Consider the following 72089-nt stretch of genomic DNA (forward strand, 5'->3'; position numbering starts at 1 on the left):
AGACTTTTTTTGACAAAAAATTAGACATTTCAACTAGAAATAAGACAAATATTCTTGTTAAGATTTTGAGTTTTTGCAGTGTAAAATAACTAGTGAAATCGATCATGTTATTCTGATTTGCATTTGTAGTTATTCTATATGTATAAAGTAATAGAATAATCAATACAAATAGACACAGAGTAATTCCATAAATGTATTTAAAAAACAAACATTTACATTTTCCCTTGAAGCAAAGGTGTGGCGGCTGCCATACCTTGCCATACCCAATTGACGCCCCTGCCCCAAGGGTTTTGCAAGAAACAAACATTTAGACTATTTGAAAGACCTAGAAATTGGCTATATTTAAAAATGAATGACATTCCAAATTTAGAAATCGTTAACATTATTTTTTATATAGATACTATTGACAAATCACTGTCCTTCTTAGTTAATGTAATTCTCTTACTGGCTAAATACCACATACACAGTTGTAAGTGGAGAAAAATGAAGCCCTCTTTCCATTTTTTTTATAAATGATTTCAAAAGTTTTTTTCTTTCTTTAAAAAGTATTAAGTCAAATAACTCTGCAAAAAAAATTAGTAACCGATATATCAAAGTATCTTTTATTTTAAGTCTCTTTCCGAAATGTTGATGCTATTTGCTTTGAAATGCCTTACAGTTCCTTTGTATTGACTTTACTTGTCTCTTATTTTTGTTTATATGTCTCCTGGATGTTCTTTTTTCTTATATTGTTATATTTCCTCTACTAGTAGTTTTGTATAAAGTGTGTTTTTCTTGTTTAAAAAATTCTGTTCAATTAAAAAAAAAAAAACTATTTGAAAGACCTTTTCCGTAACTACATTTCCCATGAAGCACCGGTGCTAGTTCTTCTTCTCCGCCTCGGCCTGCAGCTGCGGGGCGGGGAGAAGTGACGGCGCTGCCTCGCTGCTGTCGGACTGAGAGAAGTTCACGGAGACTAAACGGGTGTGGCTTCAAATGTGATAAATCTGCGCGCGGCCGGGGGGAAAGAATGCTCCACGGCATTACTGATTAAGACAAATATCTGAATGTTTATCTGACACAGAAAAACATAACATTTCCTAGAAGTGTGGGTTGCGGCGGCGTGAGCGGCAGCTGGGGTTTGCGTGCTCGGCTTTCAGCAGCTGGAATACTTTTTACCGCTGAACTTCGTGGCCTGTTTTCTGCTGTTTAACCTGCTCTGCTGATCCGCTGTGAAAACGAGGAGAAGGTCTGTCAAGAAAAGTTAATACCGTTTTTTTTTTTTTGTTTTGCGGCCAGCTGTAATATAAAAAAAATAAAGACCACAGATGTTGACCTATTGACTGAAGGACTTAAGGAGTCTTGGGGAATTTCAAGACGTTTGTTAGAAGTTCACACCGTTTTGAAGATTTGTTTTTTCCTTTTTCCTTCTTCTTTTTTTTAATGATTTTTGTTCCCTCTTGCGGATGAACGGACTCCGTCACGTTTTTTTCGTAACTCGCCAAAAAGGGAAGTCACCTCGCTCAAACTCCTGTCCTGGTTTTTAGATAAGAAAGAAAGGAGTGGGGGTTTACGGACTTAGAAGTTACTATAATTTTTCTCCAGGTGATATTTTCCCCATTAAACAGCAGACCTGAAGCGTGCACTGGGAACCATGGGTTGTACGGTCAGCCAGGAAGATAAAGCCGCGGCCGAGAGGTCTAAAATGATTGACAAAAACCTGAGAGAAGATGGAGAAAAGGCAGCGAGAGAAGTGAAACTGTTGCTGCTCGGTGAGTCTCCTGTCACAACACTGACACTGCCTTGCAAAATTATGACACGAATTATGCAACTGCTGGAAAATAACAAATGTATAGTATGAGCTTTGCGTGCGTGTGTGTGCCTGTGTTTGGAAATGGCACCAGTTCTGTTGTTAAATGTTGTCCTCAGTCCCAGGGGCGAAAATCCCGTTTCATAGTTGGAGAGGAGAATAAACAGTACAATTTTAGAGAATAAATCCAGTGGGGGACAAGGAATAAAAGTTTTAGCCTTCCTTTAATACAGCATTTTGACATTTTCATCTCTATCTCGCAAACAGGCAGAAGACCTTTCTTAGAGTAATACAAAACAATGGTATTAGGTGGAAGGTGGCAATAATACAGCACATCTGACATACCGTAATACACTGCAAAAACCCAAATTCTTAACAAGAATATTTGTCTTATTTCTAGTTAAAATGTCTCATTTTTAGTTTAAAAAAATCTCATTACACTTAAAACAAGACTCATCACTGGAAAAAAAACAACAATTTTCACCTGTTTCAAGTAGATTTTCACTTAAAATAAGTAGAAAAATCTGCCAGTGGAACAAGATTTTTTTTGCTTGTAATGAGAAGATAAATCTTGTCCCACTGGTAGATTTTTCTACTTATTTCAAGTGAAAATTTACTTGAAACAGGTGAAAATTGTCAAATAACAAGTTATTTTTCTGGTGATGACTCTTGTTTTAAGTGTAATGAGATTTTACTGTTTATTATTATTTTCGATTTCGGTTTCGGCCACAAATTTTCATTTTGGTGCATCACTACTAAATACTACTGCATTCTGTCTCAAATTATTCTAGGGGGGGGGCAGCTTTACTAATGGGGGGGACTTGTCCCCCCTGTCACCCCCGGGATTTTCGCCCCTGCTCAGTCCATCACATTTAATTTTGGTTCTGCGTTAAATCGACGCAGAGCCTACGGCGTAGGGTACGCGGCGACGCGCAACCTACGCCGTAGGCTCTGCGTTGGTGTAACGCGGAACCATAATTCAGCCTTTACGTAGAGCTGAGTGGACGAACGTGGCAGCAAGTCGTGTCACCAGATCCTGCTAATGAAATGTGCCACATTTTTGAAGTTGACATGGTGGTGTGTCCTTGTGTGCCTTGCCCCTCGGTTGCAGAAATGTTTTTACAGAAACATGGGAATGTTTGGGAAGGTTTGGAGTAGAAACTGTGCCTCGAGAATCCTGTCCGACCAGGCTTGCTTTGAGGAAATACAAGAGCCACTTTCACAACAAATATGTAGAGCTTATTGGGAACACAACCGCAACAAGACAATTTGCAGTTGTTGGTTTTTTTTGTCCTCCACACACAGCAGGACTGGACTGAGGGGGTCAGAGTTGGCAGGGTTTGGTTGATGATGAGTGGGCTGGCGTTTGGATAGAGAGTGAACAGCCCTGACTGTTCCCAGCATACACACACTCACACTGCACACACAAAAAAGTTATTATCTCAGCCATGTGGCTGGTTGAGATAATAACTTTTTTTGCCAGGTTTTGACTTGTCTGCCTTGTTGTTTGTAATTTTCTCAGGAACTAATCATGCCACATACCAGATCTGAAAGGGTTGTTGTTTACCGCATATTGCCTGTTGGGTTTACTTGCTTATAAATAACACAAATGCTTGCCCATGGAACATGTTTGATTTTGTGTAAATATTAGGGGTGGGAAGATACGGGTAACTTACGATTCAATACTGTGGTGATATGTGGCCCACGATAACGATATCACGATACACGATATCTACGATATTCGATATATTGTAAGAAATTTCATCAACGATTTATCACGATCTATGTGACTGAAAAAGAAAAAATACCCATAAAAAGGAAAACGTCTGTAGTTATGCATTTATTCAATGCCAAAACTTCATACAATGTACAAAGAAAGTGCATTTGTATAGTGCCTCACTCCCCCCCAGCTTGCAAATGTAACCACTGGACAAATTAAAGTGCACGAAAATTAATAACATGTTTTATATAAACCAGGACAGTGCACTGCTTGGTTTCTAATACTGAAAAGCCAGTAAGAAACTTAATTTTGCATAGTGCCTCACTGCCTCCTAGTCTTGTAAATGTAAACACTGTACAGCTGGATAAATTGAAGTGCATGAACAATAGTGCGGTGAAAACTGCGTAAATCCATTGTGTGTTGTAATAAAATATCGATATTTGCCATCAGTTTATCGATTATTTATTGCGACAGAGAGCGCAACAATGAATTGCAATATTGATTTTTTTCCCCCCACCACTAGTAAGTATAGTATATTGGGAGGTCCAAGTGAGGCTTTAAGGTGTTGTTTCCCACACAGGACTTCCATCCTTTAATTATTTTTGCCCATTCCGTCCTATAATCTGAGTTATGGGGGTCTGCTGGAGGTGAAGGCAGGGGTGTACACCCTGGACAGGTCCCCAGTCCATCGAGAGTCACGTGTAGATAAACAACTACACACAAGCTCAACCAGCAAGCATGGGGTGAACATGCAAAATCCACACAGGACTTAATCCTTCCAAACATGTGTGAAAGCTGATCCAAACCAGGAACGTAAATGAATGATATTACATGAATGGTAGTGTCCACTCTGTTACTGCTGTAGGATGCACAGTGAGGAAAAAGGGAAAGAGTGTTAAATTTGAATAAGTGGGTGACAAATTGCATTCATCAAAGTAAATATGTAAGAAAACCCAATACATTTTTTTTCCCCCACTTATGTTTACCATCCAACTTTGTGAGATTGTTTGATCAAAGAGTCCCGACTCCTCTCCTGGAATATGATGTCAAGTTTGTTTTGTTTAGTTTTTTTCTTTGTGGAATAAAAGTCATTCCTGAGTCATGAACAAGATTTGTTCCTGTAGTGTGCAGGGGCTTATGTTGAAGGTAGTTTCGTAGTTAAACAAATATTAGGCCTCAGACATATGTATGTTGAGTCTCAAGTCTCACCTCTTATCCAAATATATCCACTTTTGGCAAAAAAAAAAAAAAATAATCGGTGCGATTTCGGCAGACAAACATTGAAGAAAAGCCTTTTAAAAAATGCTTTACACTCCAGTGGGTGACTTTATTTACTACGCCTTGTTCTTGCTTTAAGAGCCATCCAGAAGTGACCATTCAAGGACCTGGAATTTTTATTTCCTTATTTTTTGTTAGCATTTTAAGATTAGTCTCAGTTTTCAATCACTCATGCTGCTTGTAATTTTGAAATAGCTTGTTGGTCACTGAACCCCAACATCAATTTGTCGTCATCTTTCCTGACAGTCCTGACATGTTCTGCTTCTTTGCCTCCTGGCTCTTTTAAAGAGGTGATTTTTAAGTTGTGGCTCCGGTTAATTACATACTCTCCTTCTAGAGCAAGTTTCATATTGGTAATTACCATCCAGTGCGAAGACCGAGGGCTGAGAGAGTCACAGGAGACGTCTAAATCTAAACTGAGGGATTGTGAATTTGTGCCTTTTTGAAACAAAGTCACGTTGTCAAGTGTGATTTCTCATGAGCAGTTTGAAAAACATGTCATAGCATGTGAAGGGAACACCTAGATAAAAACCTGAAAGTCTGTGAGAACGCTTTTCTTTCTCTCTCTAATAAAACTTGCATTCTAGCTGTTTGAAGGGTAGATGCATCAAAAACTGGAATAAATATATGGATTCTGCACCCTAAGTGTTTGTTTTATTATGATCAGCATCAGTTAAGGGAAGTTTAATTAAGAAAAGATTGTTCTTTCAGGGACTATAAAATGAATTGACTCCAGGATGGATTGTGGTGCGTTTTCTTTGAATTGCAGCTAAAATAAAAACTTATGAGATAAAGGATGTGTGATAGAGCTGTTGGTCACAACAGGAATCTTTTTGTATTTATTTATCTATAAGCTGTATTCCTATTAGAACTTCTTGCTGCCTCCATGTAACACAGGTGATTTATCCAATAAACCATGAATTAAGCTAATTCTGAAGACTCAGTTATGTTTGGGGATTTTAGTTTGAGAAAAGAGCTCGTTTCTGCTTTAAGAAGACGGAAATGATGCGTTCCTGTTTGAATCAACTCTGATTCACTGCCTTCAGTCGACAAGTTGAGGAAGTCTAACCACAAAAAGCCAAATTAAAATGTTGCCTCTTAATAGTTGAAATGCTGTGAACAAGCAAGTTAGATTAGTAGACATTTCTATGGTAACTGCTCAGACTAATTGTCCTTCACTATAAAGAAGGCTGTGTGAAATTGTTTAGTCTTGTTAGTCGTCCCCAGAGAAACTCATTAGTTAATGTAGCAGAGGTTTTCATGCTTGAGCCTTGAGCCCTCATTAACAAGAAGGAAGCACTTGCTGACAGGCTTCCCTGCAGAATTTGGTCTGTGATTGACGTCTATTATCCACCTTCTGATAGGAGAGCACTTGACTTCATTTTCCAATTTTCTTTTCAAATGAAAAGTCTCTCCTGGTGTCATGTTCTGTCTTAATGGTGTTAACGGCAAAGGTAGAAGAAACTATCTTGGCATGATTCACTGTAAGCTTTTTAAATCCACAGCACACACAGTCTTCAGCTCTTATAGTTTCAGTTGTAGACACATTTGCTGTGATGCTTTGACAGGCAGTGGTGTTTTGTAAATACAATGGCATGCTCACTTGCCTGTGGGCACAGTTGAGAAGCATCAACACCAATCAACACATTACTAAAAATATCTTCAATATGGGTTAATATCTAAGAAGTGTGCAGTTGCATATATGCCTTTTCCAACCAGTTGTCAGCATGACTGGGCAGAGGTGAGAAATAATGTTTACTTTGGCTGGAGCTGGAAAATTGTTGATTGGGGTCTTAGAAGGGAGATGGCTTCATTTATTTTAAGCATTTAAATAATGGATGGGGCTGCAGGGTGTATTCATAAAGATTTATTTTTCAAGTTAATAATGGTAAGATTTAGTCTAGTGTAGGCACTGCATGTTACAGGCTGCTGCAGCATTCACAGCATTCGGCTGAATTCAATAACGGCTCCTTGCAGTAAGGCAGTCACTCGGGGCTGAATTTATTTATTTATTTTTTCCACCAAATAAGTTATAGAATGAGACAAAGCTGTTTTTACTGGCTATCCATTTCCATATTGTGTGTGTTTTGCTCTCTTACAATGCAGCTCTGCACCATCCGGTCCACTATTTATCAGGGAAAAGATGAGCTGCAGTCTTGCAAACACAGTTTTCTCAGTGTTTTTCCTCAAATAAGCAACTAATATTAAAGTAGCATGTGTGGCTAAATTCCACTGAAGACTGTACCCAGAATAGTGTCCCAAGTACAAGTATTGGCTTTTTCTCCATCACCCATCTGCCTCGCAGGGCAACAGCAGACTGACTGAGCTGTCTATGTGAACTACTTCTTTCATTCTGCTACAGAACAAGCATATGCCTTCTTAATTATATGATAGTGTTTTTAATTGTTAAATTCCATATTACGTGGTTTATTTTTGGTGGTCCATCAGTGTCTTATAACTTTTATTTTCTAACGTTACATGGAACACGCATTGCTAGCTTTGATTATACTGTAACCACTGTGGAAAAAACATTTTGCTGGCTGTAGAGTTTGAAAGAGCATCATTGTTTTGATACAATGTCACTTATATGGCTATTGTTGGATACATTACATTAAAATGAAATGTAGTGTATGAATGCAGAAACACACATTCAGTGTCCGGCTGACACAGTTTACTTTGTAGCTGGTTTCCTTCACAATCAGATGGGACACCTGCAGTCAAGTCAATATCTGCATTACATCAATTTGCTTCAGGGTGGGAAATGCTCTGTGTATGGTTTTTTTTTTTTTTTTTTTTTTTGTCTTAACTTCAGAAAAGGTAAGAGAATGCATTATAACATCACCCTTGTAAAATAATGGCATACGTCACATTTTTCTAAAAAAAATTTTTTCTCTGTTTGTAAAATGTGATATAGACCGTTATTTTAAGAAGATAATGATATGAAAGCTTGGATTTCCTGCAGTGTGCATTAGGATGGCAGGTCAATATCAGGTTCTATAGTAATGACGATGGTGGTAATAATAATAACAACATGATGATGACATTGAATTCTTCTCAACTTCCAAACATGGTCATTTAGGTTCCAACAAAAGCAACATATAGCTCATAACAAGCTTGATAGGGAGTTTGCTGGCATCCGCTGACATTCACCAATGTCTGATGTTGGTTTACCTCTTCTCATATCCTGAGATAATATTTCCTGTTTCATTTACTTTGAAATGACTACATATTATTTATATCAGTATTGTACTTAAATGCACAACCTTTGCCTCATTAACGTTGCACAGCTGATCAAAGGGTTATGTTACTGCTGTTGGGGAAAAGTGTAGCAGTAGCTTTATAAAACAACTTGTAGTACAATTTAATTGGTTCTTTCTTTGTCTCAATAGCAAGTCTGTGAGGCAAATGAGTATCTGTAGGCTACGATCTTCTGTTGTCAGAAAGGACAACGACAATTGGCATATTGAAACAATTGGTAGGACTGCACCAAATCAATGCATCGACCTTCCACTAACCGCAGCTTGGTAGAAAAACACGGTTCATGGTGTTTATGTTAAATAAATAAACAAAATTAAAAAAAAATAAATGCACCTGTGGTACTTGTGATACTGAATCCAGGTATCCAGACAAGAAGGGCAATGGATTTTATTTTCCTGTTTTTCCTAATTCCAAACAAAACGAACAAATGAATCTAAATGTGCTGTCATCTTATATCGAGAAGATCAACAAGTGTGTCAACGTCAACTCAACACAGCAAGTTTTATGGTAGTATTGTGTAACTTGCTGTTAATGACTTTCAGCGTAACTAAAAAGCACTGGGTTACTGTTTATAAAACTGATCTGTTATCAGGCCGTGCATGGACATAAATACTGACAATATTTTAGAAGCAGGTTTCGCTTTCACTGCTATTCCAGTCACAGAAATGTAATGTCTAAAAATGCACAGGACAAGAACTTGCTGTCAAAAGTTAAGCTTTTTAAATAAGTAAACTTTGTCCCAAAGTAAATTAATTCCTGAATATTGACACGTTTATATTATGTTTCAGTATACAACCTTTAAGTCTTTGTTACATTGTTGTAGCGTTGTGGGACTAACTAAAGGAAACACTCTCAAAACCTGGAAACATTGGAGACATGTCAGTTATTGCTGCTCACAGGTATACAGTCACGTTGTACCAAGGCCTTTACTGAGTGCTTTTTGTGTTTATTTCAACATCTGTTTGTTGTAGATGGTCATGTTTGATGACTGTACACGGTGACATGTCCTACCACTCGTCATCCATGTGGTCAGCACGGTGCAGACACCAAGCACCTTCCTCTTATTAAAGTAGGTGGCAGAGCTTTAGTGGGCGTTGAGTGTAATTATATTGGACACATTAGAGACCAGGTTTTCTCTGGGGAGGAGGGAGGAGGGGGGAGGGGGGGCTACTGACTTGTCTCATTGAAATAAACAGCTCTACTTTTTTTCTTTTAAGTTAGCAACACAGCCTCAGCTCCCAATACAATAGAATCTCATCAATGATAGATATGATATGAGCCGTTGCTCTGTGTTTTTTGGGTGACTCTGCCTTGTTTACTCAACAGTCTACACCAAAGTGCTGGCCAATTAGCTGTATGACGCACTGGATGGCAGTTCTGTGAATGTGTCTGTGAGGAGGCTGAATATCCTGCAATTACAAGGAGAGCTCTGAAGATAAGACCTGCTTCTGCAGACTCTGTGTCTCAGTTCATGTCCTCAGAGACGTGGGGTATACCATACTCTCTGCTCTGAAATAGTGATAGCTTAGACAATCCTCCATCACTGGCGAAATCACCACCTTTATGCACCGTTCATGTCACTGCCTCATTCTTACACTTTCCCTGCTATTTCAGAAAAAAACACTGCAATGGTGTGCAGGTTGTAGAGGGATATTTTGTCCATCTTACATAATTTTGCCAGGATTCATCATGGTTCTAGATACCACGGAGTGTGAATACACAATACCAGATTACTATTCTGCATGTACTTTCTCTCTGATAAATTCTTTTGGAGGAGGAGGCAGATACCGCAGCATCTCGGGCTGCAGACAGTCTAGTGCAGGCACATGAGTTTGGCATTTTACAACAGTTCCTGACAAGCCAAAAAAGAATGCAAACAATGATAGAGCGTCTACTTGAGTGTGTATGTGTTTTGTTGTTTTGTTTTTTGTTAAAGGATGAAAGGAAAAAAAGTTACTTCATCTGCTTTTTTTTTAGTTTGGTAAAAAAAAAAATTAGGACATAATCAAGGACACAATCTCCACAGCTTTTCCCGACTTAATATTGCTTGCTTTTTAACTTGGGTGAATGTTGTGAAGGTGATTCTATGTCATTGCCATAAGACTTTCAAGAATACCTTTGGACAAAACTGATGATTTAACAGACTGGGCACTTTAAAAGATCCAGTAAAAATTGAAATGGAATAGAACTGAATAGTTTGTTTCATTCATCTGGTGATTTCCCCATATCTTGCTCCAACAGCATTGGCACTCTAAGATGTGGTTTTGGGCTCTTGTAATACTCCAGTATTAAAAATGTTCTAATCTGGGTATTCCCTGGAGGGCAAACTTGCAGTACTTTCAAAAAGTTTTTATCAATCCTTGTTTACATTGCACTTTTTACAACGTATCTAAAAATGGATACGTACTGTGAACATGCAATCACAGGGTCTCGGGGGTAAATCCCAGTGTCCACTATATGGAGGACATAATAGAGAAAACATTTTCAGTTTTTTTTTGTGCAATCTTTTCTTAAAATATGTCTTAATTGAATTAGCATTTTGTTATCTAGATATCCTCATACATCCTGAGCCACTGTATGTCTCTCCCCTCTGCTCATAGAAACCTCTCAGTTTAAAGTTAAATATGGCAAATGTTGTGTAAAGTTTATCTAGTGCTCTCTGCGATGCACTTTACTTTGCTAGTGACCTGAAGAAAACACTTTTCACTCCATAGTTTACAGCAACCTTCTTTCATGGTGTCTCCATTAATGTCAAAGTTACCTCTTGCTGACATTTTCAAACGCTTTGGGGCAAAGGAGAGCTTGGGGTTGTGACTTTCTTTGTCTGACCATGTCATTAAGCTGGAGCATAGTAAACCATTATCCCCTCTCCCCCTTCCCACCATCCATTTCCTTTTTCTTTCCATCGTAGGAAATTAGCTCACTTCAGTTCCCCTCCATCTTTATGGGGTTATCCTTTTTATTTTTCTGCACTGCGAGGCCGACTCTCCCAGGTTCCCTCAGGGATCAGCCTCTACTTGCGGTTTCGAGCCTATATATGTTGGAACAGCTGAAGTACACTGATACAGAGAAAATAACCAGGGAGATTTTGACCCTTAGGTACTTTTTTCCTCATTTCATGAATGCAACATGGATCAAACCAGGACCGGCAGTATAGTGAGGGTTAGAAATGGACTACAAAGAAAAAACATGGGTCAGCACATTTATGGAGCAGTTCATAACATACAAATGGAAGAAGGAATTGGAAGGTGTGTCTGTGCAGAAGTTTGAGCATGTTTGCCTGATCCACAGCAGGTCTCTTGATGATGACATGTTAAACTACATTATATAAAGTACATTTCATGTGAAGAAAAAGTCAGCAGTGGCCCTGTGTTGGACTGCTAGGTTTGCTTTTTGATGAAAATGTTGCCGCTGAGAGTCTATCAAGTGAGGTGTCAACATAAGTTGAGCAGCATGAGTCCAGGGAGGCTGATGGATGTCGCTTGTAGTCTCATTTGACATGGGGTGAGGGGATTCTTTCCCTTCAAGAGGGCTCAGTGATACTGGGACACTTGGAACTAAATGGTTAATCTATCTCTGTGTCATTTCTTGCGTTCAGTTCACACCTATTTGCAACTGAACAAATCCAACTAAAGTGTGAGTTTTGTTCTTTGCTTTACCCAGATGTTTACTCCTATTTTTTTTTCCTTATCAGTTTTGAACAAATCAATTACTGAAAATGTCTTTTATTGGCATGTCTGTGTGACATTTATGGTTATTGCAGTGTAAATAGATTTTGCATTATTTATGTGGTGTATGATCTATAGTTGCCTCAATTATTCATTATTTATTATTGCTATTATTATTATTGCTAATAGCACACACTATTTCCTTTTCCCCCTCTTTTACCATTTTTCATCATATCTGCTGAATGTGTCATGTCTGGTTTCGTGTCATGATGTCATCCCACAGTCTCAGTCAGTTAAACCCCCCCTCATCTGTCACTTCCTCTTTTAGCAGGCACAATGCAAAAGAAGCTAACTGGAGTTTTTAGCTTGACTTGTTGAAGAAACCATCACACCCATCCTGTACCCGTTTCCCGATTGTGCAGATTGAAGTCACCATTGTTACTAAAACAATTAAGAGACTGAAGGTAGTCCCTAAACACATCTAATGAGCATTTTTTTGTCCCACTTTTCACAGCATGTGCTTACTAAATGAAGTAGAAGCCACTTCTTATTTTTCAACCCTCACACTGACATTTATGTACTATAATCACAATTGATCACAAGACAATGGATCACAAGATCAAAGGTTTTAAAATGCTTGCAGTGACATTTGAGGGCCATTATAACTCATCTTTTCAAGAAGTATTCAGTCTCCAGACTTACGAGATGCCCACAAGCCCCCCCAAAAAAAGATTTTTGAAATAAAGTGGTAAAGCCACAAAATGTGTCTGCATTTCAGTTATTTGTTTCAGCCTGTATAAATGCAAAGAGGTATGAGTTACAATTACCTGCGACCTTTCAACAGGCCGGTAAACTGTTCAAGACAAATATTTAGAAAACTAGCTGGGGTTTGCTTCATGTAACGTGTGTGGTAATCTGAAAATCATGGTAAACTGTAGTGTGATGTTGGGCATATTGGATGAAAATTGATATGCCCTTAAATACATCACAATAATGAGCATTGACTTTAATATCAAGGCAAAAAAAGAGCAACAACAGAACAATTTACTGCTTTATTATGATGCATTTGTGTAAGGTGATTTTGTCATGTTTCTGCATCTACTCCTAAAGACGGTGCATATGAAGACACAAAAAATGTGCTGATGTATTAAAAGTAGGTACCTTCAGAGCTTGTAAACAAAACACACCAAATAACCACAAGTCAAATAAGTGGTTAACATTCTTTTGTATAGTACAGCACTGTAAAAAAAAAAAACAGCCAAAATACAGGTTTAAACTTGAGGGCCAGGATCAAGAAAGTGAATTATTTTCAAGCTGAAATCGATTTTCCTTTTTTGCAGCTGGCTGCATTACAGACGGAGCTCGTCTACTTATCTTTGTTTGGTCAAGAAAATTGTAAATGTTGTCACTTTACTAAACTCAAGGAGGATTTACAGTATCTTTCAATTGCACTTCATTCCCAATAGGGAAATTTGTTTGCTATTTTTCTTTAGAAATAAAGATAAAATATTTGAAACAATTTATTCCATTGTCTTTTGTAGTTTTACCAAAAAAATTGAAATCGAAAATCTGGTTTTCAGAGAAAATAATCAGGATTTTATTTTTGTCCAAAATCGCCCAGCCCTACCACCCAGCTGCCCCTATTTGCAATATTTTTACCCTTTTCTTTTGGGTATGTGTGAATTGATAATTGATTTTAATTGGAAACCTCGTATGATGTTTGACACAATGCAACTATTGGCACTTATTTCCTTTGACCTTGGCATTTGATTAACTTTTGAGGCATTATCTAACAGATAACAATGTTGACACATCTGACTGCTGAACTGGGTGTGATGGAGAAGCTTTACAGAGAGAAAAAAGAGGCAGAAATGCTTTTAACACCCAAGTTATCACCTGAGGTTTCAGCTTAAAGGGAATGGGTAGAAAAGGCTGACTTAGCTTATAATAGGATGGTTCTAATCAAACGTACAGCCAACTTGTAAGCAGCTTTCTGTGTGTGTGTGTGTGTGTGTGTGTGTGTGTGTGTGTGTGTCTGTGTGTGTGTGTGTGTGTGTGTGTGTGTGTGTGTGTGTGTGTGTGGAGTCTTAAAAGGCCAGCTCATGTTAGAGCTGGTTTTTTTTTTTGTGATTACAGCTTGGTGTGTGTGAACATGCTGTTGTGTATTTTAACCGTGCTTATAGGGAGAAGAGGCCAACTTGTAAAACGTATGGTAGAGAGAACTTTATTCTAAAGGACATTAGCCTTTTTAATGCTCCTTTCAACTGAAAACACATGGTCCAGTCCATCCAGTGACCTGGAGGCAACGAGATTCTAACTGGGAAATTCCCTGGGGAATTTGTTTATTTGTTCCTTTTAAACAGTTCATTTCCTTGAAGTGATCCCATCAATAATCTTAAATTCTGCACACTTGCTAAAGCATGCCGTCCCCCCCCCCTGAGTTTTTTAGACACTATGATCCAATAGGTCATTTGAGACACCAGCATGCAGCTAGTCAATGTGCGGTGCTGTAAACCCCTCTTAAAGTAGAAAACTGCACCGAAAGCCTTATTGTTGCACAATACCAACCCTATTCTATTATAATGTGATTATTAGGATCATTTTGCACTTTCAACTAAAGCAACTGTATTTGTAACGACTGTGCCGCGGCCGAGGGAGTTTTTTGTGTCCAGACCCTGTTCAGTTTTTGAATGCCAGTGGGCTGGAGGTTAGGAAAACTATTAAATAGAAATGACGTTTTTATCCACATTCTTACGAATTTCTTCCCTTAGATGGCTGACTTAATTTTGATGCCTAGGCACATAATCATAGTAACTTTATTCTGGGAAAAAAAAGATAGAACTGCCTCCCAGTAGTTACTGTATAAGTGGCTGTGTGCCCACCATTTGGTGAGTGCCAAATGTTGCAGAGAGCGCGAGCAATAATTATTCCTGCTACAAACCTATAGAACAATAATGGCTGACATAGCAGGGATATTTAACATAATGCTTAAGCTATATACAGACTGATGTAGATGTCCATATAAATTATGATTATCAGTTTTTATGGCCCTTTTTTTTCAGCCTTTGAACTTTTGAGAAAAACTTGTAGGTTGTAACCAGGTACGTGATAGTTTCATAATGAAACAGACTAGAACCTGGATACATTGAAAACACTATTTTACAAATAGAAGATTTTAAGGGGCAAATCTGAGCTGCAGTACACAGTTAACATACTGAAGACGGAGTAGAAAGCAGGAAATGTGCTTCAGCAGCAGTTGCTCAAACTGGAACTGTGTCACCCTCTTGTACCCTGGGGTGAAATGTGGTTGTTTTTTCCTTCTTTCTTTGATAACTTGAATTTTACCATATAAGTGGTGGTAGGGAGCATGCCTTCATAAAATAATTGTAATTGTTACCCTTACAATTAATAATAAATAAAACATTTTTTTTTTTTATATGTTTTGTCCTTTCGGAAGCTGCCTACCTTCATGCCTCTTCATGGTCTCCATTCTTCATGATGCGTTAATGTTGAGCTCTCAGAGCTGGATTTATATGCCATCATTCATATTCACAGCCATTTTACATAATCACTGGAGCGTTAATGTACAGGTAAAGAAACATAAAATTATAGTAACCTTTAAATGAGCATGATCTAAAACAGGATACAGTTGGAACAAATATCGATGTGGTATGTTATTCCATTTTATTTGATTTTTGTTCTGGTCACACGGATGAAAACTGAACAAGAAATTGTAATAATGATCTTTATTCCTCCTCACTGTTTCCAAGCTGTCATCATATTCAGGTTGGATGCATGTTTTGCCCAAAGACTTAGAGAGTTGTGGACATTGTATGACCATAATTTGCAAATGGACCAAAAATCATTCATGCTTTTTTTTTTGCAATCCATCCATTGACCAGCCAGCGACCAGAATTTTCCACTTCCCAGTCTACCCCGCTTGACTCTTGACCGGCAGGTCAACATAACTTTATTACCAACTTCGTTCCTGTCTGTTTTGTGCATGCACCATGTATACGACAGCAATTTCTACATGATGGCGATGCACACACACACACACTGAGCAGGGGTAACATGTTAATGCAGAAATATTTTACTGAGTTAACCAGACTTTAATACTTTAAGACTTTAATATCAGAAAAATGATCCTCAACTACACCACATAGGGCGCCATGTTGTAAATGGGCATGGGAAGCTGACCTGAACATGACCACCTTGTGTCAGTCAGTATTGGCTGTGGCTACCAGCTCCTTCAGCCAATCCACACCAAAGGAGCTTCTGGCAATTGTTTAAAGCAGAATATCCCATTTCAAATGTTTTGGTGGGAAAATCAGAGATGACCGCTACATTTAGGTGACGCTGGGTTACGGTTGGTACAAACTATCAATTTATTCTTCGTAGCATAATTGATGAGGAAGTGGTGATGACTAGCTGTTGGCTTAGCTGACTGCCAATCAAAAGGTTACGCCCCTTATTGTAAATAAATGTATTGCTTTGATAATGCATCGAACCTAATACCAGAGTCTTCCTGGATGTGAAATCTGGTTATGGAGACCAAAGCTGTTTATTGAACCGGGCTGTTTAATTCTTATGCAACGTTGTAGGAATTTGCATGTCACCCTCAACACAAGTTGGTGGATTTCCAATTTTTTATTGCACATACAGTACAATAAATGATAAGATTTTCATTAAGTCAAGGTATGACTTCAGTTTGACTTTCAGTTTGCTTTCTACCAAGCTGCTGAGTGGTTTGCTTTGTCAGATTTGTTTTGATATGCATTATCATAATTATTTTACTCACACTATTAGGTTAAAACACAGTGTGATGTATACTTAATCAAAAGTGGGTAAGAAGCATCCAATGTGCAGGTTGGTATGGAGTGAGTCTTCAGAGAGAAGACAGAGCTCTTGTTCTGTTCTATTGGAGCTGAGCAGCGCGCAGCTGAACCTTTGGCAGGAACTTGGTACTGAGGGCTTTATTGTGATTTGTAATTATGTGGTTTTCTTTGGGGCCTTAGCTCGAGCAATTCAGCTCCTTTTAGCAAGGCAGTACTGAGTAGGAGAACAGAGAGAGGGTGGGGCCAGGAACTGGCAGACGTGGCTGGAGCTCCACACAGTATAAGTGAAGGCAAGTTTATTTCTTTAGCACAGTTCAACAACAAGGTGATTCAAAGTGCTTTACGAAGACATTAAAACATACATAAAAACCATGATTTAAAGTTTAAACAATAAAAGCAATAAAACAAAATAAAATTTACAGGATTCAAAACCTGAGGGACTCTAATCCAAACAGAGTTTACAGGAAGTGAAGCTAAATATACACAAGAGTCCAACCTATGAATAGATATTGATAACAAAATGCAGACTAGTTGTGTTTTCTGTCCCATTTCCTGTCTGAAATCTTGGTCTGTGTAGTTTTCATGCAGTGGAAAACTTGACCTGAACATCATCAGTGTACATCATGCCTAGAATACTTGGCCAGATTGAGCTGTGATGACTGTATCTGACAAATAGCACCCAGCCGACGTTACCCACAGCATCTGCAGCACCTCACATTTAGTACCACAGTAATGCTAAGGCTTTGTTCCAAATCATGGTCTTATGCAGTTATTTTGAGGACATAAGTGCATTAACTGTAACAACATTGTGATTGTGCACTACACTGCAATTACTCCTCCGGTGAACCCATAATGGTCAGAAAACTGAATGTGGAACCCTCCACAGCAGTTGCCATGTTGTCCGTGTGGTGGAAGTGGTGGGACACTCAGGTTCATTTTGACTGGAATATATGATTAATGAAAAGTCAGTTTGGTGATAACATGACCATTACTGATGTGAACCACTCGAATTGCTGCACTCGAGGATAAACCGTCGCTGCTTAAACAAACGTTGCTTGGATAGGAACACTGTCGACGAGGTACACTGTTAGAGTGCACTCGGAACATACTCTAGTTTGAACATAGCTGAAGACTGATATATGTTGGCATTAACTTGTTTAGATGTCTGTGGCCTTTCTTATATGGCAAGAAGCAAGAAATTATTGAACATGCGTGCAGCTATGAACCCACAATCACAGCACAGTGGGGCGTGCTGTGAAAATCTGAGAACAGGGGGGGGTTGGATGTGCCTATTTTGATGCTGGTGAATTTAAGTGAGGGTAGACCAGATGAAAAAGAAGGGACCCCACAAAGGTATCTTCTGTGTGGAAAACAGAAATTAAGTGTGTGATCAGTCATTGGACACTGGTACATAAGGAAAACAGAGGTGTCATGAATGGTTGTTCTGTAAGCTTTACTGTCACTACGTGGCCGAACTCCACCAGGGAAGTTAAAGTGCAGACAACTGCACTGAAATTCGGTTGAAAACTGAGTAAGAGCACTGCAGAGTAGAGCACAATTCATACACAATACAATTCAAAGTGCTTTACAGCTACATAAAATCACAAGAAAGCAAATAAAATTGTTCTAAAGAAAACATAAAGATCATTAATTAAATAATTATTTAAATTAAAAACGAAGAGTGCAGATAAAATCCTTTCATTTGTCATATTCACAGCTAAATAGAACCATTTTCAGCCTGGACTTGAAAATTGTCAGTGTTTCACATAATCTGGAAGACTTTTCCAGATTTTTGGAGCATAAAACTGAAACGCAGCTTCACCTTGTTTAGTCTTGACTCTGAGCGCCAGCAGGAGACCGCTCCCTGAGGTTCTCAGAGTCCGAGTTGTTTCATTTGTCAGAGATGTACTTTGGCGCTAAGCTATCAAGAGACTTCTACACAAACAAAGCTGCTTTAAGGTCTATTCTCTGAGTGACAGGAAGCCAGTGCAGAGACATGAGGACTGGACTAATATGGTTATATTTCCTGGTCCCGGTCAGGAATCGATGTACAGCATTTTGGATGTACTGCAGCTCGTTTAGATAGCCCAGTGAGCAGGCCGACAAACGCATTAGTCTTTTAAATCTGGTTTATACTCTAGTCCTTTGATTCTGGTGATGTTTTGTAGATGATAAAAAACAGGTGATGTTATTGATTTAATGTGGCTGTTAAAGTTCAGATCTGGGTCCAATATTACCCCTAGATTTCTAACCGTATTTTTAGGTACAGTACTAGAGAAAGGACAAGTAGGAGAAGCCTGGCAATACTGTCTGCCTTTGATCCTGCCGTTGTGCCTGGATGCCACTTTAATTGTAGCCCCTGCAGAGCTAGCCAATTATTGGACTGCATATCTGAGAAAGCCTTTGACGTTTGTTGTGATATATCTGTTTATTAGTTTGGGAAGGCAAAACATTTTAACTGTAATGTTGTTGTTTTTTTTGTAATTTGATGACAACCACTCTGTGTCTCAATCATTGATTTAAGGATTCAGTGTGTGTCTGCTCTTTTTACATTATCCTCGTAAATTCAGACCAAGTTGATAATGGGAGTCGAAGTACTGACTCAAACCTGCCCACAGTGGCTTCCAGTTGCAGCATTTTGATTTCCTGTTTTTCTGACTTTTCTTCCTCTCTGTGAAGCAGAACCTTGCAACTCTGTACATTCTAGTACAAAGAAATGACGTCCAAAAGAGAGGTAAAGGTACAACCTATGTCTGTACTTACCCCCACATTTTACTTCCATTCCTGTTTTTCCTCATTTACTGGATACAGACATTGTCATGCAGTCTTTGTAAATCTGTATCAATTCTATAGCAATTTCTCTTGTGGGCTGAAAAATGTCTTGGCCTTTTCACTCCAGTTTGATTAAAGACTGTGGGGAAAATAGAGCCATGAACAGTGGCAGCTTTTGGGCAGGGCTTCCCTGTGTTCTCTAGAGGACCCTTTATTCAGCTTTCTCATCTTTGCAGTGGAACGTGTGCTCTAACTTTGCAATTACAGTCTGGTTCAGCCCAGGCACATGTGTAAGCCTGCTGTTTTCCGAGCTGTGTCTCCCAGCGTTTGCATTGGCTCCGTTTCGTGTTGTGGTACAGGAGCAATGACACAGTAGTTGGGATTTGTATTCTAGGAAGAGAAAGGCAGATCAACATTTGTTACATATTCTGACATCTTTAGTGCCATTGTTCTTGTAAATACAGGATTTTGACTCTCATTTTCCAGAATCTATATGGGGAAGAATAATGTGGTATCCACTTGATGAATGAATTGCCTTCTTGAATGACTTGCTTTTAAAGGCAAGAAGAAATTGATCTCAACTGGTGCAATACTTGTGTGTGGGTGTGTGCACAAGCACATGCTTAGGGAACAGGAAGGGCAGGGTGGAGTTGTGCAGCATGTTTCCTGTGAAGCAGGAAGTGAACAAGGTTAAACTGCAGAAGCCCAGCAAGTTATTGTTCTGAGTTGCTGCTAACACTGTCAAGGTCCAAAATAAACGGTTCATTGGTGCCTCAGTTTGTCTCCTGATTTGATACCTGCTGATTAGGCTGCTACTCAGTTCTGCCTTACCAGCCAGACAGCAAGGGTGTTATAAGGAAATGCGTAACTGTTTCTCACCAGAGACATTTTGCAATACAACTGCATTGCCAGGTGCAGCTCAAAAAAACCACAGATGTATGTTGACTACATGTAGTCTTGCATTGTTCTTTGTTGGGTCGTCTATGACTGTTAGAGGCCTCTCGTATGCATTTTTAACACCTGTGTTGGGAAAGGTTTTTCAAAGTTGGTGTGCAACAGAAAAGCACTGGTATCAGCAAATGAACCAGGCGTTCGTCTGAAGTTTAAATTGTGACCTTTTATTAGCGAGGATAGTTAAAAGAGAAGAGAGATGAATGACTCAGCTGTTTTGGCCGAGTCTTTTAATATTGACATTTAACACTGGATTGGATATTTGCTTTGGTTTCCTTTTTGTTTTGTATTCAAGCATGCAAGCAGAAAGTCACACGCACAGCCGCTGGTGCGGATGAGCAGACGTAATTCTCTTGTGAAGCAACTTTTCTAAGAATTTCCAATTAGCATTTTACCTATTGGATTTTTAGCAATGACTGAAAGGACTATGGAAAGCTCCCATGAAAAATATATATACAACACAGGCTGAGACTTCACTCAGCAGTGGCTGAAACACTGGACATTATTGCAGACTTTCATGAAGTCACTTTAAATTAAGCTTTGTTTCATTTCCTTTTTTTAAAGAATGTTACACACTGATGGGCAAATGAATATTGTTTTCTCCTTGTGAGGCACGTATTTCATAGTCAGTATGGTTTACAGACGTACTAGACGGTGCCTCAACAGACCAGGCAGTTGAACAAGGAACTTAATAGGTATAGTTTTTTTAACAGGAAAAGTATATTACAAATGCAAAATTGATTGTATTCTGTTGTACTGTTGTAGTTGTTTCTTCATATCTGTAGGGTTTTTTGTGCTGGAGCATTTTATCTTTTCAATTCACTATTAAACGTGAAAAAAATCCACAGAACTGGGACTGACTAATACTACTAAAATGTTTTTAATATTTTGATACATATCAAAATCCATCGTGCTCTTCTTTCAACTTTTCCTTTTTGGTCGAAACAACAGATCACTTGTTTCCATCTCTCCCTGTCGTCTGCATCTCGTTTTTTCACAGCAAATTCATCTTTTTCTTTGACCACATCCAGAAATCGTCACTATAGCTTTCCCCTTTTTCTCCTATCTAGCAGTTCCTTCTCCAAAAACTGCTACCAGTATTACCACCATTTCAAGTCCCTCTTTTCACCCCTATGCTGCTTCCTTTCCTGTCTTCTTCTTCAGCCAACAGTAGCACAGTTTCCACTCGCATCCTGTTGGTTAACAATGAAAATGGCGGTCATTGTTAACCCAGGATTCAACTGATCAGACGTGGAAATCACTTTAGTGTTCCAGATATTGATTTAGTGTAGGTTTTATGCTGTATATCTCACCTGACACCCCATTTATCATGGGTCTGGAACTACGTAAACACAGGTTTGTGACCCATTTGTGCTTGTTTTAAAGCTGATGTTAAACAATGAATACCATGTTGTTGCTGTTTCCAGTTTAAAAGTTCTCGAGTCCTTTAGTTTGCTAGATTTACTTGTTTATCTACTTGTATCTACTTTTTTTTATTTTGTGGATGTGTATTTTTCCCCCCATATAGAGATATATGACATATATTGGAGAAAACCGCAGATTTATTCATTTTACGCTAACCTTTTTACCATTTTACTTTCATATGACAGTGTTATAAAGTCTCAACCTAACCGAAATTATGAAAAGTGAAATGCCTTTTAAATTCACATCCAGAAAAGAAAAAGTGTTAAAAAATTCACTTGTGTTATTAAAACATGCAAACATTGTCTTTCTTTCTCAGCCCGAGCCCTCAAGTGCCAACCCCATTAGTTTCTTCTGTTTTCATTGTCTGAAAGAAAAGTAACTTGAGTGCATCAGCCCACTGACAAGGTCAGTGCCCCCAGATAAAGTATTAAAGGAACAGATGGTCTAAAAAGAGCTTGTAATGCAAGGATTGCATTAGAATGGGCATTAAAGTAAAAGAACAACGATAACCTTTCACTTACTATTGTTGAGGTGTCGTTGAGTAAAATGGGCAGTCTGACTTCCCCATCATTGCTGCTTCATGCTCTTTAGAGTGGGCAGTGGCTGTACAAGGCAATTTGTGTACCAGGATGTCCCTGAGAATGAAGCAGAATGTACCTGCAAAAGAGCACTAATGTTCACTCTTCCCTGGATGACTTAGAGTTAAAGAGGGGTGACAACATCTAAAAAGCTACACACACTAAGCAGAGATACTGGATCTTCAAATTTTATTTTGCCGTACCTTGACTGTATCAAGCAGGCTCTGTCCTCAGGGTGCGTTGTCAAGGGAATGTTTTTATTGAGTCAATGCCAATGGCTTTCTGTAACATTGTAAATGAATTAATCCGCTTTGTCTGGTCATCTTTGACCCATTGTTTGATGACAGTCTTGTACACGTTAGGTTCAGTGGACTGTAATTGTATAAGTGTGGAAAGATCTTCATGGCTTTGAGTTTTAGCTCTCTGGTTTCTATGGCAATTATCTGTGAAGCAGGGTGTTTTGAAAGCAAACAGGGCTGTTTTGGCTGAAGTATGTCACTGACAGCAATGAAGGTGAACTTCTCTTTAACATGTGAAAAGACATTTTTGACTTGATTTGTGTTGTCACAGTTTTCACCATCTGTCTTATGTGCTCTAGTAATTTATGGAAGTACTTTTTATGTAAATTATTAAACTACTGCAGTGTTTTTTTGTTATGGCAATATTTAGCAATCCAAGTATTCTAAAAAAGGGCAGCATTTTAATTTGTGACGGTGTGCTGTGCCCACTGAAGTCAAATAGATGCTTTTGATTTTTAATTCAGCGGAATGTTTTATGTGGCAAAATATGTGAACATGGCATGAACAAAAATAATGCCCCCCCTTGACTTAATATTTTGTTGCACAACCTTAAGCAGTAATCACTAACAACAAGTGATCATCCTTTATGAAGCCCAATGTTGTTCAAAAGGCACTGGATGCTGTAATCAGACAGTGACATACTGCACCTTGACCTTGGTATTCAGCTCGAAGGACTTTTGGATTCACTGGCTCTTTTGTCATTCTAGACAATCTCTCTGTTTGACGTGGGTTTGAATTTGCAGTTATATTTTGGGAGTCTAGCTAAGGTCCCATAATATTAGCAACTGTACGCAGGAGAGTCAAGCTGCTTTTTAGATTCTTCTAACTGAGCCAGTTTTCTCCTTTTTAGATGTGCTCAGTGGCTGATTTAAAAACGTATTGAAGACACTTATGATAGTGAGGTTAAATAGTTAATTTAAAACACAAATAATACCATAAATCTCTTCAGGTTGTTTTAAAACATCTTTGTAAAATAAATGCTTTCTTTTTGTACGCACATTCTTTCAAGTCACTCTGTATCTGTCATATAAAAGCCAGCAGGTATGCGTAAGACAGCTGCTTTCATGAGGAATGCATTATTATTTCAATGCATTAATAAATGCCAACAAGTTTGTCAATTTCACATGACATCAACTGTTAAAAAAATAAATAAATAAAATACAATTGGAAAAAGGATTCAATGTTTCTATTAGGGCTGCACGATTCTGGACAAAATGAGAATCACGATTTTTTTGCTTAGAATTGAGATCACGATTCTCTCACGATTTTTTTCCAATATAAAATTTATTGCACTTATTACTTTAACTTTGCAACAGCTGAACAAAAATATAATAACAATAAACATCTCTTGTCTTCTTTACACAAACCTTTGAATAATTTAAACAATAATAACAATTTTGAACAATATTTGTTCCTCCCTGAGTTGAACACCCTTTCAGAAAGGGGACTTGTAACAGATCCTGTAGTTCTGAGGCAACAAATTATTACTCTGGCTGCTTTTTGCTGTAACAGCTGACATTGAACATAAAAACAATAAACATCTCTCTTGTCTTTAAATAATTTTAACAATAACAATTTTAACAATACTTTATGTGCAATATGTGTCAGGTGATGAGAAAGGTAGATGTTTCTCCAAATGTAATCCACAATCATTAACAAAATATAACAAACATGACAACATGATAGTTGACCATGACAGGACTACAACAACCTAGAACATAGGCCTAGTCCTTTTTTTATGCAGCCATCTTTAAAAAAAAAAAAAACTTTCTTTTTTTTTTTTTTTAAATCGTCGTCATTTGGAAATGAGATTGCGTTCAAGCATGAATCGAGATCGCGATTTTTTTTTAACGATTAATCGTGCAGCCCTAGTTTCTATAGTTCTATCTGCTGACATTTAAGTTCCTTTTACATTGGCGGATTCCCTGCGTTTAACACCCGAATGTAGCGTGGCACCTGTCCTTTTTACATTAATGGACACGGCCTGGCGTGTCGAGTTGAGCTGGCCCCAGGAATAACTCTCCTCTGAGGGTACACTTAACCACGGGTCAGGACTAATGTAAACAGAACTGACTTGGGGTGGCAGGTCTTGGGTGGGATTTGTGATAAGACAAGGATGTCCACATAAATCTGCAACTGGCTACTAAAATGAAGACTGGCTTTGCAAGACACAACACTAAGATAATTAACAAACTGAAGAGTTTGATACAACAGTAGGAGTGGCAGAGGGAGACTACGGGTCATATTTGGGATTTGGGGGAAGTCGCTACGCGAATCCCGTTGTTATTCAGCTTGATATTCACCACTCTTTCCATCCCCTGCATCACCCAACTCTTCTGATATTGATGAAGCCAGAGAGGCTAAACAGACAGCGACCCTCATCTTGCATAGTTCCACTCCAACACCTCCCGAGTCGTGTTCCCTCCCCCTCAACTCGGCTTCAGGCACCGGGGTGTCAGTAACACGCCTAGTGTTTTCATTGCACGGCGCGCGTTAAACACGCGTTCAACATCCAGGGATAATAACGGGGTCTAATCTAGAAATGCCAACAGTCTCCATTCTAAATCATGTACACGCACAAAAAAGACAGTAATTTGTAGTATCTGTGTACAAATGATCCTGTTTTTTTCCATCCTTTGGTACCCATGGCCATTAGTCTGGTCAGCTGCAAAGAGAAACCTGAAGTGAAGTGGGATGAACAAAAGGAAAACAAGCTCCACAAAGCTCCAACGAGGCTCTGGTAGATGTGCTGGTTCAGGGGCTATGTGCCCACACAAAGAGCTCTCTGTTAGAGTGCTAGTGCTCCGTATTCCTGAGGAGTACTCATTTAGTCACACAAACACACAATCACACTGATTAATATCACAGAGACGCATTCTGGCACAGTGGCCACACACAAATTTGGGTGCATGTAGGCAAAACTCCGCCATGAGTGATACAAAGAGCAGAGAAACCTTTAAAGCAGCACTATGTAACTTTTCCACCTTAATATCATATTTCCAGAGTCATTGTGATGGTACATCAACTTCCAACAGGTTTAATGACACCTCTCATGGTCTGAGGGGTCTGTATCGCCTTCACTGGCACTATGTAACTTCGAGGAGCATGGTAGGAACCCTTCCACACTAAAAAACTACACATTTTTACGGCTTTGACTGCTTTACGGCATACGTCACTTCCCCCTCCTTCCCGATTCGTAGTCGAGACGAAAGCTGGGCGGGACGTGGAGCGCAGAGCTCAGCAGAAGCTGGTATCATGGCCGAAGCAGCGAAAAAAAAACGAAGAAAATAAAAGTTTTATCGGAGGAGGCGAAAAAAGAAAGCGGGAGAGTAACAAGCTAAATGCCCGGACAAAAAAAAAAAAAAAAAAAAAAAATGCCCAGACGAGAATAAACATTGGCCCGGCGTTCACTCGCTGGCGTGAGCTGAAAGACAAGGAGTGATGTCCGACAAGACAAACAGAATTATGATACAAATGTAAATGTAGAGTTCTATGTTCAATAAGAATCTAAATTAGAATGTTTTCACATACAGGGGATTCGTCTTGGGTTCTAGTATTTTTCCTGAGAACAGTAAAATTGTGCATGCAGGGCTGATCTGCAAAATATAAGGAATGGGCATTCAGTTATTCACAGGTTATAAAGTATTTTTTTATTTTGTCAGTAAGTATGTTGGACTACCAATTTATGAAGAAGTCCCTCAAAAAAATCGTTTGTAGTTTGGGGCGCATTATCTCGCTGAAACAGGACAGGGGGGCGGGGGTGACTTCACTAATAAAACCAAGTTGAACTTAGTGATTTTCAACATCGTTATATTATATTGTTTAGCCAAAAATAGATACATTACCTCTTCGCTATCCATCCTGCAAACGACCGCTGAAAACAGAAAAGTAGTTTTGAAAGTCCGTCCCGTCTTCTCTATCAGTATCAAAACAAATGCACGCGACGGGGAAAGGATCTTTCCGGCAGTACGCGCTGGTGCTCATGGGAAACGTAGTGTTCTTTCTGGTAAAGCACTAGCGCTTTTGTCCAAAGGAGCCGCCAAACTCAACAAAAGCTGAAAGTTACATTGTGCTGCTTTAAACGTTTGACCTAAAACACGCTTGCCGTGTTTTTTTTCTTTTTTCTTTTGTTTTTTGTTTAATTTCTGATACTAATGCCAGAATACTTAGAAATTGCTCTCCAGAACTGGATAAAACTCTTCATAACTTACTGCTAAAAGCTGGTCACTCAGTGTACATTTACCATAATGTCTAATGTCACACATCATACGTTACACCATCAGAAAGCTCTCATTTTCTACTGTTTAGAAACCGTTTAAATTTGTAATTTTCACCAACCATTTAGGAGTAATGGTAGTGAGAAGTAAATGTTATAAATGTGTGACCGTAGACTGTAAATGCGTGTGACATGCTGATGACTTTTGTCTTGCATCAAAAGTCCTAAAGGAGGGGTGTGTGTGTGTGTGTGTGTGTGTGTGTGTGTGTGTGTGTGTGTGTGTGTGTGTGTGTGTGTGTGTGTGTGTGTGTGTGTGTGTGTGTGTGTGTGTGTGTGTGTGTGTGTGTGTGTGTGTGTGTGTGTGTGTGTGTGTGTGTGTGTGTGTGTGTGTGTGTGTGTGTGTGTGTGTTTAAATTTTGACGGACATATTCCTGTTCAATGTTTTCTTGTTGTTTGGCACATGCCTTAAAAAAATCTCTGGTTTGTTATTGCACAATTCATAATCCACTTCTTTCAATAATAACCCCTGATCCTGACCCAATGGATTGATTATTAAAATATTCATTAGTTGCAACCCTAGTCTGCTACCTTCAACTGAGTATCTTTGCCTCAGTTCAGTCTTGCACAGTCAGGATACCACCTTAACCAACATAACCTGTCTGAAACCTGACCTCTGGCTGCAACATTGCGTGCTATCCACCAAGAGGCCATAGTGTTGACTTTCAGATAAGTTAACTGTGCTGGATAAATGGTGTTTCAAAATATTGAACATACGTAATCATTTGGTGGGTATCATCCTTGATTGCTGTTAGTCATTTGGTTTTTGTATTCACTTGAATTGCAAAACTATGGGTCTACATGGTTTCCAAAGTAATGGAATACAAGTCATACTTATATGTAGAATGAAAACTTGTGAAATGAGAGCATCAATAATTTTTTTTTTTTTTTTTTTTTTTTTTTTTTTTTTTTTAAAGGTTTGCTTTGTATTAATTTAAATGCAATAATTAAAACTTTCTCAAAATGCAGCACAAGCACATCTTTTTTGGGATAAACAGAACTTAAATGAATACTATGGAAATTGTGTCATTGAAATTATTAAAGCACTCATGAATCGGAAGAACTTAAAATGAAATAAAGAAATAACTTTCACAATTTCAGACAGCTTTGGTGACTTTCAAAGAAACCAGGCTTTGGAGGCAAATTATGTAGGATAATGAAAAGATACCAAGTATCTAGTTGGCATTTCCAACTGACATAATCATAATAAGGTTGTCAAGGAATTGGTAGGAAAAAAAAGCGTAGCTCTGTCCACGTGCTATCACATGCGGGTAGCTGAAATGGCAGAACGATTAGACACTGTCCTCTGCAGCGCTTGGTGTTTGACATTGTTTGCAGCATTCATTGGTATTCATATACTGTATAATGGTTCCTTGGCTCTTCATCGCCTTGTCTAATTTGGGACGGGTTATACATGGGCAGGTGATGGACTCTTTGAGAAATCTGGGTTCTTTTGGATATAAACACGATGCCATGCGTCCTTGTTTCAACACAATTTGTTTCGACACAGTTTCCAGGGGTCATGATGAGGTGTCTATAGCATGTTTTGTTTAAAAGACCACAGGAAGATAGTATCAAAGTTCCTTTTTCAAACAATCCATTCGAATACTTTTTTTCATACCAGCTGTTTTTAGAGGTTTGAATGAGCACTTTGTCTCCACTGCACCTCTCTCTAGCTGGAGTTAACTTATTTGAGATCTGTCCTAGAGCTTTGAGGTACTGTGTAAAGATAAAATTGTTCACAAATGCCAATTGACAATCCTTAAAGCTCAAGCCATTCAATATAGTATTGAGAGCATACATTTAGAGCTCACTCCAGCGCACACACAGTAAATATTATATTAAAACAGGTACATTTCCTTTGTCGGCAGTACAGACAAATATTTTAGACTGGGAAATCATTTCACTGCAGTCTGGACTGCTCAAGTCACAAAACAGCCAGCTGGCACGTAATACACCAGTCAAATCATGTTTTATCTCCTCCGTCACATGTCTTATGAAGCTTGGGATTCACTGTAGTCCTGGATTTGTAGGAGGCCAACATTAAGAGCTGTCACTTGCATGGCTTACTTTAGGGAACTGGGATTTTCCATTAACATGATGGGAAAAAATGTAAAGAAGGTATATCAGAAGTTGCCTTTTCTAGTTTCATCACAAAGTAGGTAGGAGCATTATTAGATAACTTCCAAGTGGATCATGTAACTACGGTTGGGGAATTTTCTGTTAATAACAAACAAATTTTGAATTACCGGTTCGGAGTTGCTGGCAAATGCTGCATGAGTTGAAATTGAACTTGGTGGCTAAAACATTGCTCTCTTGAGACTTGTATATGAAATACCAACCCCCTGCAAATGAGATAATTTCACAGACTGACATATTTTTTAACCTAGGTGGCCACAGACAAATTGTCAGTGTTGTGCTTTTTTAGAGACTGAGTTGCTGGTGACTTCAGAGAAATAATTATACACTCTTCGGAACAGAAAATGTCCCCTTAAAATTGTCATGTTCTGCAGGTGAGTTAAGCTCCGTGTGTGATGAGCTCAGATTTTCCTTGGGGACAGTCTCATCACTGCTGCAGTAACCTTGCAGTTTGAGTGTCGCACTAGTTTAGAAAAGACAGGCTGTCTGCTATGCAAGTACATATTGTTTATGGAAGACCAAACTATGGTCCTATCATTTAAAAACATAAAAGCGCTCTATAAATACAATTTATTATTATTATGTACATATATTTAAACAAGACAAATGTGTGACGGCCTTGATTTGTCTGTTTTTTTTCCTCCTTTTTTTCAGTAATGCAATTTCTGATATGGAACTGTTGAATCAATATATTTTGTAAAATGATTTAAATTATTCATTACAGCGTTGCTCTCTGCCGTTTTAACCTATAAGATGGTTCCCACCTTTAGTTGGAACCAGTATAGCATAGTTTTTTCGTTTTTTTTCTTTAATGGACTTTAATTATATAATTTATTTTAACATCCACTCCACCAAACACATTTTGTGATGACAAATAATCTAAAGGAGCTAGCAGACATTCAGTCAGTGATAAAATCAGGGTGGTTTATCAAGATTAATATACAACATTTTTAAATGATGATGGTCACACTGATGATAGTACACTGGCTTAGTGTAGCCTCTGTTGAAATGTGCAGCAATATAGAAAACAGTATTGAGTAGCTGGACAGTTTAAAATGTTTAGCTCAACACCTGCCAAATGTGTGAAAGTAAAAAGCTAGTAACTGAACACTTGGCATGACAACAAGGCAAGCCACCTCAAGTTTTTTCATGCAGTGAATGTTGTCAGCAAAGCAAGTCTCTGCTTGTGCGTTTGAAAAAAATGTGCAAATGATTGAGAAACTTCCCATTTCACCCCTCCTCTTTTCATTTCCTGCACTTTTTTCTTTTTAGATTTCAAGTTAAGGTTGCTATAGTGACACAGAAGCAATAAACTTCCTGTTTTATTTTCCCTCTCCTGTGGTTAATTGCTGCCTCTTCTGGTTATTTTGCATCTTCTTCCTCAATGTCTTGCACAATTCGGTTCCTATCCATTGATAGATGTATTTTCTCAATGTACAGTACATGGGTGTATTATGTTATGAGTTGGCTTGATGTTTCCAATGTGAAGTGAAGTATCGATACATTTTCAAGGTGACAAGGAAGGGGTATTAAATGATAACAGATCTTCATGTTTCTCATCTAGGTAGGGCTGGGCGATATATCGAGATTTTAATATATATCGATATATTTTCGCGATATGGTACGAGACAATATCGTTTATATCGCAGTGTTTCCTCTACATTCATTCAGCAGTGGCGGCCCGCCACTGCTGAATCATAGCCACCACGCCTGAAAAAATTTTTTTATTATAATTTTTGTTTTTTTTGTCGCAAATGCACCATCGCCGCATCTCTCCACCTTCACAGCACAGCCTGTGTGATGATGAGCGCAACGGCGGGGGGAGGGGAGGGGAGGGAGTGGGGTGTTTGGGGCATCTTATTGGGTCAGAGACGTCGTAAGAAAAAAAAGAGGAGAAGTCGCCGTAAGAAATAAGGCAGCGAATTACCGGAAAAAAGGTAGACTTATTAGCCAACTCAGTGACGCTAATGTGGCTAAACGAATTGATAACATTAAAGCCGGGCATACACTGTGCGGTTATCGGCTCGTTTTGAGCCGATTTTCCAGTCGTGCGACTTTTTTTTGATCGGGCCCGATTTTGACCCAATCGTTGGTCGTGCCTCGTGCAGTATACGTGGGGTAACGACGAGAGATTAGCACCTCACGACGAGCTCCCGATCACAAATCGTGAGGTCGCAAGAAAATCAAGCATGTTTGAAATCCTGGTCGCTCCTCGTGAAGGAATCACAGTTGAAGCAGCTACGACCCGATTTGCCTCATCCTTTCGCAGAGAGCATGCACAATCTCTGATGACACGTAAAAAACTATTATTTGTAGTTTAAGTGTTGCAAATTCACATTACAAATCATGTTTTAATAGCAAAAAAAGACCGCATTTCCATATACGGTGCGGGTCGCCGCGTACCCTACGCCGTAGGCTCTGCGTTTGTTGTAACGCAGAACCATAAATCAGCCTTTAGTGTCTGCTGTTCGGAACACTTCTCTTTTTTCTCTTCTCATTTTGCTGGGACGGCGGGTTCCTCCGCCGAGACACAACTTTTGCTGTATGCGTTCTTTGTTGTGTCTAAAAATGATGCGCAGTGCCCACCCAATCAGAAACTGTACATATTTTGGGATTTTTTTTTTTTTTTTAATTTTAATTTAATTTTATATGATTAGGGTGTAGGAAATTGAGAGAAACAATCTCATTATTGTTTCTATTTGTAGGTGAAGACTGACTTGAGAAACAGGCTGCAGGGGGATCATCTTGCAGCATGTATGCTGCTAAGCATCAATGGGCCACCTCTGGGAGAATTTCCCTACAACAGAGCCTTAGAGCTCTTCTTTAAAAAGCCAAGGAAAATTAAGTGCTCTGAGCCTGGGTGCAAACTTTGTCATTGAGTCTACACAGCCTCATCTAGCTGATGTTTACATGTTATTTATTTAATCTTATTGTTTTTATTTATTTTTTACATTTTCAACTGGTTAGAGTTAGAGTTGAAGTTGAAGTAACATTTATTTATTGTTCAGGGATAAAAGCCAATAAATAGGTTTTGAAAGTTACATTTGCTGTCAAGTGGTCATTTGTGTTCGCCGTACATTTACGCCACCGCCGCCGGAAGCATGCCCCCACTGCTGAAAAAATTCCTAGAGGAAACACTGTATCGATTAAAAAAAATATATATATATATATATTTTTTTTTTTACGATTTTGATATAGCTTATTTTGTGACAAATTAACTTGAATGTTTTATTTGAGATTTGCACAAATGTTTTGTTATTTGCACAACTGTCAACCTCAGTGGAACAGTCTGCCTGTTACTGTCTACATTGTATTAATTGCACAGTGTATTTTAATTTAATTGTTATGCAGGAAAGGGATATTTGTTTTATTTTATTCAAGAAGCATTTTTATTCTATATATGCAGGCAGTTTATTTTTATTTCATTTGTTTTATACATTTTGATATTGTGCAGACCTCTGTTAATAAAGGTACCTGTGTGACATTTGGCACGAGGCTTTGTATTAAAACTGACTGTTTTTAAAAAAAAAAATATCAATATATATATCGAGTATCGCCATTCAGCTAGAAAATATCGAGATATGACTTTTGGTCCATATCGCCCAGCCCTACATCGAGGGGCGATAAAGTTCTTTAAAATGGGCTTCTCATTTATCCATCCACACAAACATTCATGCGGCATGTCTAATTCTAATTATATAACAACCTCTGTATATGAAATTAATGAAATGCTATTTATTTTTCTTCCTCTCTATATGTAGATGTTAAGTGTACCGCAGTGCTGGGGTTCAGTGCCTTGCCTCAGGACTCTTAGACAGGTGGATGGGTTTAGGATCAAATGACCAGTCTTCTGAGTGAAAAAAGATGACTGAACAGGCACCTGAACCATTTTTGCTCAGTCATATCAGATGGTGCTTTCATCATTCTAACGCCAGACAAACATCAGCCCAATTTCAATTTCCAAGTTATTTTTGAGGGGGAAAAGAGAAATTAACATTTCAGCGGACAGTTTTTCCAGACGACCCAGAGGTTTGGGTTTTTTTTTTTTGTTTTGTTTTTTATTCCCCATTTTTACTACCCAGTGCTCATACCTAAGTGACAGTCCTGGGTATAAGACAGTGCTTAGTTTTAGATGTAGTTGTGACCTGCAGATTTTGATCTCTTTGCTCGTATTCCACCTTCAAGGAATATTATTAGTTCTGCTGCACTCAAATGTTCAGTTGCACAGTATATCACTGTGCAGTTGTCAGTATTGATTACATGACTAATGTATTCCCAATAGTAACACAGAGACATATACTCAGTGTGTGTGTGTGTGTGTGTGTGTGTGTGTGTGTGTGTGTGTGTGTGTGTGTGTGTGTGTGTGTGTGTGTGTGTGTGTGTGTGTGTGTGTGTGTGTGTGTGTGTGTGTGTGTGTGTGTGTGTGTGTGTGTGTGTGTGTGTGTGTGTGTGTGTGTGTGTGTGTGTGTGTAATAGAAAGTGCTTACCAAGATTAAGAGGCTAAAGTTAATAAAGCACCTCTGAGTCTCACTGATACCACAAGGGTTACCCACACACTTTTGATACTAAACACTTAAATCTAAATCTTTGTGCAGAGCCTTTATTCATCCTCTCACCGCTTTCTGCATTATAATACACACGCACACACAAACACACACACTTCTGGATCAGAAGTGATCTCAGCTTTGTATAAAAACCAAGTACACTTAAAAGAAATTCAAATTAATTGTTCAAAAGGTACTTAGAAATAACTTCTTAGATTTAATAATTTTGAAATTGCATCTGTTTTAGTTTGAAGCCTTTTAATCTTTTGAACTTTTCTCATTGAAAAGTGCAACAAAATGAGCAACTATGTTTAATGCCTTGTTTTTGACAGCTTTTTTTTTGCTTTTAAGTTTATCTTAAGAGAATATGTTTCAGCAGACGGTTAAACTTGGATTCAGTTTACACAGCCCCATTTTAACTTAAGATGAAATGTCAAGCAATGATGTTTGTTGGCCCTGTCAGGTGCATTGGTCGGGTCAGGTCTTTCATGTCTGCGGCTTTCAAGGCCAGGGCAGCATCTGATTTGCAAGGCCATTGGAGGATCACTCGTCACAGGCAGCCTTGGTCAGCCTGTCTGCTCTTTGATGGATGGCCTTTCAGTTTGGAATAATTATCCCTGCCTGGCTGGGGACTGGTGACTGGTGACTTTGTGACCTGCCAGCTTCACACATAAGTGTACAAACCCTGATATTTGTCAAGTACTTGCATCCACTGCAGAAGTTGTCAACAGGTTCAATTACTTATGGTTTCCTGCAACCTAAAATAACAGGAAAGAGCAAATAAAGTTTACATCAGTTTTGTACTTCTCATCTCCATCTGGTTTTTTGTTTCAATTTAAATGTATTTACCTCTTTTTATATCCATCCTTTTTCTTCATCTTATAATTTTACTTTGTCTCTGTCTCAGTCTATTTCCTGCTTTAATGAATAGACGCAAGCCTCCATTAATGTTGATAGCTTTAGACACATTGATTTTAATTTGCCGCCATTGTCTGAATCCACACATTAACAAATTTGATTTTTGATTTGTTTATTTGCACAACATAAAAAAAACGGTACAAAAGTTTAAATGAACATAAAAGCATGAAAATATGTGCAGGTGAGAAAGGAAGCCCTAAATGGGCTTATTCAAAGTTCTCACCAAGAAAATACATTGTATTGAAATAATAGCAAGAACAAAAAACAAAAAAAACAGCGTTCCAAAAAGATGGATATAAACAGACAATTTCTCAGTGTGCACGTGCAGAAGTGAGTCCACATTAAGTGGAAGCACTTCTAGACGCTTGATCAATAAGGCTGGTCTTCAATCTCTGTTTAAAACTATTAATAGACAGTGAAGATTTTGCAATAAGTATATGAGAGGACTTAGCAAATGAGAGGACTTAATTGGAGTGAATATTGTGTCCCAAAGAAAGTCTAGGAAATATATTTGTGTTTGACATAATATTGTAAACTTTCATTGAAACTGGTGTTGGAAATAAATAAATAAAAAATTAAAAAATAAATCTGAAATAAATAGATTTGCATTTATTTGTCACGATAAATAAAGAAAATAATTTCTAATTACTCAGCTTGATGGTAATGATTGTTTTAAAAGCAGATCGTATGAAATTCAGCTTTACAGCCATAAGAGGTGTGTTTTGCTGAGAGACATGGGATGTGCTGCTTCTAACTATGTTGACTGGCAGTTTAAGTAGGTGTCCCTAATTCTAGAGAAAATGCATTTCTGGGATAAAGCCAGCCACTTGGTTAGATACCATAATGCATAATGCACATATATATGCTTTAGGTTTTTACCAGCATGGTATTAACCATTAATATATGTGCAGACAAGGAAAAAAAAAAAAAAGATACCATAATGCATCAGTCCAAGGCTGATGCATTGAAATAGTTCCAGTTATAACATTACAATGTAGTGATCAGAATTGGCTTTTGCATACCTTGATCACCAGAAAATGATTAAAAACAGTTTAGCAGCCTTACTTTAATTTCATTGCAACATGATGTGTAGTAAGCAGCTTTTATATAACTCATAAAAACACGGTTTCCTTCAAACTGCTGTCCTTGGACTTAAAATAAAGCAGGGAAGTCGGAGTTGGTTAGATTATTGATGTACACCCACAGTTGTGTATAATCATAAAACATCACTATTGATCAGTTTTACACCTCAGTATTGTTTCCTTTAGATGACAATAGAGAGAATATATGAGAAATTGAAAGATTAAGAATATCATGTAAATCTAATAAAATTATGCTTTTAATGTTACCTCTACAAGTTCTATAAGTTATTTGGTTAGGTATTACTATATTTAAATAATTATCATTGACATATTCTGGAATCCTTTAAATCCTAATTCTGTTCAAGTCACGACTAGAGTTGAACAGATTTAGCTTTAATTGGTCAATTGTAGTTGGTTTAACATTAATAAGTTTGATGTTTTCTTCACCTGCTCCAACTGGATAGCGGTATCTTGGTAAAACAGTTTTTTTTTTTTAATTCCATCTGAAAAGTTTATTACAAGATGTGACTTTGTGAACCCCCCCCCTCCCCAATTTTACTTTTTTTGTAACTGCTTCACTGCAGTAGTATTCACTATGAATATCACATAATTATAAAATAATTCTCATGAAGCTGCAGATATTTTTTGCCTTACTGAACAGATTTTCTTACCTCGCATGTACCTAACCAAAGGCTTTTACAATGCTGGTTCCACATCTCATTGCATATATGGTGATGTGTCGATCCATAATTCATTTTCTGCTTCGTTCCTCTGTATTGTGTGCCTTAATGTTTTTTGCACCTGAGTACAAAAAACAGTGGAGACAGAAGCTGGTAATGGATCCATGTATAATGCATTAAAAGTATATTTTCCAGTTTCCCATGATGCAGTACATGCCCCTGAACTGAAGACCCCCACCCCTTTCATGTGTCTTTGTGTCCCTCTATCCTACCCAGCTACTGGTTGAGAAAGAACAAAATCTCTGCGACTATAGTTGCATTATGTACTGGCTTTCATCCCAACATGGAGGGTTGGAGGAGGATGTTTATTCTCACACGTTGTTATATTTAAAATGTAATATCAATGTAAAATCAATAAAGGACTTGAGTTATGTATATGCGTTTGGGCACAAACTTGTGTGCGTGAGCATTAATACATGCAGGGGCACCGTCATTTAACACGCTTGATGGCAGCTCAGATCTTTGCCTCTGTCTAGGACAGCAACATATTACAAGAGTTCATGTAACACAACCCTGACCCTGACCTCCCAGGATGTATGAGTGATGTATTCTCCTATTAAATTATGTTGAAGTAGGAGTCAAGGTGGACTAAGGATACTGCTGCAGATTGAATAAATATATCCATTCATTATAATATGATTGATGAAGTAAACTTCTCAATCCACAAGCTATTTTCGACAAATGTGAAAATGTTTTTCAAATAAAATCTGCACTATAGAATCTCTGATTTCTCTGAGGAAACCTCCCCAAGTTCTATCTCATCTAATATTGTCACAAAATTGTAAAAAAAAAATATTTACTGCCCTTCTTCTGGTATTAAGATTTATTTGTGAGATGAGGGGGCATGTTAAAACAATTCTCCCATAAGAAAATGCTTTAGTTTATTGGAATTTAGTCCTTGGTTTGATCAAATATTAGCTATAATATTTGGCTATGGGGGGCTCAGTCAGCATGTTGAAACATGCTTAAAGGGTTGCTGTTTTTCCTTTCTACTTGACCCTTCATCCCAGTGAACAGTTAGAAAATCAACATCAATTATGAATGGAATCCATCTGGTGTGCTGTGATTACTGCTCCTGGCACTGTTACCCGACTTGATAGCCACTTCTCACTGCTCTGTCAGGAGGTTTCAGAGCTGCATTACAGTGATGCTAAAAGACGGGAGGCAGAGGAGATCATTGAATCAACACCGCGAAAGAAATAAGCCCTTAAATGCCCTTAAGGACTCACCTGTAATAAATAGTGTCTGACTTAGATTGGCATCAGGTTGACTGGAGTTCCATATTTGATTTATCACATCTGGTATCCAATTTTGAAAAATGCAATATCTATAAGGAATGGTAAATAAAGACCAGGGTCTCACAGGGCTTCAGGTTAACATTTTTCCACAAGTAACATCGATCCTCTTTATGAAATCTTTACGAAATCTCAGGTGCACCAACACAAATTTTAGGACTACTTAAGTCAACTTTTCTGCAACATATTAATACAGTTTTCATCTTAAATTATTTATAGATTAGTTATGAATTGGCAATAAACAGTCAATTTAGCGAAATTGAACTTCTTTTTCATAGGTAGATTGCCAAAGTGAAGGAGTCTCCACTGAGCTGTGCATGCTTAATTTCTGAATGTCAGATATTTACTTTAATGCTGCTTTTTTGATAGCAAAAACTAATCTGCAAATGTAAAACTAAAGGTTGGTGCTTTTTCTACAGCGTGGTTGGATTTACTGAACTCTCATTCTCTTCTGCAAGCCGATTAAGTAGGGCTGGCTGCTTTATGGGCTCCAAACGAATGGCCGAAGCTTGATTTCTTGCGGGGAGGTTACTTCACCATGCTGTCATATTCTGAACGGCTAAAATAAACTGAGGCCCTACTGCAGGTGACGTTCACAGCCGGCAGTGAAGTAGAACACTGGATGTGCAGTTGGCGTTTGCAAAAGGAAAATGGAGGGGGGGAAAAAGTACTGAAAACAGGATTTTCAACTATCGAATAAAGATGTGGTCTAGCCCTACTGATTAGTTGACTCCTGCATTCCAAAAACTGCTGTTAGTTGAATCCCTTGTTTTAGTTAAATTGACACCCCGCAGGGGAACTTCAGTCTGGTGTAGACCTGTGTCTGATACAGGTGCCAAATTCCAGATTTTAGCTTTTCTTTAGCCCCACTGGTTTTGTCGTACATCTTTCAAGTAGCACCTATGTCTTATTTTTACCAGTCTCAGCAGGCTTCAACTTTCTCTTCACATACTGCTGCTTTAGAAATTCAGCTCCTTTTAGATCTTTGGGGTTTTGCTTGGTGCATAGAAAATACTTAAGGAGAAGGTTTTGCCAGGGAAGGTTACCTCAACGCCTACAAATAAAAGTGTGTGTGTGTGTGTGTGTGTGTGTGTGTGTGTCTAAGAACATTTAAAAAAAAAAAAACACACACAAAAAAACATTAAATTAATAATGTTAATAAAAAAATATCACAAATTGCATTTTAGAGATTTTTGGGTCTATTTTGCAACGTCCTTGTTTTTCCTACTCTGCCACTTGGTACACAGAGTGGAAGTGAAATCGGTCTCCTCGTCCTTTCATCGCTCTGCTTTGGCATCAGTTGTCACCAGACTTGGTCTTTGCCCGAGGCGTTGTAGCCATCTGTTGGACGAGACTGACACTATCTGTCCCAAGACTTCACTCAGACGAACATGTCTGTGTGTTTGTGGATGTATGTGATTTCAATTTTGCTTTTGTTTTTTTGTTTTTAATTTTTAGCCTTCTCAAGCACGTGTGCGCTCCTGCAAGCTGCTTCCATTTCCTCCTTGATTGGCTCTGAGAATAGGAAGTGCCACATGTGTCTCACAGAGCCCCTGGTCTCATGTCCGGATTGGTACATTTCTAAACATGTTGCTAAGATAACTGACAACATGCTGCGACGACAGCGGCAGTTAGTGGGAGTAATACTTAAGAGAATATGGGAAATAAATGAATTGCTTTATATAATAAAGAAACTGAAGCTTTGTGTACAAAGAAATCATGTTCTTCCAAATGCCAGTATAGTTAGGGCTTCTTGTCTTGAGTGCAACTTGGTTTGAATTGCTTACTCGCTGCTCTATTTTCACAGGATTTTTTTTTTCCGCCCTCTAGCTTGACCACTTGGACTCGACATCTGTTTATTTAATTTCTAATTGCTTTTGTTATTTCCTCATTAATTTTTATACAAAGTCTGAATGCACAGTTTACTATTTATGAGGAGCCTTAAAAACACAAGGCCTTTGTGTCTCGGATGGTTAAGGAAAGGTAATGGATTTGTTGGAAGTCTCAAGAGTGAGGGGTAATCTTTTACACTGAGACAACCCTGTTTGTACAAAAGCTATCATTTATCCTAATCCTGAGGAAAACGAAAAAGTGCTTTACAGAGAACTTAACAGTTCTCGTTTATTAATTAATTAATGTATTTCTTTTAAGGAGATTTTGATTTGAAGCCTCGTGGCATGTAGATTTAACCTATAGTGTCATCAGGATTTGGCCTTAGAAGGACTGAATAGTTTCCGCAAACTAACTTAGCGGTCAAATATTGATTGTTCCTTGTGTTTTATCTAATTTTGTTCTCCTTGGCCTCCCTTGTTACTTTCTTTTCAACACATGCTCATTGATGCTGCAGCATAAGAATGCTTCAGATAATTATAAGATGTTTGTGTGCCAAAGAGTTCATAGGCATGGCTCTTTGCCAAATATCATTGCACAACAGACATATTTTGGATATTTTAAACATCTTGTGTAAGCTTTTTCACACACAAGATTGCAAACAAAACTAGCTTTCGAGACTTACATTTTTATTTGGAATATTTTATACTGGCGTTGCAATCTTTACGGTGAGAGCTTTTCTGATCATGAAGACTGAGTTGATGATTCATTCTTCGCACTTTGCTTTTTTTGCATCTTACACCAGAAAGAAGAAGCATCTCCACTGGAAAAAGCTTGTCATTAAACTGTAGCAGAAGAAATGGGAGCGAACATAAAAACAAAACAGGAATGTATTGTTGGGACTTTTTAGAATACATTTAGAGGAATATTGTTTTTATGATTATTGGAGAATTAGGAATGATTATTTTAATCATTCCTAATTCAACACTGGTTATCAGTACACTGTTTATCACTTAGTCCGTCAATGTAAATTATGTAAAACATGTAAGGTGAAAAGTTATTAACTTTTCTTTGACATTACCTCGTCTTCAATTTAAGAAGTACATCTAAGGCAAATCTTCAGATACTAACTTCAGACACAGTTTCTGCTCCTTGTTTATTCACAATGTCTTTACTTATTTATAATGTACTGACCAAGTTTGTATGGACATTTATCTACGTGATGTAGTCATTTGAAAACCTTACAATATTCAGATTGCCATCTCTCTCTGCAGCTTCACCCAGTATTGTTGTAAGAATATAGATTGCAGGGCATTTCTATAGGACACAGTCAAGCAGACTTGGCCGGATAAGACACAGGGGATTACTCACCTGGGCAAACAGTCACTTGATCTCCAAAAGTATCTTCTGATCTCAGAATCCTCTTGAGATCACTGCTGGTGAACTGCGTTCAAGCCTTACTTTCATAATTTCATCCCAGGTCATTGAGGGGAAATGTTCAGGCACTGTACGTAAAGTATGCACTGAGTCTGACATAAACTAGTTGTGTATTCATACCTACTACTAATCAAAGTAGATGCACTAAAATTGATCGTCTTGATTTTTAAGTCCATATTTACTGCATTCATTACACAATTCCTCATCAGTGGTGACATTTAATTTCTTCCAGCATCATCCTTCAAGCATTTTCTCATGCTAGTCCGGGTAAAGAGATTGGCTGTGGCTTGCAAAGACAGTTGTCATGCTGCCTGAAAGGAGGCGAAGCAGTGTGAATAACTTGAGCTATAGCGCTGATTGGAATGGTCCATGCATAAACATCAACAGCGGGTCTGTGTTCTCTGCTCGCGGGGACCCACACTGCTGCCTTTGTGTCCTACTCCCAGTCCCACCAGCACAGGTTGCACTTGCTCAAAGCACATGCACATCTATTCATACCCATAGCAAAAGCCTTAAGACTATAGGGAGAAGTTCTTTGAGACATTTACATTTTAAAGTTGATCAGGTTGTGGGTGTAAGATGCGTGTGACACATTGTATGAAGATAAATATGTTGATTGTTTCTAGTAGTGCATCCTTAATCTTCTCTAATAACACTATGAAGTACCCTTCATTATTTATTCATTTATGTTCGGACTTGTCCAATTCGTTTTGCTTCGCTGGGTAACGAAACTCTAGAGATGGTGTGTGCATGCATGCCAGAAATTCACACTTCACATGGCACACTTTATTCTGCTCTCATCTTTCTTTCCTGGCCAATTGTGGAGGTATATAGAGCTTTGTCAGTTCTTGCACATCATCTTTTTTGTTTTTGGACAATAAAACTGAAAATCATAATTACCATACACATTTGCTGTTACAAAAAAAACTGAGTCTCCTAATAATCGCGGTGATGCGACAAGTGCATCTTTATTTTTGATTGATACTGCATATCAAACCTGTTTATCAGTGCTAGTATTATTATTTAATTATGATTTATCCAGTAGTAATAAAACAACTACATGGCCAGAGACCCAACATGTTGCAAGAGACACAGAGCCATCAGTTTTTTTTATATAAATATCCATTTTTACTTACCTGAAGGTTACAGGATGAAATCAGTTTTTATTAGAATTGTAAATATACCATGTGCCATATATAAAAAAAAGTTAGAAATAAAAAAAAAATGCAAAGCTCAATACTAAGTAGTGATGAAGCTCAGAAAGCATTTAATTTGATGATTTGGCATTTTTTGCAAAAGCAAAACTTTGTGAACCTGGGGACAGTTATGTTCGGTAATCCAAATGTATTATTTATTCCACATAGAGAGGGTTTGACAAGGATACTACTTGAGCCATTTTGTGTCATTTCAGGTAAGAGACCTGATATCTTGGTATGAATACTTTAAAAAAGTTTCAGCTTTTGCCTAACTTTCAAGTTTAGCCCTTTACGAATTAGACTGTGTTTAGAAAAACACATCAGAAGCTCCAGTTGTCTGCTAAATAACTCAGCAAAAATGAAATAATCTGTCTTATAAATGCAACGTTACAGTTAAAAGCTGAGGAGTTCTTGTACTACCATTAATATAATATATCTTGTCACTGACGTGACAGAAACAGTTGAAGAAAGCCTTAAAGCTGCATGTTTGCATTGCTGAAGACAAATTTCTCATTGTTTGATGATAATTGCATTTGATTACAATCCGTCACATTACAGCTTCCTTCTCGTCTAAAAATAAAGATGCACAACCACATATGGATATATTAATTATGTTTCTGGTGAATCACTGAAACCATCAGGGGTCTCATTATACTTTTTTCACTAAACAGCTCTGTAGCAGTAGTGTGAATGAAACGGGCAATTCCCCTGGTGTGAAAAGAGACTATTTTCCCTTCTTGAATGACCCAAATGGATCAGTTTAATCTTTCTTATACATTTTTATACTTTGTGGCAATGTAATGTGTTAGGGAAGTGCATCCAAAAAAAGTTTTACTCATCCAGTGTGATTTTCATGTGACCTAAATGTGTCCTCCATTTGTGAATGCAGTCCATCCATCACTGGTCAGCTCCATCCCACTGCAGCCAAACCTCAGTTAATCTTGTGGGCTCCCTGGCACTGGTTCACCTGGCCTCATCTCCATGTTCTTTCTGCCAGTCACATTGTTACCCAACAGTAACCAGGCAATTTCCTGTTACTTTTGGGGGGATTAGCAAATTCCCCGGTATTTTCTTCCCTAGTACCACAGACATTATGAAATCAAATGATCTGCATATCTTATTGCTCATATTACACCTCATTTTGACCATTTTCAATGAGTATATACCAACCTATCTGCCAGTCCTCTTTCCCACAATTGCCTTTTTTCTCCGTCACAATTTCTAAGATGACTCAGAGCCGGCCACAACTGTTGTACAAGTTGCCCTGTTGCTAGGCAGCAGGCCGTATTTATTTTCCCACAAACTCAACTTTCCATCCTCTGCTCCTCTGCCCAAGAAGTGTGATTACATGTTGTCATATAGATGAAGTAGTGTTTATTTCATTACAACTAAGGTTTTCATGACTGTACTGTTCCCTTTAGAAGGGATTATATATATATATAAGTGCTAATTTTATTTTGCAGTGTTTGTGCTGAATTCAAATTAAGCCAATGGAAGAGTCTTTACATAGATTTTTTACAAACAATTCAGTTTGTTGTTGTATACCAAGCTTTGTCACTATGTGAAATAAATCTGCCCGAGAAATTCAAGTTATTGCATGTGTAAAAACATTTATTTGTAGGAGATATTTGTATTTGTTAAAAACAGAAATAAAAGTACAAAAACAGAAAATGTAAAAATGTCAAATTTGGTGTTCAAAATTCTCTCTCTGTATTTTACTCAAAAATGTAAAAGAGGAATAATCTTTTCCCATATTTGTACCTCAATCTGATTGTATAAGTGAATGAGTATTTATACTATCCTCTTGGAGAGATTATGCCTTTGTTATATTCATCTTCCCTGCAGGTCCTGAAAGGGACGTAGAACTTGCGAAGATATAATTGAACAGCTTCCTTATTAGAATTGAGGCTTTTTACAGTGAGTTTGTGTGAGAGGTTTTAATAGAACTATTGTAAAGGTGTTTTACTTTAATGGCCTTCTGACTTCAGACTAATGTTGTGGGTTTAACCGGTTAAAAGACACTAAAATGCCTATAATAGCATGCATGCAAGTATTCTACCTTCATTCTGACAAAAATAGCCACATTTAAATGAAGTGCAGGTCAATTTGAATTGAATAATTCTTTATCTTAGATCATTCCAAATTCTCTAATAGTTTACGTGTAGTAATTTTCACCTTGCATTCAATCCTCCGTGGCAGACAGAGCAAGTCCAACTACATCTTAACAAGCAGTTAGGTTGTACAGCAGCGTGGGCTTATCAAAACATGAGGCTGAAGTAAAATTTGAAATGTCACAAAGTGTCTGTATATTTGAACAGAAATTAATTTTAATACTAGTCTCAGCTCAGATTATGAGAAATAGGCAACTATTTTCATTTTCATGCGTTTTTGGTCATATTGACCCTTAGAAACATTTGTATACTATTCTAACATAATCTACGAATGTTTGTTGGAAACTGTTAACATATCAAGACAAACTGTATCTAAATGTATTATCCAATCTGAAATCTTTTTCATGGAAGGGTAGGAGCTGACAGCTGTCTGTGAAAAATGTCTTGGCCCATTCTTACCCAGAGGCTTCGCTGTACATCTGCGCACTGCATCGTTGCGTATTTGGACGGTCAACCCGGGAAAAAAGTTGACCCCAGGCTCATGAACGGAGAGTGTACTGACAGGCACCCCTGGGTGTGATTCTGTGTGTGTAGCCTTAATATTCCTTGTGGCAGATGAGCCCTCTCTTTAGTTGCCTCAGGCAGTTAAAATAAATATGGTAGATGATAAGAAAAGCCAATATCCTGTCAGTGCAAGACGTTTCCATAAAAATCTTAATCATGATGAAGTAACTTGCGAGAGAAAAGGATGGTTTGTGTTTATTCTGGTCTTGAGGACCTGCCATGTTTCTGCTTTGATATTAAAACACTTTTCCTGCCTTCAAATTCAGAGTACTGATGAAGATAATCCAGTTTTAAGCGAAAGCTGCAACATTCCCATCGGTATACAGTGAGAAAGAACATGAGACTTGTCCAGGATGAAAATGAGCTGAAGCCAAGGCTGCGAGGTAGCGGGAGGGGAGTGAGACGAGGGCCAGATGTGAGACAGCTTTCCTGGCTGTCTGTTTACATTTCTCAGCTAACGGGAGCGTATTTTTAACCTCTGCCTGTTTTTGTTCTCTCTGCAGGTGCTGGGGAGTCAGGGAAGAGCACCATTGTGAAGCAGATGAAGTGAGTGACTGTGCTCATTGTTTTGCTTTTCCTCCCATCATGGCTGCAGTCCTAATATGTTTTAACAGAACAAGTACATTTTAAAGTTAAAATATTTTATAGACTACTATGTTATGCAGATAACAGATTTCAAACCATCTTCTCATTAACTCCTGTCTTCTAGAGGATTGAACAATGTGTAGCTTTTCATTCTACATGGCCCTCTTGTACATCAGTAACTTCAAATGTCAATGTTTGACTGTTGATTGGTCCCGCCTATCAGCCACAAGGATGTTTAGCTCATTCCTCCACACAGACCAGGTGGTTGTTTGGTTTCCTCACATGAACTGCTCACTTCAGAGCCTTGGACATTATTTTTATTGCAGTAAATTCAATCTTCCGTTTATGGGTTGGGGAAAATGTAGCAGCGTGAACTACTATTCTGACCTTTGACAGCTCGGACTGTATTTAGTTGTTGCACAAAAAAAAACAAAGGTTCAGTTCATGAACTCATATCTTATGTACTAAGCTACAATTTGTAGATGGAGGGAGTTTAATCAAAGCATTTCAATATTAGATAGATAGATAGATAGATAGATAGATAGATAGATAGATAGATAGATAGATAGATAGATAGATAGATAGATGATACCTTTATTTGTCACTGTATCAGGACACCATGAAATTACAACTGCGCAGTCCAGTAGTATTTAAGAAATAATAATTCACTTCATTCTCTACGTAGAAACTTGTCCTTGTCGGTCAAAACTGATTAAATTCTTAACTACAAAGACAGATTTTTCTTTGTCCTTATTAAACCCATGAGTGGTTTAATTGCTTCGTATTAAAGCATTGATAAAATTGCAAGTTTCCTTACTGGATGGCAGCCTTAACAAACTTTTGTCTGAAAGATTTACCTCATAGCTTCAGCACAGGAGCTGAGAAGATAAACATCTGTTTCCTTAGCCTGAATGAAGGACGGAATATGTACGTTTTACAGTTACAGTATACCTGTTCCGTGTAAATGTTTCAGTCGAGGCAGAAACACTTCAGTCACATGTAGTTCGCTAAAATCTAATCACTTGCACATCAGTGAGCATCTATGTGCTTGATGCTTGTGTTATCTGATTAGCTTTGATCTCACTGACATGTTTTGTCCGTCTTTGTAAGGTGGACATGCTTCATTTTATGTAAGCACTGTGTGATTTTGTGTTTCATAATTAAAATAGCCAACACACAAGTAATGGCTCCATACAAGGATAGGTGGGTAGAAGATGTAATGAGAATTCTTCTGATTCTAGTTTTTTTTGGGGAACTACCCTCTTGTTGACACCTGATTGGCTTCCAGTGGGAAGTTTTTTGCTCACACAGTGTACAGTGAACTACTTATGTCCATACAATATGCAGTAATTGTTATGAATTGCTTGAGAAACAAAAACTGAAAGATGGTTATAATCTATTAGGAGATTTCAGTAAGATTTGTGGGGAGCTTTTGTTTAAAAGTCCCATATAATGCAGTTTTTATTAATCAAGCACCACAATAGTAATTTTATTCCGATCACAACTTTAAAAATCTTTTGGTCTGTTGGATCGTGCATCCTGAAATTTCTATTTTTTCAATTTCAACAGGTATACTGTAACTGTAAACACGGTGCTCTAGTGAGCACCGTGTTTGGCCTCCCTCCTTCAGCTTCCTGCTTTATCAGAATCAGAATCAGAAAAAGCTTTATTGCCAGGTCAGACATAAATCAGACGAGAGAACTTGACTCCGGTTTACACCGATGGCACCATTAATACGGACGCCATTTATCTGCTGTTTTGGGTCATAAATTCTAAACCAATCTGACACATTGCTACCAGTCACAGGCCAGAGGTGTGGTTGAACTGCTGGAGATTAGAGGACATATCTGCATATTAAAATTCTGTTGGCATAAATAAGAAGTTATATTGGAAAAATACTGAATAAAAATCGTAGATGCTCCTGGTATGCCTACGATTTCAAAAGTTGTATTAACTACTTTATCAGTTTTGCATCCATTTAAAACGACAGCTGGTTAAAGTCAGTTTTGAACTGTTCAAATTCAGGATATGGGACATTCAAGTGTTACTTTGAATCTTGATTGACTTAAACATCAGAAATTCTAAGGTGCCGATTCTTTTTTTTTTTTTTTTTTCATGTGAATTATTTGGTTAATTTGTTGTACTTTATTTGGTAAATTCTTTAAAAAATGTAGTCTTTCCAGAGTTAAGGCGTTCTCTAACAACACCTCTGTGTCGTCTTGTCCTTGTCATTTTGTTTTGGGAGTACATATGGATTTAATGACAGGTTATGTTTTCTGTCTGGTTAAGCATTTAAGTACTTTATGGTTTTAAATGAGATTTAGATCAAGTAAGATTAAGTGAGATTTGCTTTGCCATTTGTTGCTTTAGTCTCGCAAGAAATCTGCAGATATTCTAAGGTAGGAGTTTATGTAGGTGTTTAAGCCTTCTTAATGCTTCACAGATAGCTTATATTGTTAGTGTGATGGTAAAAACACCACGTGCTTCAAGTTATTTGCTTGTGCCTCGCAGGGCTTCACGTAGAGCTTACTTGAATTTAAATGGAGTCCCATTCAGGACAGCATACAACTGCTGAGCATTTTGGCTGTGACACAGCAGGGGGGGAGGGTTCTTGGTTTCCAGCCCAGCAGCTTCTTTCACAAGCTGAAGCTTTCTCAAACACATGCCTCCTTTCTCTTAATATCTCTGTTCACGTCTTCAAGGGCAGGTTCATATTCTGTTTTCCATTAAAACCTGCATTTTTCCAAATAACTTCCGTACATTTTAAATTGCCACATCAGTATTAATCTAAATCATTGATTGTTTTCATCGACAGTCAGAAGAAATAATAAACAAAAAAGCTTTATATTAATAGAACCAATTTAAGCATAAATATTTTATCATGAGGCTTCAATGTTAATGTATTCTGTGGTTTCTACATTAAATAAACTCTCTGTTCACCTCTTTCTTTCGTAGGATTATTCATGAAGACGGCTACTCAGAAGATGAGTGTAAGCAGTACAGGGCAGTTGTCTACAGCAACACAATCCAGTCCATTATGGCCATCATCAAAGCCATGGCCAACCTCAAGATCGATTATGAGGAAGGTGCTAGAGCAGTAAGTCCTTCAGATCTCTGACTTTCTACACAATGTCATTCTCTGAGAGCACAGGACACAAATGAAATGACGTCAGTAATGTGAGAGTTATGACATTTTCGGTGGCATCTGATAGCTGCAATTGCAAAACTTTCTTTTAGTTCAAGCGAAGGTTGAGGTGCCGCAATGTTTTCTGACCTTGCCCCTGTTTGTTCTTTATTGAACAACCACCTTTCAGTGAGACACCACTGTGGAAACTGATAAGACTTGCATAAATGAAATTCAGGTGTTACTCATGAGATGACATTTCCTTTTCCTGCATGCCATAAATGAGATGAATAAAGTCTGTTTTTTAGATAGTGTTTTGAACAATAATCTCCAGTCACTATCCTCACTGGCCAAAGATGTGTGTGCCTGTCAGAGCCCACTAACAAGTTAATTTGGAGACAATATTTGCAGAAAGAGGGCGGCAGCTGTTGGTTTCTATTTTATACAGTCTTCCATTTCGACAAAATGTCACACATTTTTACCTTAATTTGTTTGTTTAATTTAGATCCATGTTTCTAAGAATATGCAAGCAATAAAAGCATTTTTTTGTTTAATGTGAAAAGAGCTTTTCGACTCCTTATTGCATGTCAGAATGACGGATAAAGGAGTTTTGTAAATTCCCTCATTGTTGTTACCTTCATAGAGATTCTGAGTATTTTATAAACACAAGTTTGTGAGGATTGTCACAACAAGATGGGATACAACTACACTCAACTGTATTTCACATCCAATGTGTGACTGAAGTTTGTCATGTTTTCACTTATAAGGAACATACTGCCTTCCTAGTAAAGAAGTAGGACACAGTAGTCCTATTTGCTCTGCTGAATCTGTCTAGATCAGGGGCGCATGCGGCTCTTTAGCGCCACCCTAGTGGCTCCTGGAGCTTTTTTTCCCCCTTTTTCTTCTTTTTTTTCTTCCTTTTTTTCTCTTTCTTTCTCTTTCTTTTCTCTTTTTTTCTCTTTTTTTTCCCTTTTTTCTTTCTCTTCTTTTTTTTTGCTTTTTTCTTCTTTTTTTCCTTTTTTTCCCTTTTTTCTTCCTTTTTTTCTCTTTTTTGTCTTTATTTTCTCTTTTTTTCTCTTTTTTCTCTTTTTTTCCTTTTTTTCTTGTTTTTTTTCTTTTTTCTTCTTTCTTTCTTTTTTTTCCTCTTTTCTTCCTTTTTCCTTTTTTAATCTCGACATTTCGGCTTTTTTCTCAACATTTTGACTTTTTTCTCTAAATTTTGACTTTTTTCTCCACATTTTGACTTTTTTTTCCGACATTTCTCCTTTCACCATTTGTCTTCATTCTAAGGTTTATACAAGACCTTTCATTTTTTGCGGCTCCAGACATATTCATTTTTTGGGTTTTTGGTCCAATATGGCTCTTTCAACATTTTGGGTTGCCGACCCCTGGTCTAGATAGCTCATGTAGATTTCCACCTAAAGATTATTTTCCATGGCCCGTTAGTTTAAAATAGATATTATTTCACACGTTGCATATCTGTACCACTCATGTTCAGGCTTTTTTAATAAAAAAGATACACAAAATTAATGGTATCAATAATCCGTTAAAGTGACATCATCCAAACTGTGGTCACTTTTTAATGTTGCTCACAGCTTTGTTCAGACATGCCTGTGGAAGTGACTCAGAGAGGAACGAGACACTTCCAGCTATTCATATGAGACCGGACAGTAAAACACAGTAACAAAACTGGCAGTCTGTTCACTCAAAACATCTTGTACTGCCATCTGGGTGTCTAGTTCTAGTGTTCGTGTACAACATTGGTGGTGGTTGAAAATGTCCCTCTTCTACACGCTTAAGTTCATCAACTATAATTTTACATCTTATTTGTGAAGGTGTAATCTCAACAGAGTTGTACATGGTTACCAACATGACCTTTCTTCCTTTCTTGAAAAGAAAAAAAAAAATGAAGCTAACCATTGTCTTATGTTAGAGCTGCAACTCCCACATAGTTTTACTCTTTTTCCTTTCACTCAAACGCCATGGAAAAACACGTTAGTGATGCAGCTAATTATTGTAGGTAAAACCAAGGAGGAGAGAGTTTGAACTTTGCTGTTATTTATTAATGCAGTCCGTCAGTCTAGTTTGTGTGTCTATTTGTCTGTTTGTGTCTCTCTGTCCCTTTATGTGACTGCAGCCGTACAGAATGAGACACATGTTACTAGGTTAAACCTCAGCACATTGCAGATACAAAATACTACAGAAAAGCACGATTGTGCTTATTCAGACATGACGGCAATAAGTTCAGGTGCCAGGTTAATAAAGATCTGTTTTTCTTTTTTTTTTAAACATACTCTTGATGTATTGAACACTTTTACTTTTCTTTGTCTTCGAGTCTACTTTGGTGAGCGTTAAAACATTGTGTCGATTACTTTCCTCTGCGGGACGTAAAACTCACATTGAAACTGGGAATGTCAGTGCAGTGACATATAGGTACAGGAATCCTGATATTCATCTTTGCTGTTCAGTGGATTGGTCAATAAGAGTGTACATACACAGTTTGAAATGGCCCTGGTATTGCTTTTAATTATTTTGACATTCTGACATTCACAAAGAACAGTTTATAGCATGTTAATTACTACTATTTTGTGCACAGTAGAGGACATAGTGTGGTCCGCTTAACCTAGTATGACCTTGAGCTGAGATGGTCCAGAGGCTCAGATAATGGTTAACTAATATATGGAAGTCTGCCCTCAATAAGCAACAACAAAGGTTTATGTAAGTCACCGTCCCACATCAAACACCCCCTTTTCATGCCGCTGGTTAGAAACCCACTGCTACAACGTTGATTTATATAAACAATATTGCACACACAACTACCGGTAGCTATTTTTATTTTATTTTTTTTCATAAAATTCCATCTGTTGGTTGCCTTGGTTAAACAACGGCTTGGTAAGTTTAAACAGTGAAGAATTTAACTTCAAAGTTGTGTTGACATAAACGCAGACTGAGGTTATTCCTGTGGGTCAAGAGACGTACAACACAGATGTCCAAACATCAACCGAAAGTGCTGCTGTGGGGCCTATAAATTCTTAAAAGGCAGAACTCTGTTTATGATTTCCTGCTATTTGCTCACAATTCATTTTATGTACAACAACTTAATTTTAGGCCATGTAAGTGATCCATCATTGGTCCATCTTTTATAAGAAAAAATAAATAAATAAATAAAAATACCTTTTCACATGTGAAAATGACTTTTCTAAAGTAAATATGGGTAAAGGGCAGTAACTTTGACTTTCATGACATTTAATTTCTCAGTTCCAGGTTGAAAGAGTAACAGCTAGTTTGTATTTGTACAGTATTCATAATCACTTTCCATATTTGGTTTCATGTTATTTATTGTCTGTTATTTTCTTCTTTACTGCTGAGTAGAGTCACCTGTTGAGCTTAATACGATTACTGCTCTACACATGCTAAATGGTACAATTTCATATATTCTGTATAATTTTTTTTTTGTAAAATACAAAAACTGTCCTGTTTTAGACTTTTTTGCCACATTTGTTGGGATATGAATAAGACTGGAAGCACTTCCCATTCATTACAAAGTTCCTAGATGAAGCTTCTACATGTTCACTCTCCTATGATGTTGATAATGAGAGTTAAAGTGAGGTTTATTGAGTTTATTTGTCTCTGTCATCTATCATCAGGATGATGCCCGCCAGCTGTTTGCACTGTCTGCATCTGCAGAGGAGCAGGGCATCCTGCCAGAAGATTTGTCTAATGTCATCCAACGGCTGTGGACCGACGGCGGCGTCCAGAGCTGCTTCACACGGGCTCGAGAGTACCAGCTCAATGACTCCGCAGCCTAGTGAGTTCCTCAGTAACTGGAAACAAAATAGAGAGATTACTCAGGAGACCATAGTGTCTCATCATGTCTTGTGATCATTGTGTTTGTATTTTACTCTGAAGACATTGTAAGTGGGATTTTAGTGTCTCCAGAGAGCTCATTTCAATCTATGCATTACCTTTGAGATTGTTATCTCTCAAACCCTCAGGGATCCGCTGATTTAGAAGTCTAGAGAATACAAAGCTCTGCTCGCCATCTGCCTACAAGCTGAAACAGTAATGAGCTGGGATTTCTGTTTCGCATACGAGGCCTTTGGTAATACTGCGACACCTGCAGATTGTGTTGTGAGCTGTCACAGAAGGGCTAAGTGTTTCAGAAATAATTGCTCTGAATTCAAGGCTTCATTTAACTCCCAGGGAGAGTGACACTGTTCCGTGTTTCTGTTGACTTGTGTTGTCATAATTTTTCACGGGGACAGTTTAAAAAAAAAAACCTGGTTGTTCTTATGAGGATTGCAGCAATGCTAGCCTCAGTTTCCCCATTGCTGCTGGCGTTTGCGGTGTGACTGTGGCTCCGGGAGGGAAACACTTGCTTCACCCAGAGGAAGAAGATGGCTCAACTTCAGCTGCTAGAGGCTCCTCCAAGTTGCTTAGCATGGCAACAGGGTACAAACACTTGCTAGTGTCTAAGTCAAGTGACAAACTTGGTAATATGGCTCCCACAGTGGTGGGTCCCCCCCCGCCGCTGCACCTTCAGCTTACCCGTCGCTGGCTAGGCAGGGTCTGAACACCACTTTTAGACGGACCGCCGGGCTGTCTTTCTATTGTCCCCATGACAGACTCATTTCTTCCTGTGCCAAGAGTTTGCAGCCATCCTCTCTTACCCCTGTTAGTTTTTTTTTTTCATAATTCACGCGGTGCTCATTTCGCCCCTGCTACAGCTCTGTTACTACATCTCAAGGTGGTACAGGATGTGAAATGCAAAACTATGCCAACCAGCCTCCACGCCGCCCTTCATACACCACAGCAGGGCATATTGAAGGTGCTGCAGAAGTGGAAAGTACAGGCTTTGTGAATGTCTGGGCACCCGATAACAACCAGAAACAAGAGTGTGACAGGGAAGTCGCACACCTCCCTTTAAGGAAGCCGTCTATCCTTCATTCACTCACATTGTCTGGATTATTTTATTTTTCTTCTAAACATGGTGTGTGAGCTGTCTACTGAAAATAAAAGGTTCCAAAGGTGAACCTTTTCACACACGTCTGCTGAAATTACCCTTCCCGAGCTATAATTGTCATGTGTAGCAGCATTTTTACCCTTTATAATTGTTTATGCCAGGAAATCACCACTATATTAAACGTAAAATGGTTTCAGCATCTCTTGTAAAACCGTTATAATCCATCCGTTGATGAGTCTCCGCCGCACAGTACTGAAAAACAAAATACTGTTTCTCCTCAGGGCTAGTAAACAGTGTGTGGATCAAAGAGTGAGTCTGATGTGTGGACTACAAAAACAGCCTAAAGCACTCTTTGGGGGATAGGATTATGGTTCAACTGTCAGACACGTGGTATGAAGTGGTGGTGAGAAGGCTCAAATATTTGAACTTGGGCTGTGGCATGTGCAGGATTAGATGTAATACTAATGTCTTGTTTGTACAGTTAGTCTTTATGTGCTGCTGAATACTGTGTCAAAAGGCTGGTAGACAAAAGGTAACTTGAGCATGTTATGTGATGTTAAATGAATGGAAGAGGTCCTTCAGTTATTCACAGTAGGATTTTGGTTTTATCCCATACCAAGTTTTGTATTTGTTTTATTTATTTATTTTTATCGCTGACAAAGTCCATCGACAAGGTTTGATAAGAAAACCTGTCATTATCATGGTTTATCTGTTGTTGTTTTTTTGTTTCTTTTCTTTTTTAGCCTAAGAGGTAAATGTTTTATTTAGAGGGCACTTTCAATATCCTATATAATCAAAAACTTATCAAAGTCTCTTAATTTGAAGCCTGTCTCAAAAAAAATGTACCGGTAGTAGACATGGTTTCTGCAAATATTCTGAACTCCACAGTCATGGAGTCAACAGGGGTAAGGATGCTTCGTTGAGACGTTCCACATTCAAACCCATTATAATAAACTTGTATGCCTAAACAACTCTGTTACTGGACTTAAAGGCAACTTTGTGCCTATTTACATGAATGCCGTACCTTAAATGAATACTTTTTGTGAGATGACAATGCCCCCGATTGATGTTATGTTAAACATGGTTTTCCATCAGCTACCTGAATGATCTGGAGAGGATAGCCAAGCCCGACTACATCCCCACACAGCAGGATGTGCTGCGGACCCGTGTCAAGACTACAGGCATCGTGGAAACACATTTCACTTTCAAGGACCTGCACTTCAAGTGAGACTCCTTTTTGCTTTTTCATTCTTCCAGAAAACTTACATTTATGTAGGAAATACTTCTGAAGGCGTTCATGACACGTAAGTGGGAAGACAGACATTCACAAGCGCTTCCAGCAGCTGATTGTTGTCTTGGGGGAGCTTTTAAAAGGGAAGACTTGCATTTACCTTTTCTTTTTTTTTTTTAAACCAGTACTTGTATTTTAGAAAATACAAATAAAAAAAAAAAAATAATAAATCAAATGGTTTCTTTCTTTTTTTTGTTTAAACTATATGAAAGATAAGTTATTATTGATAAAGAAAAAATACTCTGCACCAGCACATCAGTGTTTAAATAGTTTTATGGTCTCCTTGACCTTAAAGCATCAGTGTTTGCACAATGAACGCATCTAAGCAATTCAGAAGCATTCAAACTGAAGCTAGTCATTCAGTTAGTTAAGCAAAAAAATGTTTTTTAAATCTTTTTGTGAAAGCAGCTTTAATGTGTGTATTATATTTCACTGTGTTTTGACAGTACTGATCGTTATTTGTAAGTTGCTCCAGACGAATGACGAAAAAAAAGTTTGTTTTTGCAACTAAACCTGTTTTTTATATTTATACTTGCTGTAACGCCTTTTTTTTTTTTCCATTTTTTTTTTTGCTTGCATATTTATTTCCTCTTGCAAGTCCTAAAATTCAAACACAGTACTTGTTTTTCTGAGTTTTCCTTATCTTTTGCTCATTTCTACATCAAAGCTTAAAATGTCTTGACTCCAAACAGCTCATCTCACCCGTTCACTCGCTCAACAACAAACAGGGGCTCGATATTTGGACATACTTCTCACGCTTAGGAAATACCGGGGGAAAACCATCAGTATCATGCTCACTGAAAAATATTACTCACTGAAAATGCTCACTGCTCACTGAAAAATATTACTGAAAAGTAATAAGGGAGTTTAATTCAGACCTGTGTGGGGGATTTTCATCAGAGAATAGTTAACACTGCAGAACTTGAAAAAAAGTTATAATTTGTTCATTTAAATGAAAGTCTTCCTCTGTTTTCCTGAGAATTGTCTTTATTTTAAGAGAAGTTCTGTCTTTCTTACTCATAACGGTGTACTCTTTATTATAAAGAAACCTCACACAAGCCCATTATACTTTTTATCTGACAGAGCTAGGTAAACTAAATAGTCATAATCCCCCAAAAGGGAAAAACTTTGTTGATTGGCACATAATTAGGAAAGTTTTAGTGCTGACAATGCCGTGTATAAAATTTTAGATTTAACATGATATATTAGGTTAATTTATGAAAGACATAAACCAAATTTCAGCCAAATCTGCTTATCCACTGCTGTCTCTTTAGTGTCGCACTGCGTGATATACAGTTTGTGATTTATGTAAGCAGTGCCGAAAATGAACACGCTGTTGAGGTAAACAGTCTGAAGTGTGTCACCGTTACAGTGAGCTTTGCTTACTCAGCCCGAGGCTGGCCGTCTGGGAGGGTCCAAGAGCTGCTGTAAGGAGCCAAATTCTGCAAACTGAAACTGCTCAGCAAGAACACAGCAAATGGTGAAGAAAGTGTGTCACTCCAAATGCCTCAAAAGGTCATAGTCTGTGCTCCTGTCTGCAAGCTGAAAAGCTGTTTTGGTAATAAAGAAAATTTGAAGTCTGGCAAAGTGCGCATGAGCACCCTCCGTCTTCCATCTAAGTCCACTCCACCTTTTATGAGGAAGTTGAGGTATCTTGACGAGAAACCTACCACCACCACCATGCCTCAACCTGTCTCAAATCTTCCCGTTACCACAGCAACAGCCCTGTACTCGCATGGCAGGACAATGAATATCCCTGCGCAGCAGGAAACTTGTTCTTGTGGAGAGTCCTTGAAGATGCTCTTTTTTTTTTTTTCTGTCTGGCGTAGTAAGTTTTGTTTCATCTACGTCCAGTCCCATTTTTTAAAAATGGCATGTTTACATTGTGTGTCTGTCTGTGCAGGATGTTTGATGTCGGAGGTCAGCGATCAGAAAGGAAGAAGTGGATCCACTGCTTTGAGGGTGTCACAGCCATCATTTTCTGTGTAGCCATGAGTGCCTATGACCTGGTTCTGGCTGAGGATGAGGAAATGGTAAATACAGCATTTTAGTATTGGGGTTAAAAGAATAATTGCTTCCCCAGAATTTCCTGATGGAGCCTGTTTCGATGGTGTGGAGGGAGGCTGCTGTTTGAACAAGCTCATTCCCTTTGTGAGCCCTGACTCTGTCATCTTTATAATTTCTTTTACTCCACTTTTGTGCCCATCTCAACCAGAACCGGATGCATGAGAGCATGAAGCTCTTTGACTCGATCTGCAATAACAAGTGGTTCACAGAGACGTCCATTATCCTGTTCCTCAACAAGAAGGACCTGTTTGAGCAGAAGATCGTCCACAGCCCTCTGACCATCTGCTTCCCCGAGTACACCGGTATGAACCATTCCCAGAGTTTTCCAGAACCTCTTGAATGATATCTCTGCTAAATGGCAACATTGATAGATTTGTGTCCCGAGTCTGTCATGGCACAGACCATGCTTCAGGTCTGAGTGCAGCATAGCTCTCTTACACCCCTCTTAACATAATCGGTCTGCTGCCTCTTCCACTCATCAGTGGTGGCACAGTGTTTGCTAATAAACATGCTATTACCCTCTGAGGGTTTGGGGGACGTTCGTGTTAATGAACCATGATTTCTTGCCAACCAAAAAATATGAAACGCAAAATCCCAGTTTCCTGTCACGTTCTATTGTTGCCTTCAGAAGTCTTTGTAAATCCTAAGATTATATTAAAATTCTTACAATCATGACGGCTGATCAGAAAAGTATTTATACAACTTAAAACCATCCACTCAAAGTGCAAGATTTTTTTTTTCTGGTAAGGCAACTAGAAATTGCAACCGATGATGAACAGAAGATTTGGTATGTATTATATAAATTTAAGAGAAAAATGAGAAGATGCTTTCAAAAATTAAATCCCAAATCAGAAAAATAATGTATCCCAAAAAAATGTTTTTATTTCCTTGCAGAATCATTCTCGGTTTATTTCCCATTTTGCATTTCAAGCCTGCAAAACAAAAAAATTGAGAAAGTGAAGCTGAAGCGTTTTCTTCTTCCTGCAAACACATGTTCAGGTCTCATTGTTGCATTTTTCCTTTAAAAATAAATCACCACACATTGTTTAATGGGAGCAGGTCAGGACTGCTGTCAGACCAGTAACCTCCTCTTCCACAGTCATTACTCTATAATGTGTGAAAAATGGGGTTTTGGATTGTCTTGTTGAAAAATACATGGCTGTCCTCTGAAAAGATGCGGTCTTGCAGGATATCTCGTGTACTTAACTGCGTCGGTGCTGCCGTTGCAGAACTGTAAATGATTGTTGCCAGAGAAACTGATACAACACCACCTTGTCACGGAGCCCAGCTTTAGAACTGTTGCTGACGGCAGTCTAGAGGATAATTTTCATCTTCGGCCCATTAGTAAAGATTTTGTGAATGTAGGTCTTAGTGAAATGCTTGACAAAGGTTTTCTACACTGATACATTACATATGTACAGTAGTTACTGGTTATATTGACTATTGATGCAGAGATGTCTGAGGTCAAGAACGTCCTCCTCCTTGTATCCTTGTCCTTTTAGATACTGAGATTCCTGCAATCCTGCAAATATGTCCCGATCTTTGTTTGAGGAACCTCGCTTTAACCATGCCAAGGATTTTTTCATACTTTTTTTTACTTTTTCAGAAGTCTGAGAATATCCTTTCATGGATACTGCTTTTGCTGTAAATCATCATTACAGTCTTCTGCAGAAATAATCCTTTTCAAATCACATCATTCAAAGATTCAAAGACTTTTATTGACAATTCGCCGTGTGTCAGAACATACAGAGGAAGCGAAATACTGTTCTCTCTCACCAAAAAGATAACAAGGACACACATGAAGTAAGATGATAAAGAATGCATAAAAAAATAGTGAATGGAGTTCAGAATTCCGGCAGCCTGGTGGGGGGAAGCTTTTTGACGGTCTTGTGGACCTGTACGCTGTGGATCTTCTTTCTTGAAGGCAACAGGCTGAAGTGTGAGGGGTGCTCTACCGGCGCGGTGGGTGTGGAAAATGTCTGCCTTCACTGTCATGTATTTATTTCATTTCTCCTCCTTACAAGTACTTTATTGTTCCAATATTATTTATTTTGGACCGTTTGAAGCCTGAAATGTAAAGATGGATGCACATTAACAGATGCAATGAAATGGGGAGAAAAATCCCCTCAATTTGTTTTTCTGGATGAGAAACAAGTCAAAAAAACAATCGTACACCAAAGTTTGTTTTTTTTAGTTTATTGATCTTTCCTGGAACTTTGTGTCCTTCAGGCCCCAACAAGTACGAGGAGGCTCAAGCATACATCCAGACCAAATTTGAGGACCTGAACAAGAAGAAGGACACCAAGGAAATCTATACCCACTTCACCTGCGCCACTGACACCAAGAACGTGCAGTTTGTTTTCGACGCGGTCACTGATGTCATTATCAAGAACAACCTGAAGGACTGTGGCCTCTTCTAAAAGCGAGTCTGATAAAGGGTCAAGGTGAGTTGGAAGAAAGAGCTTTAACTCAAACAGATCATATCGTGAATCCTGCTGGAAAATAACCCATTTGTTCTTTTTTGTGTGTCGTTTTAGATTACTTGAACAGTTGTGATGACCGCAAAGATGGGGGAATATAAACAACTTCACAAACGGCTGCACTGTCCATCCACGATTTCTGCTTTCATCTGCTTTTTATAAAGACACCTAAGAGACTGAAAACCTGACAAGCCTTGCAAATTTTCAACTGTAGCTGATCCAGTTGCTCATATTGTTAACTCTTTGGGCTATGACCACAAATCAACATTTATTCTTCTATTTTTGTTTGGGTTTTTTTTCTTCTTTGTTTTGAATTACTCAAGGAGGGAAAGAAAAACTTTTTATATAAGTGCAAACATTTTACTTGTAGAAATTCTGATGTTCAAATTATTAAACTTTTAATCACATGAAACTTACTTTTTTTAAAGATAAAGGACAGGCATGGACATAAAATGATTGATAAAAGGAAAGTGCTTTTTTTTTGTTAAATGTTTACATCAGTTCATCATTTATAGCCAAAACATATATTGTTCTGCATGACAACACATGAGAAATATTAGTTCTGCAATCTGCATAATTGTGTAACATTCCTGTAAAATGATAAAAAAAAGCGAGGAAAAAAAAGTAAATAAAAGAAATGACATTTAAAAAAAAAAAAAGAAGGGGGGGGTGCGGCTTCACCTGCAGAGGGAAATCGTGGTTAAATTCTAACATGTATTTAAAGTATGTGTGAACCTAACATTCTATCACTTTTTATAGTACCGTTTCTGTCTATTGTAGTATGTTTGTGCCTTTTTTTCTGTTTACAACCGGGTCCTAGATATGCTTTTAGTACTGTTCGACCTACTGTGTGCAGACTTTTTTTTTTTCTTTCTTTTTTCAGCCTAGCACCTATGAATGCATAGTGATTATTAATAAGAGACGAAAATCTAATTCAGAAAAAAAAAAGGTTAGTGTTTTTGGTAATTATTAAAATGCTTCAAAAGTCCTATATGATTTAATTTAAATAAAAGTAGATGTCACTTGACTTGAATTTGTTTTTCCTTTCTTTTGCATGTGTTTTACAATTTTATTTTATTTTTATTGGCCAGTTGATAGCATTGGAAGTCTTGTTACTAGTGATGACATAAAATACATGAACTGTTTCACTTTAGGCAAACATTGAAATAAATGGCTATAAGCTGTTATGTCATTATTATGAATCTCTCCCAAGGGGAAATCGGTGTAACATGCTCCTTTAAAGTTGCATCAGTTGCTGCACTTTTTTTTTTCTCAAGCCAATCAGTGATCGATAAATGCTGAGGTAGAGTAAAAAGAAAAATGATTAAACAGCAGTCTAAAAGTACAGATTAATGTCTGTCTAAACTTGGCCCACATGAGGCACCATAAACTACTGATCACAGCGGCCAAGCAGCTGAAACGGCAAAATCTTTGAAGTGTTTCTGGCGGGGGGGGTTGTAACTTGCTCATGTGTTCAACTGAAAGTCTAATTAATTTGTATTACACTTAAAGGCTTGTTTAAAAAAATGTCTTGATACTTTGGTAACATTCCATTTTATGCATCCAGGACATAATGATTTCCACTGGCTGACACAGCCATCTAGTGGACCTTTAAAGCACATCATCTTTATTTATCAGTCTATATCTCACACAACACATAATTAGGCCCAATCCCAATTCAACTTCACTCGCCCTTCTTTTCTCCACTCGCCCTTCTTTTTTTCCCTAACCCCTAAAAAAGAGGGGAAATTTTAGGGCACTTGAAATCTAGGGCACTTGGCCCAGGTGCCTGTCCCAATACACTCCAACTCCCCCTCGTTTTCATCCCTAGCCTGATCAGGAAGCCCAGAGCTAAAAGCTGTTTTAACTTCAGCTGTAGCGCTGTTAATATGGTACTTTATTAAGTTTTAATATTTTTTCAGGTTTAAAAGTTACCGTTAAGATCCCCAACCTGGGCTCAGTTTATCCAAATAACGCCTGTTAAGAAATTTGCTCCAAAGATTTCGGGATTTCTGTCTGACTGCCGGCTCCAGAGCTGATTATGGTTCCGCGTTAAATCGACGCAGAGCGTACGGCGTATGGCGCCGCGTAACCTACGCCGTAAGCCGTAAATAGTTTTGTACTTGTGTGGTTTTACTCACTTGGAAATACTTTTAAATTGTCTAATAAAACTTGTTGCACAACAGTTTTCTCTTCTGGGGTTTCTCAAAGTAAGGTAATGTCTCAAATTATAAACTGTACAACGAGATCAATAGTAAAATAAGGATAGTGAGAGAATCTGCAGTAAAAAAGGCTTTATTTGCTATATTCAAATACAATGAAAAGAAATATGTACAAAAAATAAAAATAGTTTGCAGTGTATGTGCTGCTACTGCTGATGAGGTGTCTGGTCCACCATTTTCTCCAAAAGGTTCAAGAACCTGTCCATATGTTCTTCATTTTTTTGACATCTTCTGTCTTCTTTGGCGGCCTCAGCTTGAAGGAAGTCCAGCATAGAGAATTTCTTTTTTTTTGGGGATCGGGGGGAAAGTGGACCTGATGCCCGCTTCCAGCAAGTGTTCTGAGATAAAAAAGATGGATACACATGTTGATTACACACATGACTGGACTATCATACACACCCACAACATCATACCAGGTTCATTATCACTGTATAAATAAAAATTACCTCTGTGCTTTCCTCTGAATTTGTCAGAGAGGACACTGGTGAGGATGTAGGGTTGATTATGTTCTGAAAAGAAAATAACAGTTAGATCTTCAGGTACTGTAGTGTTTTATTACTCACAATCAGGAGGAACCACCGGTCGTAGCACAAGCAAGCTATAGGAAGAAGGACTGGGGAATAAGATTGTGCTTTTTTACTGCTAAACTTACCATGAGTATTTGCGAGGGATCTTCATAAGAGTCCAACAAACATGGAGGCTGGATTGAAGGTCTGGACCCCAAAACCTCATGCATATCTTCGTAGAAAGGCCATGAGGCTGCTGTGGCCTCCCCACTGTCTGTCCCGGAGCCGGTTTTAGGGGTTTTGAGGTCCTGCATAAGACACACACACACACAATTTACAGAAGATTATTAATAAATACTTTACATGGATTTTTTTTTGTTAAGCATCATCTCTTCAGCAGATAATATTACTTACCATAACCATAACCATTGCAATGCTTACCTCATATTTTTTTTTAAGATCTTCCCATTTTTTGCCAATTTGTGCTGTGGTCACCTTTCCCTCCAGGTCCAGCTCTTTGATGAGTTTCCTGTAACAGAAAACAGTGATGAATAGTAGTTATACCATGGTTAAGGACCCCATCACAGATATTCTGCAAGCAGATAGCTAGATCACTCACTCCCACAGTGGTTTAGCAGCATATTTCCTCTTATTGAAATGCTCCTCGTTGGTATTCCTAAACCTTATTAGGTGTCGGACCTGATCCGGAGTCCCTGGAATGAAATGTGATTACTGCAATGCACAAACGTCCTCGTAAAAAAAAACACGTTTGAACTATGATAACAAGGCAGCAAGCAACGTTATTACTTCGTAACCCCCCCCCCCTTAGCGTTATCAAATAACGTTGCTGCCTACATCAGCAGCAACGTTATTTGATAACGCTAAGGGGGGGGGGGGGGTTACGAAGTAATAACGTTGTAATGTGAAATATCCAACAAATTTGTAGAAAATATGAGAGAACGCTGCGTTCCATTTACTCGGAAGTCGGAACTGGGAACTGGGAATGACGTCACAGCCGAGTTATCAGCGTTCCAGTTACAAAGTAGGTAAACAAGTTTGTAGTTCGCTAATACCACATGAAAAATGTAAATTACATTATAGCAGCATATATATGCCGAACAATACTTGTATACGACTGATTTAGTGTGACCAAAACTAGAATGAAGTGCTACGAATTTTTACAGAGCTCTGTTCTACTGTTTACAACCGGGGCAGCCATCTTGGAATGTGAACTCGGGGGTGGTGAAGACTCTCCCCCTTTCCCAGTGGGAAATCCCACTTCGAGGGGCGTTCCAGTTGAAAAATCCACTGGGAACTGGTAAATCCCCACTTCCGAGGACAAATGGAACGCGGCATTAACGAGTAGTTAACAGGACACAGCAATGTTATCTACCCGACTCATCATGAACAGCCACATATTGCATTATCTTACGTTAACTCAGAATCAGAATCAGCTTTATTGGCCAGGTTCGAACATTGTCCAGCAAGGAATTTGACTCCGGTAATTTCGCTCTTTGGTATTTAAAATAAACAATAAACAATGTGGTATTTCTATGTAGGCCTACTGTTCAAACTGTTAAAACATACAAAAGCACTGTGATTACAAAACTTTTTTTTAATTCCATGGGACATTATACTTACATTTGTGGGTTTTCTTTTCAATATCCTCCTGCTCTTTGCGGGTCGCCATTTGATTCAAAAAAACTGAAAAAATGCTTGCTTGCTGCTCACAATCGAGACGAGTCTGCAAAGGATGTTTTCCTCGGTCGGCGAGCTTTAAATAGACGCAGCCCACGGCGTCACTTACGTAACCTACGGCGTCACGTACGTAACATACGGTAATTCTTCCACCTTTCCTCCACATTTATGTGTATTTTCTCAAGCAAAGCTGCCTCATGATCCTCATAACTAATTCAAAACACCATGGCAAGTTTGGGTTTGTTGAATTAAGGTTGCACATTGCTGTTCCTGGCGTCTATGTCCACATCACTGGGTATATAGAGGGAGTCTATTTGACACTGTTTGAAGATCCCAGCATGTTTCATGCTTTCTTATGAGTAAAAATATGTCAAACAAATATGGAAGTTTATAATTTCCGGTATGATTATTTCCCATAAATTCCTTGTTATGGATACTGTTTTCACTGTTTTCAAGGTTCAAAGTGCTTTAATAGCACGGGGCTTATGAAGTGAGTATAAAGCTTTCAGAGATGTAACAGATATTTCAGAAATCATATTTACAAACAATACTTGTGCACCAAACCTTCCCCAGACTATAATTGTCAGTCCTTCATCACCGATAACAGTTAATCAGTTATTGAATATGTGAGAGTTTGCACTAGTGGGCCTATGCATGGGGTTTTCCCTGCTGTAACTGCTGGCTGAGTTGGATTGAAAAATGCCTGAGACATTAGTGTGGTTGCCATTGAGTTTGTTATTATCATTCACACTGCAAAGAGTTCATGAATGTCAGGAAGCCATTTTTATTAGGCCTGGTGAACATATTCGATAACCAAAGCTGAAATTATTTAAAAGTTAACGGGAGAGTTATAGATAGTTAATGGGCTTTTGATTCATGTGAAGTGTAGGCTGCATTTACTGGATATCTGTCAAACCCTTTTAAACAAACCAAATGAAAAAAAATCTCCATGAATGCAGCTGCACTTTTTTGAATGCAGTTTCTCTAGAGGGCACTGCAGCTCTGCGTCTGAACACCAGGCCGGTTCTGGACTCCCTGAAGTATCTCGGTAGTAGCCCTGAGGAGTCCTAAGGCTTTCTTTAGTCTTTTATTTCGAAAGCAAACATTAAAAAATTCAAAGATAATATAGTCCAACAGATCACTGCAAAAGTCACCAGTATGTTTTGAACTGTAGTTTCAGAACTGCAGAGTCACATCACAGTTAGGTCTCAGATTGGTTGGACTCTAGTTGAGCTCTTGTCTTCTTTAGTTTCAAAGTCAAATGTTCTCCTGTTAGCTTTCTTAAATGCTCATCTTTTTCTCTTTAAAACTCTTCAGTGTTACCCAAAGATTTCCTTTTGTGTATACTAAACAGTAAAAGAGGATGTTCCATCAGACTTTCAGAATAAAGGTGCATTTCATATTGAGGCACTCTCGCTGGGATAGGCTCCAGCAGACCCCGTGACCCTGCAAAGATTAAACTGGTATAGAAAATGGATGGATGGATGGATGTTGAGACATTTGAACCCATCTTTGATATGCATATTATAATGTTTTGGTTTGCGAGTTAGATCATGTCATTATTCTTCAAATCCAGAAGGGGGAAAAATACATACACCACAATCCATAATGTGAAACTAGTTGTTTTTTTTATTTAGGGGGGGGGGGGGTTGTATTGCCACTCAGCCTCAACAATCAGCAACATTTTTGACAGTTATTTAATCAAAATAATAATCCCCAGTATGGTTATAAAGGAGAGAATAGATGCTTTGTCTCTGACCTTAAATCATATGGATTTCTTAAAAGACCAATTCTTACTGTAATTAAGGAAATCCAAGTTTCTGAAAAGCACGGATAAAAAATATAAAATATATAGTGTGTGGGCTACTGGACTGTGTCATGGAGGGTTCAATGGCTCCTTTTTTTATGAATCCATAATGTGTGGTGTAAGTAACAGCATTGGGTTCTCAGAAACCTTCACACTGCGTTCTGTACATTATTATTTTGCATGTAGGCTAATGAAGCTGTTCATGCAGAAAATACGATGTGTCATAACCTGTGACTATGTGTTTAATTATCTGTAATCGTCACACATTGCGAAAATACAATGAAAAAGGATGAAATCTTTAGATTACTGTGGTCATAAAATGGCAAAACTTGTACTTTACATGTTGACCATTTAATAGTCAGCATTAGTTCCACACAACTCAACTAAAAACAACTAAAACTATAAAACATGCTTAAACACACAATAAAATACAAGTACAACATAAGAAATAAAACCAGTAAAGAGGAAAATAAGAGCAGTAAAATCAGGAGAATCATGTTGGGACAAAAGCCAGAGCATAAAGATCACCAGTTGAGCGGTTTAGGGGATGTTGCCAGTGCTTATATGCTAATGCTGGACTTGGTGTGAACACAAATCAGCACCTGAACAGCAGACCTTCAGACCTGAATGACTCCAAGCTAGTAAATATTTGGAGCATCCCTCTCTGTCCCATCAGATTTGCATAAACATCCAGTCCCCCGGTTGCCTGAAAGGAAGTTGGTGCCACAAACGGCCGCTGGGTTTTATAGACTCAGTGCTCATTGTTGCTGCACATTCTTCTGTTTATGTGTGTGTGTGCATTTCATTTACATTAAAATTGAGTGATTTACAATCAAGGACAAGCAGCACTGAAGGTTCAGTCTGCTAAAATTGCAACCCAACACAAGTAAAAGATATATACAACAACAACCATACATAGAAAAGAGTGCCATTTTTCAATGAGAAAAAGAAAACTGATTTCAGCTGTTCGGACGTAAAGTTTTTAAGTTGAGTTTGTTTAAATGAATCAAAAATATCAGCTTTGGTTGTGATATTATTGGTAATACAAAGAATGGATACATTTAATAAACCAAACACTTAAGCCAGATCACACTTACAATACATATTTCATTGAAAACTAAATCTTTGAGACAATAATTTTATGTGTTCAGATCTTCAACCTGAATTATCCATCCATTATTTATATACAGTGGCGTCAATTCAGTCTTACTAAGGTATGGCAAGGTTACGAGTCACAGAACTTAACTAGAGTATCAATCAACATGTCCAGCAAATACTCATCACAGAAGTCTATGTAGCTTATCTGTGTGGTCAAGAAAATTGGAACTTTTTCAAATGCAGTCTCGCTCACTGCAAAAACTCAAAATCTTACCAGGAATATTTGTCTTATTTCTAGTTAAAATGTATCATTTTTAGTCAAAAAATCTCATTACACTTAAAACAAGAGTCATCACCAGAAAAATAACTTGTTATTTGACCATTTCCACCTGTTTCAAGTAAATTTTCACTTGAAATAAGTAGAAAAATCTGCCAGTGGGACAAGATTTATCTTCTCATTACAAGCAAAACAATCTTGTTCCATTGGCAGATTTTTCTACTTATTTTAAGTGAAAAGCTACTTGAAACAGGTGAAAATGGTTGTTTTTGACTCTTGTCTTAAATGTAATGAGATTTAAAAAAAAAATTTGACTAAAAATGAGACATTTTAACTAGAAATAAGACAAATATTCTTGTTAAGATTTTGAGTTTTTGCAGTGTATAATAACTAGTGAAATCGATCATGTTGTTCTTATTTGCATTTGTAGTTATTCCATAAATGTATTTAAAAAAACAAACATTTAAATTTAACCCTTGAAGCAAAGGTGTGGCGGCTGCCATACCTTGCCATACCCAATTGACGCCCCTGTTTATATACCCACTTATTTCTGCTTAGGGTCACAGAGGTCTGCTGGAGCTCTTCCCAACTCTCTTTGCTTGAAAGACAGTACATCTTTATTGCACAGAAGTTCAATTTAGTTCTAACAAAAGTCCACTAAAAACAGCGATGGATTCATTCTGATAAAACATATTTGCCCCTCAGTGATTATTTCGTCCAACAGGCATTCATTTTAGTTGTTGTAATTTAGAACAAATGAATAAATTGCTAATAATGATGAGACTGTACTGTATAATAGGGGTTAGTATAGAGAGCTGCACAGTGAGCGCCGAGGCTCCCTGCGCTCTGATTGGCTCATCCAGTCTGCGTTAAGGCTGATTTATGGTTCCACGTTAAATCGACGCAGAGCTACGGCGCGCGTCGCCGCGTACCTACAGCGTAAGTTCTGCGTCGATTTAACGCGCACCATAAATCAGGCTGTACTGGCTGCTGGGCAGCTGTTAAAGGAGGAGCGGGCGCTCCAACTTTCACTCGGAGCAGAGTTTCCACTGGTGACTCAGACCACCGTAAAGGTCGCCCCTTTAACTTCACTCCCATTGAAGTGTTGCATTAGAGGTACGTGTTGTTATCCAAGTATTTCTTTTATTTACAAATACCGAGTTTGACTGTGTGGCTTTATTTAAAATTCTCTTCCTGATTTTCTTTACAGAAATCGTGTGTTTCGTATGAAACGAAAAGAGATGGTGAGTTTGCTTTGTGTTGTACTACTGCTTATTGGCTATATGTACTTAAAATAAATATATGTATAGGTTATAATATATTTTAATCGAATTAATCATTTTTAATTGAGTCAAACAAACGTTGAGCTCATTTGGAGCGTTTTCAAGTGAAAGAAAAGTAAACATTGAACTCAGTTTAGTTTACTTTGAACAGCCGTTCAACATCTGGCTGCACGGCTCTGCAGCTGGACACTGAGCTGCCACAGATGCTCATATCCCTTTATATGCACAGTTTGCTGGCTTATATGGAGATGCAACAAAAGCAATTGACTGTTTTCTTGGAGCTTCTGTAATGAAGTATTTTGCAGCTGGACATACAGTATGTTGCATCCCATATCCTGCAAAATAGGCTTCAGAACAAGTTCTTGAAACATGATGCAGAGTTGCTACAAGATGGGAGTAGAAGGTTTTGCAACACATGCAGACTCAGAAAAGATGGGTCGTATCTGGTTATACTAGGAATAAATGGCCTGTCTGGTGCTGGATGAAATAAGCCTGTATTGTGTTGAGGTATTTTCCTTTACTGGTTGCACTTCGCTTGGTTTTGGCTGTTTTTCAAACTGGAGATCCTATGCATATCCTGGAAGTTACTGTTGTGCTCTCACAACCGCTGAAAAGCCTGAAAACTCATATTTTATAGACTGTTAACAGTTCGTTTTGGAAACGATTACTTCTTCTCCGAAACATATTCATTGTCACATGATCTCTCGTGCCACATTTAAGTTTGAGAGTGAACCACCGTTGCTCACTGGTAGATTCGGACCAATCAGCTCTGTTGGAGAGGAAACAGGAGTAGATCCCTCCTGAGTGTTGCTGGTGAATTTCATGAGCAGGCACGCTGCTCCTTAAAGAGGCAGGACTCCCGTAGCTAAAAAGAAAAATCCATTTGACCCCACACGCTTCTTGATATCCTGCAGATTTGTGTTGTTTTTCACTTCTGTACTTCAGAATAGTTGAGGTTAGACAGGATTTGTCTGAGCTCTCAGCTGAATCACGTCTGAGTCAAGACGGGGCGTTCACTCTGAGTTGTTGGTGTGGCTCTCTAAATTAACGGACAGATAGATATGCTTTGTCTTGATCTGCTTGTGTTCTTTGAACAGCAGGTCAGCTGGTCTTAGAGAGTACAATAAGAGAAAAGGTGAGAACTTGCTCCGAGCAGGCCTGAGCATGTTCACAAAGCAGTCTCAAGACTATTGTTGAATCCTCTTTGCAACTTCATTACAAAAACAGACATTTCCTGTTACTTTCCTCCATAGTTCTAATGATGTTGCATGGTCTGTTTTGTCTTCTCAGCTTTGCTTACGTGACTCAGGTGACTGCTTACGGGAGCAGATGCAGTATATGATGAGGTCACTGCAAGATCTGAAGCAACTCCGGAAGACCTGCCCTGCGGCCCGGCGCCCCCTCGCCCCCCTCAACTCCCAGCTCCCGGCTTTAGCGCGCCACTCTGCAGTGGCACGTGCTTGCCAGCAACGGGCACTGCAACGGGAGCAGCGCGCCCGTCTACGGATGTCCGAGGCCAGCACGGCCAGCACCTACGACTCTGCCTGCTGCTTGGCAAGTCCTCTGGAGGAGGAAGAGGAGGAGGAGGATGATTCCAGCAGTCGACTGGGCCTGCAATCTCCAAGCAGTCAGAAGAGTTTGGACTTTGATTCCGGCTACTCTGAGGCGTCCTGGCAGGATGACAGGGTAGTTCTCAGGAGGACGAGGAACGTGCGTGTCTCATCCTCTGCATGTCTGCGCACAAACAGAGCACCGAGCGGACGTATACGACCCAAATCCACATCTGACGCTTGCTTAGAGAAGTGGACATCGTTCGAGGCCAGTGACCCAGAGGACTGGACGAACTCCTTATTGACCAGAGGGCGCAACCGCCAGCCTCTGGTCCTCGGGGACAACAGCTTCGCAGACCTCATACAGAACTGGATGGACTTGCCAGATTGTCCTGAACCAAGTGAGCTGCAGCCAAGCTCAAGACGGCCACTGGGACGAGGCTTCTTTGTCAACATGAGGCGAAAGCTGACTGGCTTTTCTAAGACTGTGGAGGACAGAGTGCGGATGAGATCCACAGACTCATCTCATATAAACAGAGCTGCCAATGCTCAAAAACGCCTGTCCTGTCCTGTTGGGGCATTGCAACCTAAAGTCCCCTTTTTCCACCAGTCCCACTCAGGCATAAACAAGTTGGACACTGACTTCTACCATTTTGCAGGTCTCATGAAGTCAGGCAGCCGACAACCAATAATATGCAAAGATATTATCGGCTACATTTGACACAACTTCATGTAAAGTTGTTCATAACCGGACAATCCTCAGAGGAATTTTTGTATGACTGTTTCTCACTTTTTATAAGTTGTTTCCATTGAAACAAATTACTATTGAAAAATAAAGAAGTTCTCATGAATTTACACTTTGCATTTGCCTATTCATGGTTTTATATTTATTGCATGCGGCACAGAAAATTAGTTATTTGAACACTGTTTTGTTTGGCTTAAGCTTAGCACACCATCTGAGTTTCATCACAGCGAGGCAGTGGGGACTGATCGTAGGAGCTTTTTACTATCTGAATGCAGGTTTCATCTGTTTTCTTTGGAAATGTAATACTCTGGCTCATGTGTGAGTGGGCTTGGAGCTGCATAGTTTAGTGGAAATGAAGTGTAATAAAAGTGATAAATTACAAGCGCGATACTATCACTGATGTTCAGACATTTGCAGACTTTTGAGTTGTCCATTTTAGTGGACTTCTTTTTTTGACACCATGGAACTAGGTGTTTCTAAAAAAAAAAAAAAAAAAAAATAGTTGGATCCTTTTGGAGAGGTTTTAAGCAAGACGAGAAAGCTATTTACAAGCCAGAACCAGAGTCAACAGTGTTGTGTGCCCGATGAGGTCATTCCCCATGTGTCTGTGCAGCTGGAGGTGAAGAGAGCCGGAGCAGCTGGTTGCAGATGGACCACAGTTTACTGTCCCTTTTGCTTGTGGAGCATCATGTCACCTGCCTCATTTAACCTGGTATCTACCTGTGCTGTGGAGCCAACTCAGCTCACACACTGACTAATGGTTCGGTTAATTCTCATGTCACCAAAGAAAGAGAGAGTGCGGTGACCAGAAAGTAGTGGTGCATGCACAAAGATAAGCTAATGGTCGCTTCATCTTTGCCTTTTGAAATGTACTTTAGTTCATTAATTCAGAGGGGCAGCCGCACCGGACAGTACAAAGATAAAACAGGGATTTCTCATGCTCCCTGCTCGTGAGCCCTCCTCACCAATCATGTCTGCTTTCAAGGATATGGGAGGTTAGGAAAGAGATATGGTGCTTTTTGGAGGTCAGTTTATAAAGGTTCCTTGGTGGGAAGTCTCTGAGGCAGACTAACGACAGTTTCTGTGTAATAACTCGTCCAGCATTTATACGAAAGTAAAATGTGAGCGTACACCTTTTCCACACTCTTGTGGCTCTGCTGCTGGTTGTCAGTGGTCAGAAGCTGGATACACGCATCATTCAGTTTCTTCAGTTGACCAGTACTCTGTTCGGAACGAAGCAGTGGCTTCAAACCATAAGCCAGTATCCAGACGGCGAGTGGATACAGTGGTGTCTTTATTTATAACATCACTAATTATGGAAAAATGTGAATGAAAAACAGGGAAAAAATCATGACTTTAAATAATTCTCCCAATGATTCCCGATGATTGCCTGATAGGAACACTGATGAGAATGCTCACAGGAACACTACCACATGTACCTCATAAGGAAGTAAAGTAATAACAGCTTAGTTCAACACCATTGTTCAAAAGCACCTTTTTTCCCGCTGTAATGCATTCAAACAACAGCTGCAGGAAAACAAGGCAAACTTGATTGTAGTCAGTCAGTTTATATGATATTGTGAAATAGAAACGGCGGTGTGTGATTCCTGATAAGGATTTCAACATCGTGAAGAATATGAATGAATATCTTCATATTTTCTAATATTCGTTAGTTCGTTCGTTATTGT

The 72089-nt window shown here is 38.5% G+C and overlaps 2 protein-coding genes across 2 annotated transcripts; both read left to right on the forward strand.

Annotated features, from left to right (window-relative positions):
• Positions 1-938: 938 nt before the first annotated feature.
• Positions 939-60410, forward strand: LOC133448674 (guanine nucleotide-binding protein G(i) subunit alpha-2-like). Its single transcript, XM_061727437.1, has 9 exons — positions 939-1751; positions 45209-45251; positions 48246-48387; positions 52062-52222; positions 54473-54601; positions 56572-56701; positions 56884-57037; positions 58965-59179; positions 59273-60410. Exons 1-8 carry the CDS (start codon positions 1634-1636, stop codon positions 59153-59155), a joined length of 1068 nt encoding a protein of 355 aa, XP_061583421.1. The 5' UTR covers positions 939-1633; the 3' UTR covers positions 59156-59179; positions 59273-60410.
• A 7414-nt stretch (positions 60411-67824) lies between these two features.
• LOC133449417 (PAK4-inhibitor inka2-like) lies at positions 67825-70758 on the forward strand. The gene is made up of 3 exons (XM_061728561.1): positions 67825-67939; positions 68034-68067; positions 69397-70758. Exons 2-3 carry the CDS (start codon positions 68050-68052, stop codon positions 70375-70377), a joined length of 999 nt encoding a protein of 332 aa, XP_061584545.1. The 5' UTR covers positions 67825-67939; positions 68034-68049; the 3' UTR covers positions 70378-70758.
• Positions 70759-72089: the final 1331 nt, after the last annotated feature.

Source organism: Cololabis saira, chromosome 8, assembly GCF_033807715.1.
Source record: "Cololabis saira isolate AMF1-May2022 chromosome 8, fColSai1.1, whole genome shotgun sequence".
Classification (NCBI taxonomy): domain Eukaryota; kingdom Metazoa; phylum Chordata; class Actinopteri; order Beloniformes; family Belonidae; genus Cololabis; species Cololabis saira.

Bases quoted from the DNA above. Each gene is read 5' to 3' on its own strand.
- LOC133448674 (XM_061727437.1), top strand. From the start codon at position 1,634: ATGGGTTGTACGGTCAGCCAGGAAGATAAAGCCGCGGCCGAGAGGTCT. The intron at 48,388-52,061 runs GTAAGTCCTTCA...ATCTATCATCAG, and splicing joins ATGAGGAAGGTGCTAGAGCA to GATGATGCCCGCCAGCTGTT. The intron at 54,602-56,571 runs GTGAGACTCCTT...CTGTCTGTGCAG, and splicing joins TTCAAGGACCTGCACTTCAA to GATGTTTGATGTCGGAGGTC.